The 60,948-nt window shown below is 44.9% G+C and overlaps 1 protein-coding gene, 1 long non-coding RNA gene and 1 pseudogene across 3 annotated transcripts; 2 read left to right on the top strand and 1 right to left on the bottom strand.

The window, feature by feature from the left end:
* The first annotated feature begins 3,684 nt into the window (after nucleotides 1-3,684).
* On the top strand, nucleotides 3,685-10,921 carry LOC117062918 (60S ribosomal protein L23a-like). 2 transcript variants are annotated; one of them, XM_033176779.1, is made up of 2 exons: nucleotides 3,685-3,808; nucleotides 10,407-10,921. In XM_033176779.1, the coding sequence occupies exons 1-2, from the start codon at nucleotides 3,800-3,802 to the stop codon at nucleotides 10,875-10,877; spliced, it is 480 nt and encodes a 159-aa protein (XP_033032670.1). In that variant the 5' UTR covers nucleotides 3,685-3,799; the 3' UTR covers nucleotides 10,878-10,921. The 2 variants fall into 2 exon arrangements, with proteins under 2 accessions (XP_033032670.1, XP_033032671.1); XM_033176780.1 differs by lacking the exon at nucleotides 3,685-3,808 and adding an exon at nucleotides 4,242-4,587.
* A 19,728-nt stretch (nucleotides 10,922-30,649) lies between these two features.
* On the bottom strand, nucleotides 30,650-44,573 carry LOC117063062 (annotated as a pseudogene).
* A 4,832-nt stretch (nucleotides 44,574-49,405) lies between these two features.
* Nucleotides 49,406-56,628, top strand: LOC117099567. The gene is made up of 3 exons (XR_004443888.1): nucleotides 49,406-49,416; nucleotides 52,923-52,927; nucleotides 56,531-56,628. It is a non-coding gene; the product is annotated as an uncharacterized LOC117099567 (long non-coding RNA).
* The last annotated feature ends 4,320 nt before the right edge of the window (nucleotides 56,629-60,948 follow it).

Raw genomic sequence — 60,948 nt, 5'->3', positions numbered from 1 at the left:
GAGATCTAACTGCAAGGCGGCAGCGAGGCTGGGGGAGGGGCACCCACCATTGCTGAGGCTTGAGTAGGTAAAACAAAGCAGCCAGGAAGCTCGAACTGGATGGAGCCCACTTCAGCTCAAGGAGGCCTGCCTGCCTCTGTAGACTCCACCTCTGGGGACAGGGCATAGCCAAACAAAAGGCAGCAGAAACCTCTGCAGATGTAAATGTCCCTGTCTGACGGCTTTGAAGAGAGTAGTGGTTCTTCCAGCACAAAGTTTGAGATCTGAGAATGGACAGACTGCCTCCTCAAGTGGGTCCCTGACTCCTGAGCAGCCTAACCGGGAGACACCCCCCAGTAGGGGGAGACTGACACCTCACATGGTCGGGTACCCCACTGAGATGAAGCTTCCAGAGAAATGATCAGGCAGCAACATTTGCTGTTCAGCCATATTCATTCATCTACAGCCTCTGCTTCTGATACCCAGGCAAACAGGGTCTGGAGTTGACCTCCAGCAAACTCCAACAGACCTGCAGCTGAGGGTCCTGACTGTTAGAAGGAAAAATAACAAACAAAAAGGACATCCACACTAAAACCCTATCTGTATGTCACCATCATCAAAGACCAAAGGTAGATAAAACCACAAAGATGCAGAAAAAACAGAGCAGAAAATTTGAAAATTCTAAAAACCAGAGTGCCTCCTCTCCCCCTCCAAAGGAACGCAGCTCCTTGCCAGCAACAGAACAAAGCTGGGTGGAGAATGACTTTGATGAGTTGAGAGAAGAAGGCTTCAGACGATCAAACTTCTCCAAGCTAAAGGAGGAAGTTCAAACCCATCACAAAGAAGCTAACAGCCTTGAAAAAAGATTAGACAAATGGCTAACTAGAATAACCAGTGTAGAGATGTTCTTAAATGACCTCATAGAGCTAAAAACCATGGCATGAGAACTACGTGACAAATGCACAAGCTTCAGTAACCGATTTGATCAACTAGAAGAAAGCATATCAGCGAATAAAGATCAAATGAATGAAATGAAGTGAGAAGAGAAGTTCAGAGAAAAAAGAGTAAAAAGAAATGAACAAAGCCTCTAAGAAATATGGGACTATGTGAAAAGACCAAATCTACATCTGATTGGTATACCTGAAAGTGACAGGGAGAATGGAACCAAGTTGGAAAACACTCTTCAGGATATCATCCAGGAGAACTTCCCCAACCTAGCAAGGCACAACAACATTCAAATTCAGGAAATACAGAGGACACCACAAAGATACTCCTCAAGAAGAGCAACTCCAAGACACATAATTGTCAGATTCATCAAAGTGGAAATGAAGGAAAAAATGTTAAGGGCAGCCAGAGAAAGGTCGAGTTACCCACCAAGGGAAGCCCATCACACTAACAGCAGATCTCTTGGCAGAAACACTACAAGCCAGAAGAGAGTGGGGGCCAATATTCAACATTCTTAAAGAAAAGAATTTTCAACCCAGAATTTCATATCCAGCTAAACTAAGCATCATAAGTGAAGGAGAAATAAAATCCTTTACAGACAAGCAAATGCTGAGAGATTTTGTCATCACCAGGCCTGCCCTACAAGAGCTCCTGAAGGAAGCACTAAACATGGAAAGGAACAACCAGTACCAGACACTGCAAAAACATGCCAAAATGTAAAGACCATCGATGCTAGGAAGAAACTGCATCAACTAACAAGCAAAATAACCAGCTAACATCACAATGACAGGATCAAATTCAGACATAACAATATCAACCTTAAATGTAAATGGGCTAAATGCTCCAATTAAAAGACATAGACTGGCAAATTGGATAAAGAATCAAGACTCACCAGTGTACTGTATTCAGGAGACCCATCTTACATGCAGAGACACACATAGGCTAAGAATAAAGGGATGGAGGAAGATCTACCAAGCAAAAGGAAAACAAAAAAAGGCAGGGGTTGCAATCCTAGTCTCTGATAAAACAAACTTTAAACCAACAAAGATCAAAAGAGACAAGGCCATTACATAATAGTAAAAGGATCAATTCAACAAGAAGAGCTAACTGGCCGGGCGCGGTGGCTCAAGCCTGTAATCCCAGCACTTTGGGAGGCCGAGACGGGCGGATCACGAGGTCAGGAGATCGAGACCATCCTGGCTAACACGGTGAAACCCCATCTCTACTAAAAAAATCTACAAAAATCTAGCCGTGCGAGGTGGCGGGCGCCTGTAGTCCCAGCTACTCGGGAGGCTGAGGCAGGAGAATGGCGTAAACCCGGGAGGCGGAGCTTGCAGTGAGCTGAGATCCGGCCACTGTACTCCAGCCTGGGTGACAGAGCGAGACTCCGTCTCAAAAAAAAAAAAAAAAAAAAAAAAAAAGAAGAGCTAACTATCCTAAATATATATGCACCCAATACAGGAGCACCCAGATTCATAATTCCTAAACAGTATAATTGTGAATTAGCGATGAACATATTTTTGAAAGTTCTTTAAGAGATTCAAGCAAGCACCCAGGTTTGAGAGCCATTGACACAAGGCAATCCTGTCACTCACAGATGAAGCCGTTAAGACATCCAGATCAGTCGGAGCTGATAGTCACTGCACACTGGCAGATGTGCCATGGGCACTGCTGGTTGTTATGACCACCATCTTTTCTCATTGGTCAATGGCCATCCTGTGTCCATAATGATGGTTAGTGTCCATGATGAAAATTTCAAATACAATTATATTTTGCAGCTAATGAGTAGTAACATTGAATTAGCGCTAAGAATCTTCCTGCCATGAAGTCAGTTGTGTGTTCTGTACATTCCCTGACCCTCACTTTTTGTGTAAAGTTTTGTTTATTACCTGATGAATAGAACAAAACTTGTTTTTGCCCATTAAACAGGTAATTCATGTTTTTGAAAGATAAGCATTATGTTTCCTTTATCACTTCTAATAATTCAACTCTGTAGTCCTGATCAGTGTGGCTTACAAACTGGAAGACAAAGGACATTTTAAAAAACCTAATAGCTAAGTTAGTTTTTGAAGCTATTAATATTGCTAAAAATATTGCTATAGAAAAGAGAAAAAAGCATGCTGAATGGAACTCTGTTCTTAGAGATTTCTCCTGAAAAACTCACATGTTATTTCTTCTCACCTCCATCGGCAAAAAAAAAAAAAAAAGCTATGTGGTCATGCAAAAATTTAAGTAGATGGGTTGGAATAGTCAGAATACATTCATAAAACCTGAACTGAAAATATTTGGAGAACAGCACCAATGACTATCGTGAATGCCAACATGCATCCCTAACAACCCCTAACAATCTCCAAACTTTTTATGTCTTGCAAAGTATTAGAACTTCCTATCTGAGGCCATACCACTCAGAGGGACTGCAAAATACATAATGACATCTCCTTTAGGATGTCCTTAGAGAATTCAAGGAAAAGAAGTTAAATAATTTAAAAAGTGCTTTTGGGCACAGCTATTTAGCAGTAGGGGGTAAGATTAGAGATAGATTGTAAAGATAATAGTAGGGTTAGGGTTAGGATTAGGGTCTGGGTCAGAGTCAGGGTCAGAAGTATGGTTAGAGGTGGGGTCATGGTCAGGGTCAAGGTCAGCGTCAGGGTCAAAGTCAGGGTCAGAATTAGGGACCAGGGTAGGGATCAGGGTTTAGGGTCAGGGTCAAAGTCTAGAGACAGGACTGGGGTTAGGATTAGAATCAGAGCTTTGTTCTCCTCAGGGCCCACCTGAGGAGAGGCCATGGCTTTGGAGCACCTGGTAGTGTGTCCACAGTGAAGACCAGAGTTTTGTTGTCCTCAAGACTGACCTGGGGAGACGTGGCTGTGGCCCAATGAGGAAGGTGAGGCAAAAGCTTCCTGTCTGCCCCCGTGTGCTAAAGAGGGAGCTCTGCCATGGGCTTTACTTCACACATTATGTTCTACAAGTCTTGTTTTACAAAAGGATCCCTTCCTCGAGGCTTTGGTTACTCATCATCATAGCGTGTCATAACATATGGTAAGATTTGGGTTTGCTTCAGCTGGGAGATCTTGGTATAGAGAAAGGAGAAATACTTAGAGCCACCTCAGGACAGTTGGGATGAAAGCTGGGGATGGGCGGAGGCTGGAGGAAACATGTGCACCCCCTGTAAACACTTTTATTCATATTTTCATTACTCATTTTTCTTACAGTGTTAAAGTAGTGAAAATGGTATTGAAAAATTGAAAAGTAGGCATATTAAAACTTGCAACATTATTTAAGTCTAAATATTTGTACCTCATGAAAATTTTTTATTTTGTTGAGAAAGTCTAAGGTTAATTGGCAGCATATTTTAATAGTAGATAGAATAATGTCTGTTTTATAAACATTGACATCCTACATTACATGTGTGAACCCTGAAAATCTGAGACAGGTCTCATATTTTTTAGAAAGTTTATTTTGCCAAGTTTGAGGATGCACCTGTGATGCCTCCGCAGGAGGTCCTGACAACACAGGCCTAAGGTGGTTGGGGGCCCAGCTTGGTTTTACACACTTTAGGGAGACATGAGACATCAATCAATATGTGAAAGATGTACCTTGGTTCAGTCCAGAAAGGTGAGACAACTTGAAGAGAAGGCCAGACAGGGAGCTTCCAGGTCATAGGTAGGTAAGAGACAAATGGTTTCATTCTTTCGAGTTGCCGGTTACCCTCTTCCGATGAGGCACTCAGATACGCATTTCTCTCGGTGAGCAGACGGGTGACTTTGGACAGAATGGGAGGTGGGTTTGCCGTCAGCAGCCCCAGCTTGACTTTCCCTTTAGCTTAGTGATTTTGGGTCCCCAAGGTTGATTTTCCTTTCACAAAGTCTAACATGTTTTCCTATGAGCATTAAGTATTCATTGTGTATTTTATTACACAAGGCACGGATTTTTAAAAACATCAACTTCATGACTAGCTATATAGACATAACTACATAGAGGTTCCACTAAATTTGGAAACATTCCAGAGTTTTGGTTTCTAATACTTCTTTGTGATTCTTTAAAAGGTAAAGTATTTTTTTTCCATAAAACATAGGAACATCTAAAATCACCCGTAGAACGTCCTGCAATTTTTTTTCTCTAGTTTCCCCATTTTCTGCAAAGCCTCATTGAGGAAATTGACTTTGAATATCCTTTTACACTCTTTTGTTTTTAGAAAGTTTTGTGGTAAAACATTGAATCTTCATGGTCACAAGTTCTGTTCACATTCTTTCTTTCTTTGAATATTTTTTCCCAGTGGCCAATATTTGATTCTGTTGTATTATGGCTAAAAGGTAGGCATGGAACAAAATAAAGACAAGAAGTCTTTGGAAGAAGTGATCCAGTCACAATGAATCAATTTGCCATTGGAACATATTTTTACAAAGTCACTCTTTTGAAAATATTTAGTCATGAATTGAAAGAGAGTCTGGTAGGTTATTTTTTTTCCTGGTCTAAGGTGAACAGCATTTTGGAGAATGAACCCAGGATACAACCACAGCACAAGAAAAAAATATGATAAATAAGTTTACACATATGTGTTACCACTGTAACAGAAAACATGTAAAGAACATTTATTTTGATTTATATATCAGTCTGCATTGTTTAATTTTTTTGTGTCATAAATGCTGTTTTTCAAAAAACAGGACTAGTTAACAATGTCAATTACCAGTGATTCATGGTATAAATAATTAGGGAAATGTTTGAAAAATATAACAATGTTTTAAATATAGTTATATTTTATAGCAGCTTTGACTTACACAGAAATTGCAAAAAAGAAAAAATGCAGAGATTTCCCTTGTAGCTTCAACCTACTTTCCTCTCTTATTAACATCTTCTGTCAGTGTGTCTCACATGGCTTATTAATATCTTACATAATGTGTCACAGTTAATGAACAAATACTGATAGACTATTATTAACTAAAATTCATATTTCATTAGGATTCCCTTAGTTCCATCTTACCCTGACCCATCCAGGATCCTGCATGACATGTAATCATCACATAGGCAGCTCCTGGATGTGACAGTGTGTCCGGCTTTCCATCTCATGATGACCTTGACAGTATTGAGGAGGATTGGTCAGGAATTTTGTAGAATGTCCCCCATTGTGATTAAACATGGAATTTTTCTTATAATTAGACTGGGGTTCTGGGTCTGGAAGAAGTAGATCACAGAGGTGAAGTGCTACTCTTGTCACTTCATTTTCTCAAGGTGAACTGTTGCCTTTGATGTTCACTTGGATCGTTTGGCGGAGCTAGTTTGTCAGGTTTCTCCACTGTGACATTATTTTCCTCCTTGCCCATACTGCACGTGTTCTTTTGGAGCAAGTCATTATGCGGAGCCCACACTTACAGAGTGAGGAGCTCCACCTTCTTGATGGCTGGCTGTCTACCTCAATTATTTGGAGTTGTTTTGCAAAGGAGATTTCTATTCAACTCCATTTGCTTATTCACCTATGTATACAAACACAGACACCTAGATAATTACTTAAAGCTTTAGTTACTATTCAGCACTACAGCATTATGTTGCACAATTCATTCCTGTGTTGGTCATGGGTAGCTCTTTTTATTGGCTCCTGTTTTTCTTTTAACAAAAGAATTAATTTTTATTTTTATTACATATTTTAATTTTTTTCGTACATACTTACTTTCTGATACTTCAAGATTATCCTGGTTCATATATTTACTGTCCCAGTTCTAGTACCAGACATTTCTTCAAAGAGCCTGATTCCTTTGAGAATGGTAGGAAAACTTATATCTGACTGCTGAACGAGCACATTGTATCTTGTCCCTCCTTAGCAATGCTAGGAAGTATATGTGTATATCTAACAGACCTATACATACCTAATTATAAAGGTTTCTATATGGAACTGTATGTATCTACATTAAACCAAATGTAAGTTTATGTTGATGTCTCCACCTCTGATGTACTATCACATGAATCATTCTAGCCTTCTCCCTTTGCTAATTTGTAACCTCCCACTTCAACAGTGAGAGACCGGGTTGCTACCATCTGCAACTTATATAAGTTATTGTTTCATTCCAGATACAGATACTGTGGTTTTACAGTTGTTCACAATTACCCCGTTGGAAAGAACTTTATAAAATGGAATCCAGTGGTGAAGTATAGTTCACGTGTCTTCAGTCTACAGATTCTATTCATTTTTGAAGTGACTTAGGTCAACACCATTTTCCCTACACCTTCATTGAGTTTTTTCCTACGTTTGTGTCTTAGTCCGTTTTGTGCTTCTGTAACAGAATACCTGAGGCTGGGTAATTTATAAGTAAAAAAGGTCCATTTGGTTCACAATACTGGTGGCTGGAATGTCTGAGATTGGGCAGTTGCATCTGGTAGAGTCACAGTCTTTTTCACCTCATGGTGGAAAGTGGAAGGGGAGCAGAGGGTGCACCAGAGATCACATAGCAAGAGCGACAGCAGGAGGAAGGCCAAGGAAGCCAGACTCTTTTTAACTACCTACTCCTGCAGGAATTAATCCATTCCTGTGAGAGCAGAACTCACTCACCCCCATGGAGGACATTAACCTATTCATGAGGGTTCCATCCCCATGACCCAACCACCTTCCACTGGGCCCCACCGCCCCACACTGCCACACTGGGGGTCAAATTTCAACACAAGTTTTTTCGGGGACAAACCACATCCAAACCATAGTAATTTGTAGCATAATTTCTTCACATGATGTATTCTGCGTTGGGATACTCCACATCCTGAATAATTTTATTTAATTTGAATAGAGTTTGGCTCTATTACACCCATTTGGCTGTAAAATTCTGCATGTTTTGACAAATGTGTAGTGGCAGGTATCCACTATTAAAGTTTCATATGGAATGCTTCAACCCCCCAACCCATGGAGCCAATGGCTTCCCATCTGTGTAGTCTGCCTTCTGCAGTGTCTCATTAAATGAAGTCACACTGTGTATTCTCCTCAGACTGTCTTCTTCCACTTAGCAATGTGCATACAAGATTCACTCATGTCTTTGTGTGAGTTGATAGCTTGTTCCTTTCTATGGCTAAATAGTATTCCATTGTATGAATATTCCACAATTTGGTTATGCATTTGGGGGAGCAAAACCTTCCTCTTCTAACTTTTTTCCAGGGTTGGAGACCTTCAAATTAACTGACAATAGATACATTAACAGGAGAGACAATATTTGGCTTCTTATTCCGCAAATATCATTGTAGGACAAAATTCATCAGATGACAGGATCCAGTTTACAAACAGGTAAAACTAGCCCAAAGACAAGAAACTAGACTAGAATCTGATAACCCTCAAGGGCTATAGATTTCCTTTTATTTATTTAAATTTTTTATTATACTTTAAGTTCTAGGGTACATGTGCACAACGTGCAGGTTTGTTACGTAGGTATACATGTGCCATGTTGGTTTGTTGCACCCATCTACTTGTCATTTACATTACGTTTAGTTTTCCTCAAAGAAGTTTTTTTTTGAGACAGGGTCTGGTTCTGTCTCCCAGGCTGCAGTGCAAAGGTGCAATCTCAGCTCACTGTAACCTCTGCCTTCTGGGTGCAAGTGATCCTCCCTCCTCAGCCTCCTGATTAGCTAGGACTATAGGCACATGCCATCATGCCCGTCTAATTTTTTTATTTTTAGTAGACACGAGGTTTCACCATGTTGCCCAGGCTGGTCTTGAACTCCTGGCCTCCCAAAGTGCTGGAATTATAGGCATGTGCCATCATGCCCATCCGACTTATAGTTTTCCATTGAAACAAAATTTATCTCTGTAGTAACCATCATTTTTGATCATAGATAATCAGAGTAAGATTATTCTTGTTTCAAAAATAAGTCTAGCTTTGTTAGATTTTGCCTGATCATTTATGTAAGTGCAGCAAGAACAAGAGCTGACCACATAGGTGCTTTCAAGCTTCGTTGCTGCAAGTTTTCATACAGAATCTCAGGTTGGACTTTTAAAGGCCTTATTGAAGCTAAAAGCCAAGCCAAGAACATACTATCAAATTTCAGCTGCAGTCCTTATAGCTTTATGTGAATTCCTCTCTGCTTCAGGCGCTCAAAATAGCCCCAAATTCCTGGGCCTACAAGGAAATGACCTTTCTTACTAATCTGTAAGGTTGTGAACCCCAAAATCCAGGTATCAGACTGGCTTTTCTCAGAGTGCTTTGTAAGCATTGGCTCCATACAAGTCAACCTTAGTTCCTTACAATTGCTTGTCATAACTGGTCTGAGGTACACTTCCTAAATATGATATTTCAGTAAAAGCCTTGATAATATAGCCAAAGTTTCCAATTCTGTCCTGTTACAAGGTGAACAGATACTTACTGGACTTTTGCTAACAACTATATTTTCATAAAAGTAAGAGTATTCAGTAAGAATTTCAAAATTCTAGAGAAATCAGGTGGGGAAAAAAGATAAATCCTCCATTTCTGTTTACAAAAACATAATCTACTAAATTGTTGTGAGTTAGAGATAGCTTAAGAGTTTGCCAGGCACGGTGGCTCAAACCTGTAATCCCAACACTTTGGGAGGCCCAGACGGGTGGATCACGAGGTCAGGAGATCGAGACCATCCTGGCTAACACGGTGAAACCCCGTCTCTACTAAAAAAAAAAATGCAAAAAACTAGCCAGGCAAGGTGGCAGGCGCCTGTAGTCCCAGCTACTCGGGAGGCTGAGGCAGGAGAATGGTGTAAACCCAGGAGGCGGAGCTTGCAGTAAGCTGAGATCCGGCCACTGCACTCCAGCCTGGGCGACAGAGCGCGACTCCGTCTAAAAAAAAAAAAGATTTGGAGGCTGGGCGTGGTGGCTCATTCCTGTAATTCCAGCACTTTGGGAGGCTGAGATGGGCGGATCACGAGGTCAGGAGACCAAGACCACCCTGGCTAACACGGTGAAGCCCCATTTCTACTAAAAAGTACAAGAAATTAGCCGGCGTGGTGGCGGGCACCTGTAGTCCTAGCTACTGGGGAGGCTGAGGCAGGAGAATGGCATCCACCCAGGAGGCAGAGCTTGCAGTGAGCTGAGATTGCACCACTGCACTCCAGCCTGGGTGACAGAGCGAGACTCTGTCTCAAAAAAATACAAAAAAGAACAAAAAAAAAAAACAAAAAAAACAAGAGTTAGCTTAAGAGAAAGAGATTTCTTTTTTTTCTTTCTTTTTTTTTTTTGAGAATGAGTGTCGCTCCGTCTCAGTTTCTCAGTGTGGTAGGCAAAAACATGTTTATTAACAGGCCAAAATATCTAGTTTCTCTGTAAAAATAAGAAGCCAAAAGTATATAAACTTGAATTACTTATGTTCAGTAATTAATGTTTTAGTATTTTATCTTATTGATAAATGATCTAGATATTTAATGGAAATATTTTACTTAGCTTAACTTTAAGGTTAAAAATTACCAAAAGTATTTTGGAAACTACTATTAGGCAGATTTACTGTAAAAAACTTATTAATGAAATAATGTTTTTCGCTTTTCACAAGATGGCACCAAAAGTGAAGAAGGAAGCTCCTGCCCCTCCTAAAGCCGAAGCCAAAGCAAAGGCTTTAAAAGCCAGGAAGGCAGTGTTGAAATGTGTCCACAACCCCCCAGAAAAGAAGATCTGCACCTCCTCCACCTTCCAGCATCCCAAGACACTGCGACTCCGGAGGCAGCCCAGATATCCTGGGAAGAGTGCCCCCCAGAGAAACAAGCTTGACCACCATGCTGTCATCAAGTTTCCACTGACCACTGAGTCAGCCATGAAGAAGATAGAAGACAACAACACGCTTGTGTTCACTGTCAATGTTAAAGCCAAAGAGCACCGGATCAAACAGACTGTGAAGAAGCTCTGGGATGTGGATGTGGCCATGGTCAACATCCTGATTCGGTCTGATGGAGAGAAGAAGGCATATGTTCGACTGGCTCCTGATTACAGTGCTTTGGATGTTGCCAACAAACTTGGGATAATCTAAACTGAGTCCAGCTGACTGATTCTAAATAGATGTATATCTTTTCATCATAAAAAAAGGGAAATAATGTTTTTCATAAGAATGACGACTTAAAATCTTAAAGCTTATAGGTTTGATTCTAATTATCTAGTAAGTATAATATTAGCTTCTTGTAAGCACTCAAGGAGAATAGAAACTTGTTTGTTGGCCGGGCACGGTGGCTCACACCTGTAATCCCAGCACTTTGGGAGGCCGAGGTGGGGGGATCACAAGGTCAGGAGATCAAGACCATCCTGGTGAACACGGTGAAACCCCGTCTCTACTGAAAACACAAAAAATTAGCCAGGCGTGGTGGTGGGCGCCTGTAGTCCCAGCTTCTAGGGAGGCTGAGGCAGCAGAATGACGTTAACCCAGGAGGCGGCAGAGCTTGCAGTGAGAGGAGATTGAACCACTGCACTCCAGCCTGGGCGACAGAGTGAGACTCCGTCTCAAAAAAAAAAAAAACAAAAAAAAAAAAAAAAAAACCTCTTTGTTCTTTATAAATTGCTCAGACTCAGGTACTTCTTCCTAGCAGTACAAAAATGGACTAATACAGGCAGCATCCAATTGCTTGAGAGCCCAGATAGAACAAAAAGGAAGAGGAAAGATGAATTATCTCCTTCTGAAACTGAAGCATCCTTCTCTTGCCTTTGACATCAGAACTTCAGGGTCTCAGGCCTTTGGCCTCAGAATGAGAGTTATACCATTGGCTTAACTGATTCTGAGTCCTTTGGACATGGACTGAGCATTGCTACCAGCTTTCCTGGTTCCCCAACTTGGAGACAGCCTATCGTGGACTTTCTCTGCCTCCATAATTATGTGAACCTTCTACATCTGTCTATCTACATATATCCTACGGATTGTGCCTTTCTGGGGAACACTGACTAATGTGATTACAATAATACAAAATTCACTAGTTTATATGGAAGACTTTGTTTTTGTCTTTACCCCATTTGATGTTTGTATTATAACTGTGTTTCTGGAAAATGGAACAAGTTTTTATCTTCTTCATATGAGGGCTAAAGTTTTTTCTCACCAATATTTTTGGAGATTTTTAAGATTTTCAAGATTTTCTTTTGACATATAATCTTATGAAGCTGAGAATTAAATTTTGTGAGTTTTTTTTTCTATTTTATTTTTCAGCCTCAGGTGTTTGCTTTTGCAGATCCTTGAGCACATTGACAGCCTCCAAGGCATGGAGTGGGGTGCCTAAAGTTTCAGTGATTATAGGGAGTTGAGAGACTCAATTAGGAAAGGAAAGGTCTAAAGGAGGCAATTTGGAAGATCAAAATTTTCTCAAAAGAAACATTAAAGTTCTAAATAATTCTTGGTAAAGTCATGCAAACAGGAAAGGAAGTAGATAGAATTAGTTCATATTGGTAGAACACACAGTCAGCAGAGGTTTGAGAAGGGAGAATTTAGTCAACTGAGAAGTTCCCATGAAAGGAGCAAGAGCAAGATCACAGAGACACCTAAAACAAAAAGCCAGGAATAACTTCCAACCCAACAGGAGAACAGAGAGGCCTCAAAACCAAAGCTAGGATAAGAAACTTCTAGCCCAAGAGTTACCTTTCAGACAAAGAAGCCTGAGATTCCAACCCAGCTTCAGAGAGTACTCACTCAAAATTGTTACTCAAACTGTAGACTTTTTGATGACTTAGCCATGCATGCAAAAGGCATTTCGTAAGGTGGCTCAGAAGATGGAGCCCCCATATCCAAAGATAGCCAAGGAGAAAGACCCCTGTTGCCAGAGCCAGTGGGCAAAGGCAACAGAGAAAGAGACAAGGGTTCTTATGGGATGACACCCTTGCAGATTTAGACTTATGCAAACTCCTGAGAGCTGGCAGGATGACAGCCATAAATGGGGTACCAACATTTCTACTCATTGGATTACAAGTTCTCAGGCATCCAAAATGATTAACAAAATGAAGATTTCTAGGGCTTCTGTGGGAGAGTATGGAAGGTCTTTTTGAACTTTTAAATGCTGTCAAATGAAGAATGATGAGCTTCATAAATTCGGAGAGATTTCATTATATTTTTGTTTTTCTGAGTCAGAGTTTCACTCTTGTTGCCAAGGCTGGAGTACAGTGGAGTGATCTTGGCTCACTGCAGGCTGCACCTCCCAGGTTCAAGCGATTATCCCGCCTCATCCTCCCTAGTAGCAGGGACTGCAGGCATGCGCCACCATACTCAGCTAATTTTTGTATTTTTAGTAGAGACGGGGTTTCACCATGTTGGCCAGGATGGTCTCGATCTCTTGGTCTCACGTGATCCACCCGCCTCGGCTTCCCAAAGTGCTTTGATTATAGGCATGAGCCACTGCACCCAGTGAGAGATTTATCTCCTATAAAGGGTTGCAGCCTGCAGGATAGTTCTGACAGGCTAGGAAGCATAACCTCCAGCCAGAAGTCAGAAACGGACACTTCAAGGGAGAGGTAAAGGAAATAGTAATTTATACTGAGTGGCGTGGCCAAATACACATATTTAATAAGCTCTAGGAGGAGTCATGCATATTTCTGAAAGGAGAAATGCATGCATGCGCAATTGAGTTTCTTGCTCCTTCATGGGTCCAATGTACAAAAAAATAGCAGTGTTAGCATGATCCCAGGGTGGAGTTTTCAGCCCTCTGACATTAAAAGATGAAGCAGAGGATATGAAAATTCACTCTGTGCATCCTGTGTATGCTGTCAGAACCTCTCCGTCATGGGTGGTCTCTTATCAGGCAAGAGAGGAGAGGCAGCTTCAGGCAGTTGGTTGAAATCAGTGGTGGAGTCTTTTGAAAGGCTTGTTTCTGTTAAATCCTTAGGGAAGAAAGCCTCATCATGGTTAGCAAAGGAGGGGGTATAACGAGGTGTATCTGACCCCTGTCATCCCATCCTGCCCAACTTGTAATAGGGGAAGAAAAATAATTTTCTCTCTACCTTTACAGAATTCTAAGATGGGACCCTCTGTAAATATGAGAACTCAGTTTTGAAAGTCACTCTGGGATCCCCTCAGCCAAGAGTGGGTCTGTTCAGTCATTTGGAAGCTTACGATTTCATTTTCATTTATCAGTGCTAATGGGAATGAGTAGGCTGTCTTCCTGGCAGCTGAATTTGAAAGAAACTCCTTGGATGGGGTTAATGGCAGCTGTATTTTCTGGGAGCTCTGCTATAATTAGATAAAGTAAGTTCTGGTAAGATTTCTTTCTTTATCTTCGGTATCTCAAATGTTTTCATTTAAATAATCTTTATAACAACTCTTTTTTTTTTTTTTTTTTTTTTTTTGAGACAGAGTCTTGCTCTGTTGCCCAGGCTGGAGTGCAGTGGCATGATCTTGGCTCACTGCAAGCTCCACCTCCCAGGTTTATGCCATTCTTCTGCCTCAGCCTCCTGAGTAGCTGGGACTACAGGTGCTCGCCACTACACCCGGCTAATTTTTTTTGTATTTTTTTTTTTTTTAGTAGAGACGAGGTTTCATCATGTTAGCCAGTATGGTCTCGATCTCCTGACCTCGTGATCCACCTGCCTCGGCCTCCCAAAGTGCTGGGATTACAGGCTTGAGCCACCGCGCCCGGCCCCTAAGACAACTCTTGATGTCTGAGTGGGTTCCCACACAGTCATCTGTTGTAAGACTTTCTGATTCCTTTTTTTCCTTTGGTCATTATAAATAGGGCTTCTGTACATAATTGCATGGTAACTTTTGTTTGGAAATAATATCAAAGTAGCTATCAAAATACTTATGAATGTGATTTTTGGATTGTAAGGTGAGACTTGTTTAGCTTTGGGAAAAACTACCCAACTTGTAATAGGGGAGGAAAAATAATTTTCTCTCTACTTTTACGGAATTCTTAGATGGGACCCTCTGTAACAAATTATAGATTAAAATGAGAAAAAAGTAGACAAGTTTAAAAACATGTATACCTTATGGATACATGGGAGATACTCAGGGAAAAATGAGTAAATCCCCAGCAGGTGGCTTTCAATTCAAGTGTAAATGCTCTCTTCAACTTAAAGAAGATTTGAGGCTCAGTAGTGGGGAGGTAACAAGCAAAAGCACAGTAGACAAGGGTAAGTTTTCTTACACAGACTTAACTCCATGCGTTCTGCGTTGATAAGACTCTTTAGTAATTTAGTAATCCTTATCTTCTTGGTTGGTGCCGAGAGAGAGAGAGAGAGAGAGAGAGAGAGAGAGAGAGAGAGAGAGAGAGAGAGAGAGAGAGAGAGAGAGAGAGATCTTTTAAATGGGGATTTCTTTTATAGATGTAAATTTTCCTCACACAAGGGTAACTTCTACTCTGTTTTCAGAACTTCCTTTTTTAGCATTTTTTTCAAAGTAATCAGCTCAGAATAATTCTTATGTCAAAGGGACATATTTTGGGGTAGCATATTCTGGTTTCCTACCATCATATTTTGGGGTAGCATATTCTGGTCTTACACACTGTCTTCCACCAGCAATGAAAAGAGCTCTTGTTTTTCCTCCAGCAATTTGTCATTTTTTTAGAGTTTAGCGGTTCTAACAGATATAGACCAGCTGTGCTATCTCATTGTGGTTTTCAATTCTCTAGTACGTTGAGCATCTTTTTGTATGTTTACTTGCCATCCATAGATCGTCTTTGGTGAGGTGTCTGTTCAGATCTGTGTGCATTTTTAACTGAGCTGTTTAACTTACTGTTTAGTTTCAAGAATTTTGTATATATTTTGAATACAGGTTCTTTCTCAGATCTGTATTTTGCAAATGTTTTTTTCAATATATGGCTTGTCTTCTTGTTCCCTTAACAAGGTCTTTTCCAGAGTATAAACTGTAAATATTAAGAAATCCACATTGTCATTTCTTCTGTGTATATCAACCTTGTGTGTCATTTGTTAAAATTCATTACCAAACCCAAAGGCACATAGCTTTTCTTCCATAGTTTCTTCTAGAAATTGTATAGTTGCATTTTTAGTGTAAGGATGATTTTGAGTGATTATTTGTGAAAGTTGTAAAGTTTTCATCTACATGCATATCATTTCCTATGGTTTCCAATAATCGTTCCCTCACTATTTTTGGGAAAGACACAGGGGTAGTGGGCTCTGTTAGAGCAGATAGACGGCTAGACATGAAGAGGAGGGGGAGCTCCTGAAAAAGGGAAAGTCTGGGAAGGCTCACCTGGAGGGAACACGAAAAATTCCCATTTAGTGGCATCTCTAATGCTGGAGTGGATGGGCACTTGTCAATTGTGGGTAGGAGGGAGAAGAGGTACCTATGCAGAAAGAAACACCCTAGAAATCCTGCTAAGATGCCCCAGTCATCATTCACTCTGCAGTAATAATGTCACAATATTGGTAGCTACATGCTGATAAGGAGCATGCTGAGGGAGCGCTGTCCCGGGTGGAGAGGTGTGGAGAGACGCTGTGATACAGAGCGGGTCCTTTTCTTCTGGGCTCCTGGTTTTAAATCTTTTTTTTTCTAATAGCTTGAAAGATTGTTTTTGTGTCTTCATTAAAAGATTAAAGACTATGGGCCAGACCCAAACTAATTCCATTGGCATCAGAGAGAAGGATTCTTTACATATTTATCTATAGGCATAATGATTTTTTTTTTTTTTTTTTTGCTGAACTATCTGGTTAGTCAAATCATACATTAGAAAAGTAATATTAAAAATTAAAAAATAAAAAATGTATCTGTAAACCTATCCCCCTTCCATTCCAGTCTTTGTCTCTGTGTAATTTTAGAACCTTGAGCCATGATGTACATAGAATTTCTATTCTTTTAATATCTTGCTACTTCATTGTTTTAATGTTTAATCTTTGGGTTGATGTATCACAGGTTACTTGACCATTTCTTACAGGGGTTTAGTTTTTTCTTTTCCTTTAACTCTAATGTAAATTTGAGTGTTTGGCTGGTAGTTTTAGCAGGATTTAAGGCAGAGCCTCAGTTAGGGCCATGGATTGATCTATGGTCCCTAGTTTGAGGAGGGAGGTGGCAATCTGCCCTTTCTTCTAAAATGGATATGTTAAATCACAATGGACATTTACTTGATTTTGAGCACTTGGGACTCCCCTGGGGTTCACTGGTATTGCAAGGTCAGGACTGGGGATCTCCTGCTGGAGAGGCCCCCAGCATGCCCAGTGCAGGGTCCTGAGCACGTTGCTGCAGGACTGAAGCCCTGGGCTTTGTCCTCCAGCAGCCGTCGCTCTGGGAAGAACTGGCTGCTCCAGGAATGAGGTCTATGCTCTGAAACCCACAGTCAGCAGATCAGCAAAGGTCAGCACAGACGACCTTATTATATGAATCATTCATTTAACAAGCATTCATGGAATACACACTCCGTGCAGTTGGAACTTACAGTGGAGGGCCATCAGCTCACTGTTGTCTGAGCAGAGCTTGATGTCTGGGTCCCTGTTGAACTTAGAGTGGAAGGCCATCAGCTCAGTGTTGTCTGAGCAGAGCTTAGTCTCTGGCTCCCTGTTGTAGCCTCCGCTCCTAGGAGGTGCACAGTGAGTGTTGGGGAACCCTCAACAGGCACAGTTGCCAAACAAGGACCCCTCCCAAGGGCGTCAGCCCTGGGCGCTGAGCTCTGAAAAGGAGGAAGGCATTCCTAGGGCTGACTTTCTTTCTGGATACTGAGCTCCGCACAGAGAGAAACTCTTCCACGTTCACTGCAGTGAAGTTCATAAAACAAATAACACTTTAGAGACTGGGGCCTGCATTCCCCAGAATTTCCATGGCCAAAGGTGGTGGCTGCACCATGCGACTGGAGTCTGCGTTCCCCAGAATTTCTGTGGCTACAGGTGGTGTCTGCATCACGCAACTGGTGTCTATGTTCCCTGGAATTTCCGTGGCCATAGGTGGTGGCTGTACCATGTGAATGAGGGTCTGTGTTCTCTGGAATTTCCATGGCCATAGGTGGTGGCTGTACCATGCGACTGGGGTCTGCGTTCCCCAGAATTTCTGTGGCTGCAGGCTGTGGCTGCACCATGTGACTGGGGTCTGCATTCCTTGGAATTTCAATGGCCATATATGGTGGCTGTACCATGTGACTGAGGGTCTACATTCCCTGGAATTTCCGTGGCCATAGATGGTGGCTGTACCATGTGTCTGAGGGTCTGCGTTCCCTGGAATTTCTGTAGTTGCAGATGGTGGCTGTACCATACAACTGGGGCCTGCATTCCCTGGAATTTCCATGGCCACAGGCGGTGGCTGCACCATGCTCAGGTCCTGTCTCAGGAGTTGGTGCCATTCTCTCTGTTACTCCCTCACCTGACACAGAGCGGCAGTTCCTGGCCTTATCACTCCCAGGAAACACACAGGCATCTGTTTTGGATCCTTGTTTTATTTCCCCATCATCTTTGTCATCAAAGGGAAATTCACATCCCTATGAAGCTGGAAATGGTGTGGGGCCCCCTGGTGGTCTTTCCAAGGCATTATCAGCAGGTAAACTAGATCTTATGGGCCAGTGTACCTGAAATGAAAACAGAAAGGTAAGTCGTGTCACTAAGCTTTGCTGTGAGATTCAGGGTCTTTGTCAGTGACAGAATCATCCAAAGTAAGTTGTTTGTTCACTGCAGATCGACACGGTTAGCTGTGTCGGGATTAAACTTACCCAGTGTCGACAGAGTGTAGCTTAATCCTCACGGAAGGGTGTCAAGTACATTGAAGAATAGCTGCCGAGCCTGCTATTGTCGGGAGAGGGGCAGGTGTGGCTCTCGCTTAGCCCAGTGCTGAAGGAGGCCGGGCTCATGTCAGGCCAGGTGAGCGGGTTGGATTTTTAGCACGCTGGGACGATAAAGCACAAACATCTATTTTTAACTTGTGGGTGACTGCTTCTTCTGTACTGCTTGAGTCTCTGTGGACCTTTCTCTGTTTCCTTCCTGAGGAGTCTGTGCCAGGGTCCCAAGCGTTCTCTGGGATGCACCTCCGCGCCTGCCCACTCAGAAGCCTCCTCCTGGTGGCTGTGGGACTGGGCTGGGCCCACACTGTCAGCATCGTCCGGGTAAGCAAGCCCGTCCCTCTGCACCTCAGTGTTCCCAGCTTCTGAACAGGGCTAATCAACTGACCGTCAGGATTAATGGGGATCAGATGCGCTCATCTCATAGCCCTGCTTGGTAAACAGCCACTTCCACTCTGTCCTCCAAAGTGCTACTCTAGACTTTTTCTTTACCTCCATTTAGCCAGGTGATTCGAGGTGACAGTGACTATCAAAAGGGACGTACAGAGGAAATCAGTGGAAGAGAGCTCGAGGAGCAGACATGGGCGCAGGGAACACAGTGCGGGGAGCACGGGTGCAGGGAGCATAGGCATGGGGAGCACAGATAGGTGTGGGGAGCATGGGTGTGGGGAGGACGGGTGCAGGGAGCACGGGTGCCCGGAGCACAGGGGTGGGGAGCACGGGTGCGGGGAGCATGGGTGCGGGGACCACGGGGCCCGGGAGCACAGGGTATGGAGAGCATGTGTGTGCTTGCTCTGCTCTGACAGATGCTGCCAAGCACGTACTCTGTGCTCAGATGGGTCAGAGCCTCAGTGCCTCTTTTTTAAAAAAATTCTTTCTTTTTTTAAAGATAGGACTTCCTTCTTCCTGGTGGCCCCTTGTAGTCGATACTCTTTTAAGCCTGCTTTTCCAGAGGAAAGCTAGGAAGGATGGCCTCTATAGGTTCCAGTCTGGGCATATCTGGAAGAATGGCCTGTTTTAGGGTTGAGTCTGGCGTATCTGGGGACATCTTTGAACCTCTGCTCAGAGTCCCAGAGCCACCTGTAGAGGCTCCCCAAATGTCTGCTGGGACTTTCCCCTCTGCTCGGGGATGATGAAGAGCCGAACCTCACCCTGCTGCGACCTCTGGGGTCCTCCTTCCTGGAGGGCAGTGCCTTGGTGGCCAGTGTGTGTAGGAGGCTGGGCTGGCACCGTCAGGCTATGCTCTGCAGCGGGGGTTCGTGACACAGCGCATTCTGGTGCTCTGCATCGGGACTGGTGACGTGGGGCATCGTCGTGCACTGTGGACCACATGGGGTGCACAAGAGCCAGACAACTCCTGGAATTCGGAGCCTGGCTCTGCATCAGGCCACCCACATGTCTGTGGCACTTCTGGGGGATTGTGGGGACCGTACGAGTCTGTGTCCCCACCCTCACTGGCTGGACACCTGTGCCAGGCTGGAGCTTTATGTGTCACCATCCCCTGTTTCGAGTTGTGTGAATATTTATTTTCATTACCTATTCTCATAAGCTTTCCTTTTTTAAAAAAAATTCAGAGACAGACTTTGAAGTCCCCTGGCCCCCCCTCTGTGGACCTAATGGTATTGCAGAAATTATGGCTTCAATTATGTGTAATAACTGGGGTTACTTTAAAAGTCATGTAAAGGAACAAGGGGGAGTGGCCATTTCAAGCGGTACATCGTGCTGGATTCTTAAGTGAACATTATCAGGCTTTCAACACTTTTTCTCTTTTTATTGACTTTGGAGAATATAATGGATGCTCAGAAGCTGTTGGAGTTTAGTAACAGGAAGTCATCCTTAAGGAACCATTTAAGCTATTTAAGCAAGGGGACAGTTGGAGTAAATGTAAGTTATGAACACACACTTATTCCAAACCAGAGAAATAAAAGCATCCACTGTGCTGGGGTTGAAACTTGGTTGCTAGTGTGTCTTTCCTGCCCACAGTGACTGTGGCAGTGCTGTGGGCAGGAAATTCTGGAAAGAAGACTTGGTGCCAGTGGTAGTTTTTGTGACGATTCATTTCCTTTCAGCTCAAGTGACTATAGTCTTACTTGCAAATGGCTAGGTCTCCACCAATGGACCACGACATTGACATAGGACAAATGAGAAATGGCCCTTGGGTTTTTAACAAGTATTATTTTTAATGGACACGTTATGGTACTTATCCATGGGATACAGTGTGATATTTCAATACATGTTTATCATGTGTAATTAGCAAATGAGGGTAATTAGCGTGTCCATCTTCTCAGACATTTGTGATTTCTGAATGCTGGGAATATTTAAAATCCTCTCTTCGAGCTGCTTGACAATATACAATAAATTATAAACTATAGTCACCCTACAAGGCTATAGCACACTAAACCTCATTTTTACTATCTAGATGTAGTTTTGGATCCATTAGCCAACCTCTCCCTTTCTGCCCTCCCGCCGCCCTTTCCTGTCTCTAGATTCCACTGTTCTACCTTCAGAGGGTAGAATATCATTTTCCTCATAGAGATCTTCAACCCTCTTGGTTAGACTTCTTCTGAGGTATTTTTAGTTTTATTTGATATTTTTGTAGCTAAATTGGATTGCTTTCTTGATTTCTTTTTCCACTGGCTCATTGTTAGTCTGTAGAAATGTTACTGAGTTTTATATGTTTATTTTGTATTCTGTAACTTTACTGAATTTGTTTATCCGTTCAAAGGGATTTTTGCTGGAGTCTTTTTTTTTTTTTTAATATATAAGAGCATATTGTCTGAAAACAGACAATTAGAGTTCCTCCTTTCCACTTTGGGTGCCCTTGATTTCTTTCTCTTGCCTAACTGCTCTTGACTAGGACGTTCAGTGCTGTGTTGGATAGGAGTGGCACAAGTGGGCGTCCTTGTCTTGTTACAGATGTCAGAGAAAAAGCTCTTAGTGTTTCCCCATTCACCATTATGTTAGCTGTGGGTTTGTCACATATGGCCTTTATTGTGTTGAGGTATGTTTCCTTCAGTGCCTAGTTTGTTGAGAGTTTTTATCATGAAGCAGCATTGAATTTTATCAAATGCTTTTTCTGTGTCTATCGAAATGATATGGTTTTTGTCCTTAATTCTGTTGATGTGATGTAGTGTGTCTATTGATTTGTGTTTATTGAGCAATCCTTGCATCCTGGGGTAAATCCCACTTGATCATGGTGTATAATCTTTTTGACTTCCTGTTGGATTCAGTTTGTTAGTATTTTGTGGAGGATTTTTGCATCTGTGTTCATCAGGGGTAGTGCCGTATAGTTTTCTCTTTTTATTGTGTCCTTGTCTTATTTTGGTATCAGGGTACTGCTGGCCTTGAAGAATCAACTTGGCAGAATTCCCTCCCCTTCAATATTTTTGGAATAGTTTGAGAAGAATTGAAATAAAAATGTGTAGAATTCAGCTATGAAGCCACCTGGTTCTGGGATTTTCTTTGTTGGGAGACTTTTTATTATTACATAGTCATACATGTTACTCGTTATTGGTCTGTTTAGGATTTCCGTTTCTTCTTGGTTCCATCTTGATAAGTTGTACATGTCCAGGAATTGATCCATTTCCTCTAGGTTTTCCAATCTGTTGACATGCAGTTGTTAAAAATAGTCTCTAATGATCCCTTGTATTTCTGTGGTATCAAATGTAATTCTCCTTTTCTGTTTCTAATTTTATTTATTTGGGATTTCTGTTTTTTCTTAGTGTAGCTAATGGTTTGACTATTTTATTTATCTTTTCAAAAAACCAACATTTTTTTCTTCATCTTTCATATTTGTTAGTTTCAATATGATTTACTTCCTCTTTGATCTTTGTTATTTCTTTTCTTCTACCACTTTTGGATTTGATTTGTTCTTGCTCTTCTAGCTCATTGCAGTTCATTGTTAGGTTGTTTATTTTAAATCTGTTTTTTAAAGGTAGGAGTTTATTGTTATAAACTTTCCTCTTAATACTCCTTTTGCTGTATACCATAGGCTTTGATATGTTGTGTTTCCGTTTTCAATTATTTCAAGAAATTTTTAAATTTCCTTCTTAATTTCTTCATTGACCCATTGGCTATTCAAGGGCATATTGTTTAATTTCTATGTATTTATACAGTTTTGAAAGTTCTCCTTGTTGTTGATTTGTTTTCTGTTTGTTTGTTTGTTTATTAAACTTTATGTTCTAGGGTACATGTGCACAATGTGCAGGTTTGTTACATATGTATACATGTTCCAAGTTGGCGTGCTGCACCCATTAACTCGTCATTTACATTAGGTATATCTTGTAATGCTATCCTTTCCCCCTCCCCTCACCCCACAACAGGCCCCGGTGTGTGATGTTCTCCTTCCTGTGTCCAAGTGATCTCACTATTCATTTCCCACGTATGAATGAGAACATGTGGTGTTTGATTTTCTGTCCTTGTGATAGTATGCTGAGAATGATGGTTTCCAGCTGCATCCATATCCCTACAAAGGACATTAACTAATCTTTTTTATGGCTGTATAGTATGCCATGGTGTATATGTGCCACATTTTCTTAATCCAGTCTGTCATTGATGGACATTTGGGTTGGTTCCAAGTCTTTGCTATTGTGAATAGTGCCGCAATAAACATACGTGTGCATGTGTCTTTATAGCAGCATGATTTATAAACCTTTGGGTACATACCCAGTAATGGGATGGCTGGGTCAAATGGTATTTCTAGTTCTAGATCCTTGAGGAATAGCCACACTGTCTTCCACAATGGTTGAACTAGTTGACAGTCCCACTAACAGTGTAAAAGTTTTCCTATTTCTCCACATCCTCTCCAGTACCTGTTGTTTCCTGACTTTTTAATGATCGCCATTCTAACTGGTGTGAGATGGTATCTCATTGTGGTTTTGATTTGCATTTCTCTGATGGCGAGTGATTATGAGCATTTTTTCATGTGTCTACTGGCTGCATAAATGTCTTCTTTTGAGAAGTACTGTTCCTTGTTGTTGATATATAGCTTTATTCTGTTACAGTCTGAGAATATCCTAGATGTTATTTCAATTTTAAAAAATGTATTGAGACTTTTTTTGTAGCCTAGCATGTGGTTGATTCTAGAGAATGTTCCATGTGCTGGGGAGAAGAATGTGCATTTTGTATCTGTTGGATGAAATGTTCTGTAAATGTCTGTTAGGTCCATTTGGTCTACACTGTACTTTCAACTTGATATTTTGTTGTTATTTTCTGTCTAGATGATCTCCAGTGCTGACAGTGGGGTTTTAAAGTCCCTACTATTGTTGTGTTAGTCTCTCTCTCTCTCTCTCTCTCTCTCTCTCTCTCTATATATATATATATATATATATGTGTGTGTGTGTGTGTATGTGTGTGTGTGTGTGTATATTTGAGAAGGAGTTTTGCTCTTGTTGCCTAGGCTGAAGTGCAGAGGTGCAATCTCAACTCATTGCAACCTCCACCTCCTGAGTTCAAGTGATTTTCCTGCCTCAGCCTCCCAAGTAGCTGGGATTACAGGCATGTGCCACCATGCTGGGCTCATTTTTTGTATTAGTAGAGACAGGGTTTCACCATGTTGGCCAGGCTGGTCTTGAACTGCTGACCTCAGGTGATCCACCTGCCTCCACCCCCCAAAGTGCTGGGATTACAGGTGTGAGGCACCACGCCAGACCTCTCTCTCTGTTTAGATCTACTAATATTTGCTTTATATATCTGGGTGCTTTGTTGTTGGGTGCACATATACTCGTAATTGTTATATCCTCTTGCTATGTTGATCTCTTTATTACATAATTACCTTTTTGTCTCCTTTTTACAGTTTTTGACTTAAATTGTGATTGGTCTGAAATAAATATAGCTACTCTTGCTCACTTTTGAGTTTCATTAATGTGGAACCTGTTTTTCCATCCCTTCACATTTAGTCTATGTGTGTCTTTACGGCTGAAGTGAGTTTTTTGTAGGCAGCATATAGTTGGTTTTTCTTGTTTTAAATCCACTCAGCCCATCTATATCTTTTAATTGGAAAGCTTGGGGTTATTTTGCTATTTATATCACAGTCCAGACATTAAGATTTTCTCACTTAAGTTATTTGTACACAAATTAAGAGGAAGTAGAGTTTTTCTTTCATCCTTTTGAAGATAGTGATGGATTATTATTTTGATTTCATGCAAGCGGACTCACCATGCCTGTTGGAATTTTAGAATTTCTTTCCTGTTATTAGGAACAGCAATGATCTGTAATGGGTTCCTGGAATCATCCAGTGATGGTCTGAATATCTTAAAAGTTTCCTTTCATGTCTCATTTTCTCTTTCTTCCCTAGTAACCATGCACCCGGGCAGGAGATGGCCTTACATTTCCTTGGTTTCTTGATGATTTCTTAGGTTTAGTGTTTGACACAGTTGGATTCTGGATAAAATCAGCCCTTCTGGGAAGTGTGTAAGTCAAACAAGGACTTTCTGGTGGCGTTATACAGGTTTCCCATGCCCCATGAGTACAGGAATAGCTCCCTGGGGAAGGAGTATGGGCACATGATGGCAGGGAGCCATTCTTGGATGGTCCCATCGTTCTGCAGGAATTCTCATGCAGGGAGAAGAAGCACGCGGTGACTGAGCTGGTAGGGATTCTGCTGATAGTTTTGATCGTTATGATTTGCTCCTGAAAGGTGATGTGGAATGAAGTGCAATATTTAGAATGCTGACATTCCTTGAAACAAAGATATAGAAAAAATCTTATAATTGCAGGTCCCTTGTAGTTTTCAGCTGCTCTCATGTGGATCCTTTTTCGTCCTTCTGAAATGCTTTCTCAGGAGAGAGCATTGTTCTCTCTATATAGATGAGGAGCCTGGGTTTCAAATGGTTCAGAATTCATCACAGGCATTGGAATCTTTGCTTTCCTGGAACATTTTCTATTCAAGAATAGACCACATGGCCTCTAAAGGCTGGCTCACTCTTTTTTTTGTTTTGTTTTGTTTTTTGAGACGGAATCTCGCTGTGTTGCTCAGGCTGGAGTGCGGTGGCCAGATCTCAGCTCACTGTAAGCTCCGCCTTCTGGGTTTATGCCATTCTCCTGCCTTAGCCTCCCAAGTAGCTGGGACTACAGGCGCCTGCCACCTCGCCCCACTAGTTTTTTGTATTTTTTTAGTCGAGGTGGAGTTTCACCATGTTAGCCAGGATGATCTCGATCTCTTGACCTCGTGATCCGCCCATCTCGGCCTCCCAAAGTGCTGGGGTTCCAGGCTTGAGCCACTGCGCCCGGCTGGCTCACTCTTAACACCACGATTGGGGATCCAGCCTCACCTCTGGAGTGGGTGGCAGGAACTCCACAGCCATCCTGGGTGCTCTAGGGTGGGGTGGCTGAGCTGTGGCAGCCCCTCCCAGCTGAGCAGCAAGGCCCGGGAAAGCTTATTCCATTCCCCTTGGTTCTAACCAGGTAGAGGCTTACGCTGCACATTTCCTTAGCTGGGAAGCTTTAGAACTTTACATTTAACGTCTAATCTGTGATCCAGGGGGTAGATACATGGGTACTCACTGTACAATTCCTACATTTTTTGTATATTAAAAATTTTTTTTATGTGTCATGGATGACAAAAGAAATGCAACCCCTTTGAGTTAGTTTTCTGTATAGCATCTAGAACCAGGAAGCTGGCCAGGGTTTAGTTTCGTTAGAAATCTTAATCTTTCTGGTCAAGAGATGGCATTATTAAACTCTTGGTTGTGTGGTTTCCGGGAAAGAAATATTCGAAATGAGTTCCAGGAATCACCTCTGTGGCGTTTCTACAGGAAAAGTGACCACTCTTGAAGCTTCACTGTCACTAACAAGAATGATTGTGATGGTTTCTAAGCAGTCTCCGGCCAATCTTGAGTTCTTTTATGCAGAGTACTTTTATTCCAAGTGAGGTGCCCTTCTGTTTAATGGTGACCTCCAGTTACTACAGGGATTGCAGCTGCATTTGATGGACGTGAACCTGCTCATCTCTGGCTCCCCAGCTTCACCTCTGGGGTGGATGGAAGGAGCTCCACAGCCATCCTGAGTGTTCTGGGGTGGGAAGTCCCTAGTGGGAGTGGACGGCGCATGGCCGGGACGTTCCTGTCCCATGTTCCACACTGGTGTGTGCTCGTCTCTGCCTTGTTTCCTCCGTTCGTGCGTCTGTGGCGTTTCCTCCCTTCGTGCGTCTGTGGCCTGTTTTCTCCGTGCGTGCCTCAGTGGCGCGTTTCCTCCATTCGTGGGTCTCTGGCCTGTTTTCTCCAAGCGTGCCTCTGTCGCGTTTCCTCCATCCAGGCGTCTGTGGCATTTCTTCCGTCCGTGCGTCAGTGCTGTTTCTGTCGTTCGTGCATTTGTGGCGTTTTCTCCATGTGTTCGTCTGTGGCGCTTTTCCTCCCTCCGTGCGTCTGTGGCGCTTTTCTTCCCTCCGTGCGTCTGTGGTCTGTTTCCTTCGTCCATGCGTCTGTGGTGTTTTCTCCGTCTGTGGATCTGTGACGTTTCCTCTGTGAGTCTGTGACCTGTTTTCTCCGTCCACGCTGAAGGCCGTCGCTTCTCTCTAGTCACCACTTACTGATCGCTCCCTGTGTGCTGAGCCTGTGTCAGGCGTGTGGCGTGTGTCATCTGTGTGGCAGGGGTTTGCGTGACACACAGGGACACACGCTTGGGGAGCCGTAGTGATGGGATCATAGCCACGCAGCTCAGCCCTTGGTCTGAGGGGCTTGGTGCCCATCCAGCTCTTCCCGAAGCAGCCTCGGGGCAGATCCCAGCTCTGCTTTCTCTCCTCGAGGCACCTCATGAAGTAAATTAAGCAAATCGAAAGTAGGAAACAGTTGTGAAATGAGACCTGGTTTCAGGTGTGTGTGGTCATTTCTCTTTACATGTTTACTTCATGTACCCCAAATGATATACTTTTCCACCTGGTACAACAATGAATTACCAGCCATTACTGGTACAAAATTCCTTAAAGGATATTTGAGGAGGGCATAGTCTCAAAAACATGCTTTATTTTCACAGCTGTGATTTGCATGATAAACCAGTCAGGACTGCGACTTTCTTTTGTTATCTTATTTTTATTTTTAGACCCTTGAGAGAAAGTTATTTAGGGATTACTTATAATGTGAAAATAATCTAATGATTAGAGAATCTCATTAGAACAAGTATTATATTTTCTGTTCCTATGTCAATGAAATCATCTTAATCCAGGCCGATGTTGGCAGGAATGGTCACGTTTAAAACGGTAAGATGTTTATGTGCTGTGTGGACCTTCCCCATATCATCTCTGGAACATTCCAGAACTTCCATCTCAATTCTCACTTGTTGACACCCTACCTTGTTTTGTGATTATTCTTGTTTGCATCAGAATTTTGAATCCACATACCTGAGATGATACCTACGTATGCATGTACACATGCATGTGTGTGCATGTGTGTATGTGTGTGTACGCGTGTCCATGTGCAGGTGTATATGCATGTATGTGTGCATGCGTACGTGTGTATATGTGTTTGTGTATGTGCGTATATGCGTGTGTATGCATGTATGTGCATATGTGTGTATGTATATGTATGTATGCACACATGTGTACATGTGCATGCACGTGTGCACGTGCATACACGTGTATGTGTGTGTGCACATATGCACACGCATGTGTGCATGTTTAGGTATGTGTATGCATGTGTATGCATGTGTGTGCACACAGATATACCTTTTCCTTTCATAGAGGCTGTTTTGAGTATTGCTGTTAGGCAGTGACAACTTTCCGTTTCCTCAGTCAGAAAATGGGTAGCTCATTATTAATAAAGATGAGCATTCAATATCAGGAATCCCTAAAGACAATTGAAATTGTCATATTAAATCAAATTCCAAAACAAAGATAGTGTTCTGTACTCTGTGTTCACATTGAACTTTCTGATAAAAATTGGTGTGAATGTTTCCCACTTATTGGAAATCACATGACTAGTTTAAGCAAAAACGTGGAATATTAATTCTGTCTTCAGATGACTTTTGCATATTTATGATTGATCTGTTCTGCTCTGGAAGCTCTGAAAGCCACTCTGTCTTACCCTAGCTGGTGCCACGGTTGTGAGAATTCAGGGAAACAAGGTGTCTGCCAGTTTAAGTATTTTAGATCTCAAGCTGCCTCTTTTCTGCACCATAAACCAACCTTAAAGAAAGACACAGAGTGACTTGCAGTGGATTCTATCAGTTTTATTTTCTGTGGCTGAATCGTCACTCTCCATTGTGAATTCATGTTATTTCTCAGATCGTTTTCATAACACAGGGAGGTTCTCCAGTGTTGAGTGCAGGTTCAGTGAAAGCACTCACACTGTTACTACGGACTTAAACAGACTTGTTTTCTGAGGTGACAACCCTGGAGTTAGGCATTCAGTGTCCGCCCATCACTTCACTTGGTTCCGAGTTCTCGGTCCCCTCCCGCTCTCCTCCCCCTGCACTGTTATTTCTGTCTTATCTTCTTTTTGACGCATAGGCCCTCAGCAGATGGTGTGTTGGGGGCAGGTGTCTGCTGTGAATCTTCGATAACCTTGGGAGAGAACTTTTTCTTTGGAGCAAGACCCCTCTCAATAAACTTTCAGTAGCCCGAGTATCATATGTTGTGTGAACTACTTGTGGAAAATGTTCAGCATTTGTCCTTGGATTTTGGCCGATCTTTCTCCACCTGCCAGTTTCGTCTCGGTTTGGCATGTCTGTACCTCACCAACCCCGTTCCAGCCCCGGTTCCATGTGAAGTAATTGAAGCAGAGCTCTGCAGATGAGAGAGTGTGTGTCGCCCCCCCGAGTTCCCTTCCTGGCCTCTGAGTGTGGGTTGTGTTTTGTTCCGAGGGACGACTCTGAGGCTCCTGGCCCCTGTTTTGGAGCACCCCACACCAAAGTGGGTGCAAAATGAAAAATGGGTGTATGCTGTATTATTATAATTCATAGAGCGGATGATAAAAATGCTTGAATCTGAACAGCAGCTGAAAATAAGGACATGGTACCAGTTTGGATATTGGACGACCTTTTTGAAAAAAGCTTTCATCACACTTTAGAAACCGTGCGTGTACTGTTTTGTATTTCATACTTAGAATCTGTACAGTGTGTGTTGTATGAATGTGTTGTATGAGTGTGTTGTGTTGTATGTGAGTTGCATGGGTTGTAGTGTGTTGTATGTGTATATTGTGTTGAGTTGCATGATTGTATGTTTGAGTGTTGTGTGTTGTATGAGTGTGTCGTACGTGTGTTTGTGAGTTGCATGTGTTGTGTGTTGTATGAGTGTTGTGTGTTGTGAGTGCATTCACATGTATTTGTGTTGAGTTGCATGTGTTGTGTGTATGTTGTATGTGTTATAGTTGCATGAGTGTTGTACGTGCATGTTGTGTTGTGCGTGAGTTGCATGTTTGTATGAGTGTGTTTAGGTGTATGTATTTGTGTTGTGAGTTGCATGTATTGTGTGTATGTTATGAGTGTTGTGTTATGAGTGTGTTGTATGTGAATGTTGCATTGAGTTGCGTGTGTTGTGTGTGTTGTACGTGCATGTTGTGTTGAACGTGAGTTGCATGTGTTGTACGTGAGCTGTATGAGTGTGTTGTTTATGTCGTGAGTTGTATGTATGGTGTGTATGTTGTGTGAGTGTTGTGTGCCTGTTATGTTGTGAGTTGCGTGTGTTGTGTGTTGTATGAGTGTTGTGTGTTGTATGAGTGTGTTGCATGTGCATGTTGTATATGAGTTGTGTGTTGTGTATGTATGAGCGCTGTACGAGTGCATTGTAGGTGCGTGTTGTATTGTAGGTGAGTTACGTGCGCTGTATGTGTGTATGAGTGTGTTGTACGTACATGTGTTGTGAGTTGCATGTATTGGTGATGTGTTGCGTGAGTGTGTTATAAATGCATATTGTGTTGTGAGTTGCATGTGTTGGGTATGTGTTGTATAGGTAGTGTGTGTTTGTGTGCATTGTGTGTTATGAGTGTTGTATAAGCGCATTGTACATGCGTGTTGTGTTGTTTGTGAGTTGCATGTTGTCAGTGTGTGCCGTGTGAGAGGCGGGGCATCCACATGACTGCTCCTCAGCGAGTCCTGCCTTGCAGCCCCTTCCGAGCTTGTATCCTCCTGAGCAGCCTAGAAGCACCAGCACGTTTGCCTCTGCCCCTCCCCAGGAGGCCTCAGCCAGATCCTGCGCTCAGCCCGCTGCTGGGTGGCCTCTCTTGTCTCTCTGGTCTCTCTCGTCATCCTCCTGCGCCTCCTCCTTCTCGGGACCTGCATCCTTCTTCTGTGCTCCCTGGCAAACCACACCTGGGATGTGGGAGTTCAGGCTCTCCCCGAAGCCGTTTGTTCCTCTCTGAAGAGCGCCCCCCTTGACTGGCCGTGAGCAGCTGGAGTGGATTGCAGGGAAGGGAGGTGGGTGTTCCTGTAGAGACGCCGGGGTCTTACCTGGGGAGAACGGAGCCTGCGCTGGGCAGGCCGCCCTCCTGAGGAAGGGGATGGGGCGGGAGGAGCCTCTCGTGGACAAGGGGCCCACCTCCTGCCGTCCTTCCCTCTATCCCAGTCTGTTGTGAGGGAGGGCGGGGCCCAAGGTGATTTCTATGCAGATCTTCAATTATCCAGGCTGTGAAACAAATACTTCTGTTTTTAAGATCAGAGGAAATCTCCTTTTGTTTGTCTGCCTTTTATTTTATTTTATTTTATTTTACTTTTTTTGAGAAGGTGTTGCCCAGGCTGGAGTGCAGTGGCATGATCTCGGCTCACTGCAACCTCCCCATCCCGGGTTCAAACAATTCTCCTGCCTCAGCCTCCTAAGTAGCTGGGATGACAGGTGCCCGCCAACACATCCGGGTAATTTTTGCATTTTTAGTAGAGATGGGGTTTCACCATGTTGGCCAGGTTGGTCTCGAACTCCTGACCTCAAATGGCCCACCCACCTCGGCCTTACAAGGGATTGGGATTACAGGCATGAGCCACCGTGCCCTGTCCATCTGCCTCTTAGTTAGAACCTGTATATTTAATGTTTTAAATTTCACTTTTCCAGGTCAGAACAGTGGCATTTCTTTTTCCTAGTGTTGCTATGAATGTCCTTTATGATTAGGAGACTGGGCTGGCTGCCCACTGGAGAGTGGTATCACTGGGTCATGGTCACCATCTGCCCCAGCAGGGTCCAGAGTGTTTAGAGTCTTTCCTGGGTGTGGATACCCTTTTGTCTGACGTTCAGATAAAACCAATCACCATATTTAGTGAATGAAAGAGATCAGAGCTGGGAACGCTTAGTGCACATCCACCTCTCCCGAGAGTGTTCACGCCTCTTCCACGCGGGGCTAGGCTGCTGCTGAGCGTGGTTCTACTGGCTGTGGGTGTGGCCTCTTTCCTCAACCACAGCCATCGCAGGCCTGCCACAGTTTTGATTCTTCTAGAAGAGAATGGGCAGGCAACACAAGAGAAACAAGATATGTTAGATCTGAAACCTTTAAAAATTATTTCTGCAAACATTGTGTTTATTTTTTGCCCATACCTAATTTGATAGCAATTTAGAAAAGATTAAAATGAAAAAAAATTTCCCCTCTATTAAGTCTTTGAAAGGCATCCAACTTAGTTTTCATACAATGATTGTCTCTTTGGAGTCATACTTTATTGGTTTCAGTAATGTGTAACAAGTACACCGGCATAAACAGATTTAGGAGCAAACAGCTGCTTCATGATTATAGTTCAGCTCGCGGGGCCCAGCTGTGGGGGTGCAGCCTGCGCCTGTCTGTGCGCCAATGGGGCTGGTCACCTTGAGCATCTGGGAGTGTCTGGGTAAGTGAGGTCTAGGCAAGGCAGTATCCACACATCTGTGTAGTTCTCACTTTGTCCACGTTATCCAGCAATGCCACGAATTCTCAAGTAAGTGTTCTCCAAGTGCATATTCAGTTAGTGTTTGGAAAGTGCATAGGTACCTCATACAGCGCTTTCAGGAAGAGCTAGGAGCCCAGGAATGAGAGCAGGTGTGAGGCCTGTACTCTCTTTGCATAGATAAAATATACATGTGCATATCTGAGGCCAGAAAGTTAGATTGGGGCCAGAATGTGGAAGTCCTTACCTGTCGGATACTAGGGAGCCACTGAGGGTTTTGGAGAGAATCGCGCCTCTGATGTGCGGCATGCCGTGGAGCGGGGGGTGGGGTGGGGGGTGGGGGTGGGGGTGGGGGGTGTGGCAGGGACAGAGCAGTCTCATACAGGGCACTCGCCCTGGCGAGAGGAGGAGAGAAGGCAGCCAGTGAGCTGAGGGATTCGGTGCCTGGGTCAGGAGGAGAAGAGGGAGTGCAGGAAGGCGGATGAAGCTGCGAGTCTGCACCCCGTGGTCGGCGTTGCGCTTTGCCGGAAATCAGGAGGAGAAACAAGTGTGGATCTGACTCGGAGATACGTAGAGACACCACTGCAAGCTGCGAGTTTGGAAATACAGGAGGAGGCTTGGGGAAAATCTGGAGCAGGGTGCATTTGGGAGCCTCTTAGGTAGAAGTGCAGGTCAAGTAGCCAGAGTGTGAGGCGGACATGTCTGGAGGGAGGAGGCCAAAGGAAAGCCCACATTTGGAAATGGAGGAAGGGTTGGAAGACCCAGAAAAGGTCCTGCTTAGAGCCCAGAGAAGAGCTGGATGGCGCAGTTCACTAAAGCCCAGAGCCCAGAGTTTCCAGGAGAAAGTCCCAAGTGTTGCTGAAAACCAGCGGGCAGGACTCCAGTTGGAGCCTGCGAGGGGAGCCTGGGTGCCCTGATCCCTGAGAGCAGCCAGAGCTTGGGGGTCTCCGCGGAAGTGGGTGGGAAGTGCAGGGAGCAGGTGGAGATGGTCCTTCAAGGCCTGGTGCTTCACAGGGGCAGCCAGCCGTGGACCGACACAGCTGGAGAGGGGCCTGAACCCAGAGCGTCTCCAGGAGGAGGACGGAGCCAGGAAGGGCAAAGGTATCCGGAAGAAAGGGGGCAGGCATGGAGCCAGGTCCCCAGGGAGGCTGCAGTCTTCTTTCTCTGTTCATGGACTGGTTGTTGGTTATTTTGAGTTCTCAAAGTCATCCACTCGATGTGGTCCAGAGAAAGTTGTCAGGGGTCTCAAGCCCGGAGCAGGCCTTGTGCTTTTCCCAACACTGCGTGTTGCCTCAGGGTTACCGTCAATGGCTAGTTCTAGCGTGTCTTTTGTTGAAGTCTGCAGAAGAGCCTCAACCAGCACCAGCTTTTGAAGAACTTATAAAACTTGTGTTCTTCTGATTCTGAGATTTTTGCCTGAAATGCCTCGTACATTTTTAACTAGGTGTTGTTAGCACTTGTGTTACGGCATTTGGAGCTCTGTATTTTTGTGATGTGCTAGCTCTGAGGATGTTTAAGATTAGATTCCTAGAAATCAGATTATAGGAGCTCTCGGCCACGCTTCATGAGTTCTGTTTTGACCCCTCATAGTGGATCTCGTTGCGGTGGCTATTCTTAGTATTTGTGGAACACTTGACTCGTGATGCTAAGAGAATGTGATTTGTTTTCTTTGTAAGCCTAAAGTCTAATGACCTTGTAGAGTCTTTATACCCGTCTCTTATAAATCAGCTTTAATATACTTGAAAGTGTCCTCATTGTGCCCTTGAAAAGCAGGTGCACATTTTAAAAGTCATCCTTTGAAAACCCTTGTCTTCAGCCTGTGCCCTTTGTCTGTTTTGTTTCCTTCACTGCAACATCATGAAACAGGGACAAGGGCTAGAGTCTGTTTCATACAGAGAACTTGAAACAAGGACAAGGACTAGAATGTGTTTCATACACAGAGCTGAACTGTGCGGAGCGACCTGCTTTGCCGACGTCTGTTTCTGTCTTGAGAGGGAACCCAGGCCTCTTGACTTTTCCTTTTGTACATTTTCCAAAAGAATATTTTTTCCTCTCTCGGGTCCATTCCACTGTGGGATTCTCTCCTAAGGCTGTTTCTTTGCCTTCCATTTTGACAACTATGATGTAGTTTCCGAGATGATAGAAGGGTAGTGCAAAGGCCTGGGAAAGAGAAAGCAGGAAGGGAAGAAATCATCTCATGATTTGAGTCAGAAGGAAATCACTCAGACAGGAACGCTATTACAAGCGAGTCAGATCCCAGGAAGTGGGATTGAATAAGTGGCATCGTATCACACACCTCTGTTTTACATTGTTGCTGTTGCCAGGGGTAACGAAAAGAACGAGTATATTCATTCCGAGGTCAAACATATATCTTTGCTGACTCTGACTAGAATTAGCAGAATTCGTTCAGTTCAAGTTTGAGAATACCTTTACAGAAGAGGGTCTTCGTGCACGTGTGCCTATTTCTATTTATATGTTCACACGTATTGGAGTATAAATGTGTGTGTGCTGTGTGTGAGACCTCAGTATTTGAAAGAAGAAATGTGCAGCAGACCTTATTAATTATGAGAAGGTACATTTGGGGGATAAATCACTTTGTTTAGAATTGAATAATGGGGTCTTTGAGGGGTGTATATATGTATGTGTGTTTGCATTTCTGTGTATGAAATGTATATTTCTGTGTATGAAATGTATATGTGTATGAAATGTATATGTGTATGAAATTTCTGTGTATTGCATGTATATGGGTTGTGCATGTATATGTGACTTTGTGTGTAATGTACATGTGCATGCATGTGTATATGTATATATATGTGTGCATATGTATTTGTGTTGCATGTATGTGTGTGCATGTGTTACATGTTTAGGCACGACTGCACATATGTGCAAGTAGGCATGCATGGATGCTCGTGTGCGTATAGTTATACATGTATATTTGTGCATGTTATGTCTACGCATTTACATATGTATGTGTGTCAGAATGTGTATGTATAGGCATGTGTGTTTGAGTGTTGTGCCTATGCTTGTGCGTGTGTGTTTGAGTGTTGTGCATATGCTTGTGCGTTTGTGAGTGTTGTGTGTATGTTTGTGCGTGTGTGTTTGAGTGTTGTATGTGTCTGCATGTGTTATGTGATTATGTGAATGTGTGTGCATGTGTGAATGTATGTATTGCATGTAGGTGTGCGTGTCCATGTGTATGTGTGTGTGTGATATGTGTCTGTGCATGCATGCATGTGCACATTGGATTTGTGAATCCTCTCTGGGAGGGGCATGTTCCTGGAGACAGTGCATGGGATCCTCCGTTGTCCTCTCAGGGAGAGAGACACTGTGAAAGTTCGAGCCATTAGGTAAACATGCCTGATGTTCTATAAAATATATATTTAAATATACCACTGGGGTTAAATATATGTTAAATGGGTGCAAAGTTGTTATATTGCATTAAAAGTCATGTTAGTACTTCCTGGTTAAAGGCTTTGTGAATGATTTCCTGTACATGGGACATAACACACCACACAGAATTACAGCGGGTCAATGGTATTTGTCAGGAAGTCTGGCTTACGATTGGTATTTCTAGTTGCAGACATGCAGGTTGAGCTTTGCTGGACTTAGAGGAGGGTCATTGACTCTGCCCACTGAATGATACCAGCGTCTCTGCTGCTTCCTTTTCCTGCCGGCTTCATCCAGAGCTGGGACAGCTGCTCTGAGACGCATTGTACTTTTCTCTCCGTAAAGATCTGCAGCATTTGTTAGCAGTCCAGTAGCAGACCGAGTGGCAGGTCCAGGGGCAGGTCCAGGGACAGGTCCAGCGGCAGGTCCAGGGGCAGGTCCAGCCGCAGGTCCAGCCAACTTTCCACATGGCCCATGTGAAAATGTACGCTCTCCCTTCCATTTTTCATTTATTTATTTTATTTATTTATTTATTTAATTTTATTATTATTATTATTTTTGACACGGAGTCTCGCTCTGTCACCCAGGCTGGAGTGCAGTGGCCGGATCTCAGCTCACTGCAAGCTCCGCCTCCTGGGTTTACGCCATTCTCCTGCCTCAGCCTCCCGAGTAGCTGGGACTACAGGCGCCCGCCACCTCGCCCGGCTAGTTTTTTGTGTTTTTTTAGTAGAGACGGGGTTTCACCGTGTTAGCCAGGATGGTCTCGATCTCCTGACCTCGTGATCCCCCCGTCTCGGCCTCCCAAAGTGCTGGGATTACAGGCTTGAGCCCCCGCGCCCGGCTGTTTTATTTATTTATTTATTTTATTTTGAGCAACGTGGCTGTTTATTTCACCTGGGTGCAGGCGGGCTGAGTCCGAAAAGAGTCAGCGAAGGGAGACAAGGGTGGGGCCGTTTTATAGGATTTGGGTAGGTAAAGGAAAATTACAGTCGAAGGGGAGTTGTTCTCTGGCGGGCATGAGTGGGGGTCACAAGATGCTCTGTGGGGGAGCTTTTTGAGCCAGGATGAGCCAGGAAAAGGAATTTCACCAGATAATGTCATCGCTTAAGGCAAGGACCGGTCATTTACACTTCTTTTGTGGTGGAATGTCATCAGTTAAGGCGGGGCAGGGCATTTGCACTTCTTGTGATTCTTCAGTTACTTCAGGCCATCTGGGCGTATACCCTCCACTTTAAGAGTTATCCAAAGCGTCTGTGATGGTCCAGGAAGCTTCCAAGGCGATGGGACAGCGTCAATCTTCAGCCGCTAAGCCGAGAATGTGTGGGAAGGAGTCAGTCAGAGAGCCTTGGGCCAGAGCTGCAGGGGCTCTGGGAGTGGCTGCTGGGCGAGTTGGACAGTCCGACTTCCAGTGGGGTCCCACACAGATGGGACACGGCTTAGGAAGAATCCCGGGCTGCGGGCATTCCTTGGCCCAGTGGCCAGATTTCCGGCACTTGTAGCAAGCTCCTGGGTGAGGAGGTTCTGGAGGAACCCCTGGCAGCTGTGGTTCAGGCATTTGGAAGTTCTTGTGTGCTGGAGATGTGGCTGGGGTTTGTCTCACAGTGGGGACAAGGAATTGCAACTTAGAAATAAGTTGGTGCTTGGCTGCCTCTACTCTATTATTGTACACCTTGAAGGCGAGGTTCGTTAAGTCCTGTTGTGGGGTTTGAGGGCCGGAATTTAATTTTTGGAGCTTTATTGAATGTCGGGAGCAGATTGTGTAATAAAATAAAATATATATTAAGAATAAGACAGCCTTCTGACCTTTCAGGGTCTAGGGCTGAAAAGTGTCTCAGGGTGGCTGCTAAACAGGCCATGAACTGGGCTAAGTTTTTATATTTGATTAAAAAGAGCCTAAACACTAACTGATTTGGGAGAGGTCGGATAAAGAAAAAGGAGCATTAACCTTGACCACGCCTTCAGCCCTAGCCACTTTTTTAAGAGGAAATTGCTGGGTAGGTGGGGGAGGGTTAGTCGAGGAATGAAACTGTAAGCCAGACTGGGTGTGAGGAAGGCAGGTGATAAAAGGATTATAGTGGAGGCTGAGGAAAAATTGAGACCTAACTTGGCCTGGCAAGGAAGACAGAGGTCAGATGGGTCTATAGAAAAGGAATACTGGAAAGACTCAGCGAAGCTTGGGGTTGGGACTGAGGGGACAGGCAGGAGGGAAAGAAGGAAGATTTGGGAGGAGTTGCATTGGGAACAGAGACTAGGGAGGGACCGATGTGTAAAAGAATGCCTGGACGTCAGGCACCTCAGACCAGTTGCCCATTTTAGGACAAGAATTATTTAGATCTTGTAGGATGGAAAACTCAAAAGTGCCATTTTCTGGCTCTTTGGAACTACTGTTGAATTTGTATTGGGGTTAAGCGTCATCTTAGAAGAAAATAAGGCATTTAGGTTTTAGGTCAGGTGTGAGTTGAAGAGGTTTTAAGTTCTTGAGAACACAGGCTAAGGGAGAAGAAGGAGGAACGGAGGGTGGAAGGTTGCCCATAGTGAAGGAGGCAAGCCCAGAGAAAAGAGAGAGTAGAGACACAGAAGGAGTTCGGGGGTTCTTGCCCTCCAGAAAAGCAGGAAAGAGGTCGGGGAGTGGAAGTAATGGACTGGGGCGCAAAATTAAGAGGTCGGGGTCCTTGCCCCTCCCCCAGAAAAGCAGAGAAGGGGTAGAAACAGGGAGAGAAGGGTTTGGGGTGCTTGTCCCTCCCCCAGAAAAGCAGAGAAGGGGTAGAGACAGGGAGAGAAAGGGGTCGAGGTGCTTGCCCCTCTCCCAGAAAAGCGGGGCTTGCCACTAAGGGTGAAGGACCAAGGGAGGCGTCCCTGCAGCGTGGTCAGACACCTCTGAAACGTGGGTGAGAAATCAGAGAGGCGTCCCTGCAATGATTAAACACCAAGGGAAGGCTGCCTTCCCCAGTCTATGCCTTCCCCGGCGCCGGCGTTTTGGGTTCGTGGATAAAACGTGTCTCCTTTGTCTCTACCAGAAAATGAAAGGAATTGAAATTAAGAGAAGGGAGAGATTGAAGGGTGGTGCAAAGATTGAAAGGAGAAAGAGGTCGAGCGATAGTGAGAGAGGTTGGAGAAGATGGTAAAAAGAGGCTGCTTACCCAATTTAAAATTGGTGAGATGTTCCTTGGGCTGGTTGGTCTGAGGACCAGAGGTCGTGAGTAGATCTTTCTCACAGAGCAAAGAACAGGAGGACAGGTGATTGATCTGCCAAGGGAGGTCCCCTGATCCGAGTCACGGCACCAAAATGACATGCGCATCTGTGTGAAGAGACCACCAAACCGGCTTTGTGTGAGCCACATGGCTGTTTACTTCACCTGGGTGCAGGCGGGCTGAGTCCGAAAAGAGAGTCAGCCCCCTTCCATTTTTTAAAGCAGTAGTTATTAGTAGAGCCTACTGCCGTTTCTCCTTGAGCTCCTCACAGTGGATCGTAAGCATTTGCTTTATGAAAGCAAAGTTCCATGCTCTTTGTGCTAAGTCTCCTCTGCCTTTCTGTGAGAGGCTAGAATTGGGATCGACCCTCAGCTGTGCCAGAGCCTTGGTACATGTCTCAGTTCTGGAATCTACTCTGTGCTTGTTGCCTTCCATCCACCGACAGCCGTCTGTCTTCCTGTCACTCCTTCAACACGGAGTCCAGAAGTGTGCACACAGGTGAGCCTGTGTGAATGCTGGTTTTGTAGGATCTTATCGGGACCTTAGTCATCTTTTCACTAGGAAATCAGACACTGCAGAGGACTTACAGAAAAGCCCAAAGAAGCCGTATCAATAGAATCATAGAGACAGAATTCTATAACCATAGGAAATGGCATTGATTATCATGAAATGTGCATTTATGTGAGGCATAGTAAAGCATCACATTTCTTACTGGGTAAGAGCTTGGAAAAGAGATTATGAAAGTATAACTGACTCTACTCTTGTATCGTGGAACATGGTAAAATGATGCAAGGTATTGTATAGAATGGAACACACAGAATAGAATTCTATAGCGTAGCGCAGAATAGAACAAATAGTATAATGTCATATAGGGTAGCATAGAATAGAAGAAACAGTGTAACATTATGTAGTATAGTATACAATAGGGCAAATAGTATTACATGGTCTAGAATAGAACAAGTGGGATAGTATTGTAGAGTATACAGTTGAACTAATGACGTAGTATTGCATAGCATAATACAGTCTAGATTAGAACACACAGCATAGTATTAATATTACGTAGTGTGGTGTGGAATAGTAGGGTCGCATGGCACAGAACACAGAGGATAGTGTTCTGTAGCACTGATGCAGGAGTTTTGCTCTTTAGCTTAGCTGGGTCCAGGTTCTTGTCTCCTGACCAGGAAGAAACAGGCAGGGGGACATCGAAGAGTGAGTGCAGTGGAACTTATTAAGCTAAAAGTTAAGCTCTCAGCGAAAAGAGGGGCCCTGAGAGCAGGTTGCTTGTCGCCCCCTTCCCAGTTGACTACAAGGGCTTTTATATAGAAGCTGATGGGGCTGGGCTCCCTGTCTAAGGAGCACATTTCTGGTGGTTCCACCCCATTCCCCCGTGTGCATGGGGACCCTGAGTCTGCTATGAGCATGTTTAGGCGAGCCCCCCGTGCAAGTCCCCCTATCTGCACAAAACATGGGCTGGAGGCTCTCTGGGACCCTTCCTTTACTGTCTGCCTAAAGCAAGCTGGCTAACTCCTTTCCGTATAGAAGAAAATAGAATAGAATAGAACAGATAGTACAGTATTTTATAGTATAGAATGAAGCTGTCGTATTCTATCGTAGAGAATGGAATAGTATAGAATAGAACACACAGATCGTACTAGTGTAGTATAGAATAGTAGCCTCACGCAGCACGGAGCAGTGTTGTGCTACCTATGTACAGAGTGGAACCAGCAGGAGAGCGTTCTTCAGTAGGGCGTCACTGCCCCTTCATATTTCTTTGGTTCTGCAGAAATGAGGAGAGGGAGTTAAGAGAGGGGGAGGAGGTTGGCTTTCTTACTTTTAAGGCGCTCATTACTTCTTGGGGATCATTTGATGGTCCCCTTTGGTAGTATTCTGTGAAGCAGCCTCTGTACTCTGTGTAGGGTGAAATGTGGGACAGTCTGTGGACTCTGTGTAGGGTGAAATGTGGGGCAGTCTGTGGACACTGTAGGGTGAAATGTGAAGCAGTCTGTGGACTCTGTAGGGTGAAATGTGGGGCAGTCTGTGGACTCTGTAGGGTGAAATGTGGAGCAGTCGGTGGACTCTGTAGGGTGAAATGTGGAGCAGTCGGTGGACTCTGTAGGGTGAAATGTGGAGCAGTCTGTGGTCTCTGTGTAGGGTGAAACATGAAGCAGTGGAGAAAGGATGAAGTCAGAAGTAGCTCAGCAGAGATGCACCAACTCTTACCTGGGAGACTGTGGAGCAGTCTGTGGACTCTGTAGGGTGAAATGTGGAGCAGTCTGTGGACTCTGTAGGGTGAAATGTGGAGCAGTCTGTGGACTCTGTAGGGTGAATGTGGGGCAGTCTGTGGACTCTGTAGGGTGAATGTGGCAGTCTGGGACTCTGTAGGGTGAAATGTGGAGCAGTCTGTGGACTCTGTAGGGTGAAATGTGGAGCAGTCTGTGGACTCTGTAGGGTGATATGTGGGGCAGTCTGTGGACTCTGTAGGGTGAAATGTGGGGCAGTCTGTGGACTCTGTAGGGTGAAATGTGGAGCAGTCTGTGGACTCCGTGTAGGGTGAAATGAGGTGTTTTATGGAAATAGTTGTCTCCTGCCTGGCACATGGCAGATCCTCCATGGATCTTGCCGTCAGGACCCCTCTGATAACTTCTCTACAGTGCCCTCCACACTATAAATACCACACATTGTGGGAAGTCCGGGCCTTTTCAAAGGCTGGGTTTCATTTTAACAAAATTGGAATGCCCTGCATATTTGGAATGGCCAGATCATCCTGCACTTTTGACTTCACCTGTCCAGCTGGGTACACCTCCCTGCGTGCTGCCAAGGTTTACGGTGGAATTCCCTGACGCCACTGCCCTCACTGCCTGCACCTGAATCTGCTGTGGGGTCATTTCCTTATTGGACTTGCCTGGGGACCTCCTGAGGGGTGGATGGGTCAGGACTGGGTTATCTGGGGAAGGTGTTCACGGCATTCCTGTTTGCAGTCTGTGTCCCTGTTGGAAGAGATGCTTTTAGCACATCCGTCAATCCAGACGTGATTAGCAAGGGGTGTCTCTCCCAGGTAAGAGTTGGTGCATCTCTGCTGAGCTTCTTTTGACTTTATCCCTTTTCAAGTCTGTTACCAAGAGAACTTTGGTTTCTCAAGGTTTAAGAATTAATGTCAAAGAGCAATTTAGTGTTCTTTTTGAGTCACCAGCCTTGCTGTGGATGATTCATGAGTCCTTGGTGGTTAGGGCCACAGCACAATCGGTGGGCCATCTGTTCCCCACCCTGGTGGATACTTTCCCACCCAAAGAAATGTATTCTGTTAACATGTCTCAATTAGAATATTTTAGTAGGAGACAGAGTTATGGCTCTTGTTTTAATTTGTAATAGATGATTACTGTAGCAGGGTCAAGGTTGAGACTTGTAGTGTAGCTCATGGAAAACATTGATTAGAAACACCCAAAATATATCACCAGCTTTGTTGCTGCAGCTCCAAGGGACTAGGAATGCATATCTATTTTTTTCTTTTGTTATTATTTATTTTTATTTTTGAGACAGAGTCTTGCTCTGTCACCCAGGCTGGATTGCAGTGGCATAATCTCAGCTCACTGTAACCTCTGCTTCCAGGGTTCAAGAGAATCTTGTGTCTTAGCCTCCTGAGTAGCTGAGATTACAGGTGCCTGCCACCATGCCCAGCTAATTTTTGTATTTTTAGTAGAGACAGGGGTCTCACCGTGTTGCCAGGCTGGTCTTGAACTCCTGACCTCAAGTGATCTGCCAATCTTGGCCTCCCAAAGTGCTGGCATTACACACATGAGCCACTGTGCCTGGCCACCATGACCATTTTAAATGGGCACTGAATATCTGCCTTTTTTTTTTTTTTTTAAAGAAGTGCAGATGTTACCTCTCACACCTCTATTCTGTTGCTGGCCTGGGCTGGCCAGCAGGGTTCCCAGGCTCGAGGCCATGTCTGAAGTGTTGTTGGACAATGTGGATCTGTGACCCCTTGGTCTTTGGGGACATGGGGCACCCCGGGACACCCACAGTCTTGCGAGGGTTTTCAGCTCTGTGTGTGGCTGCTGTGAGGCAGCTTTGGGCGGGGAGGAAGGAGAGCAGAGCCCATCTGTCCTGGTGCGGAAAATGCCCAAGAAAGTAAAGAAATGGTACAAAAAAATCATCATCTGCCCTGGTGCCATTTCTGTTAAAAAAATAAATAAAAATTCACTCTGAATGTGGTTGTGTGCTTGAGGAGGATAGAAAATACCTGGAAAGACGCACAAAGTGTTCTTATGGGGTCAGCGCTGGGAAGTGGGATGGGAGGCTTGGGAGTGTGTGGAAAGGAGGACGTGGCGTATTTCATTCTAATTTATTTGGTAGAGCAAGTGATGAAAATGAAGCTTGAGTGATCAGAGCAGCTCGGCCTGGCCATGGGTAGATCCCAGGGTGTCCCGCCTCCCGCCTCCAGCTGCAGCTCTGTTTCTCAGTCACAGATGAGACAGGTGGCCTGAGGCTGTGGGCCGAGGAGGGGCACCTCGGTGTCCCCAGCACCTGACTGTCCAGGCTGCTCTTGGGCCAGCCTGAGGGAAGGGGCGGAGGAGAGCTGGGAGGGTGCACAGTGCGTCCCCTTCCCCCGCCCTGGGACTGAGGTGAGCCCAGGCTGCTGTCAGAATGGAGGAAGATGCCCTCAGGACGGAGGAAGAGGCCGGTGGAGTCTGGTCAGCAGCCAGTGTGGTCTTTCCCACAGGGGATACGCAGTGCGCCAACTAGCAGGAAAAAACTCTGCTTTAGTTTTTACATTTTGCTCATTCTGTTTATCGTGCTGGTCATGGTAAGATTTGGATATTGTTGGTAGGAATCAGTGTCAATTGCATACAGTTGACTCGTGTCCAACACAAGCTTGAGCTTTGCGGGTCAACTTATAGGTGGATTTTTTCAGTCAAACTCAGGGAGAAAATACAGTGTTCTGCCACGTGAAACGCATGTCGGAGGGCTGATTCTTTGCACACGCAGAAAATACAGTGTTCCTGCCATGTGAAAGGCGTGTCGGAGGGCCGACTCTTTGTACACGCAGGTTCGGCAGGTCCACCTGTGGGGCTTGAATGTGCCTGGATTTGGTGTCCATGGGGTCCTGGAACCGATTCCCTGAGTCCAGCGAGGCTGGCCCCGGGATCGACTCCTTGAGGACAGCGAGGCTGGCCCCGGGACCGGCTTCCTGAGGACAGCGAGGCTGTTTCTAGGAGCAGGTGGTTTATTTTGTGTTTTCCCCCTGGCTCCACACCCCGTTCTTAGAGACACGGCTGTCGCAGGGTGACCAGCTGGGGAGGGGAAGAGTGGAGGGCACCTGGTAGAAGTGGCTGTGGACTCTCTTAGGAACCATAGCCGTGGCACCTACCGTAGACGAAGATGTTGTTGGTCTGCACTCTTCTCGTGTTGGTCTGGGGCATGCAGTGGTCATGGGCTGGTGTGGTCCACAGCCCCGGTCTGGGGCATGCAGTGTCTTTGGGTTGGTGTGGTCCACAGCCCCTTGCTCCGTGGTCCCTGAGCCTGAAATCCCATCCGGTGCTGTGTCACCTTGGGCCAGCTGTCTCCTGAGGGGAAGGGAACAGGGAAGAGCCCTCCCCGCATGGCCTCCCCAGCACCACCCACCCCCAGGACCTCCAGTGTGGACCCTACTGGGGGCTCCTCTCTCCTGGGGGGACCTTGTCCCAACAAGAGGACTCCATGGGCTGCAGGAGGTGTCGAGCTATTTTCTCTCCTGGAACTGGGTTGCTGGCAGCTCCCAGACGCAGGACGAAAGGCTCAGACGTGCCTTCATAATAAGGACTTGTCGACGTGAACTTTGGACAGCAAACACTGCTTACATTTCCTTTTCCGTTTTGATGCGTTAATGGTGTGCAGCAACACCGTGACACACGGGGATGCAGGTGATGGCTGACCCCCCCCGCAAGGGGGCCATACACCTGTTTGATAATAAGAAGGCATGCTTCTCTTACTGCAAATAAAAACTTTTAATGGTTTTCTGCCAGAAAGACCCTGTCCTTTATGTAGGATACATAGAGGATCATTTGGCAAGGGATTGGGGATTTGGGGTTAAACTAAAAACAAATTAATTTCATTTTCTAGCACTCTGAACCCATTTGAGTTAATTATTCATTGAGAATTTGAATAGCACCCACTGTTCTGACTTCCCCAATTTCCCCCTAATGAACGGCATTTGCTGTAACATGACAAAGCCCTGAGTCTTAGAATTACTGGGTAATGTGGAAAAAGTTAAAGTTGGTTCTCTGTTGTTTTGCTTTAAGGAAATTATATTATTTTGCAGCCACTTAGTTTTCTCCTTTCCAATCAGAAAAATTGCTTTCTTACTACCTGAAAATTCGTGAAGGTCAAGGGGACACAGGCTGCAGTGCATTAAAAGCCACCATCAAATGTGGACGTGGACCGAGTTTTCCCCTGTTCTCTCCCACCATCAAATGTGGACGTGGACTCAGTTTCCCCCTGGTCTCGCCCATCATCAAATGTGGACGTGGACCCAGTTTCCCCCGTTCTCTCCCACCATCAAATGTGGATGTGGACCCAGCTTCCCCCTGTTCTTGCTAACCATCAAATGTGGACTTGGACACACTTTCCCTCTGTTCTTGCCCACCATCAAATGTGGACACGGATTCAGTTTCCCTCTGTTCTTGCCCACCATCAAATATAGAGGTGGACCTAGTTACCTTCTGTTCTCACCCACCATCAAATGTGGATGTGGACCCAATTTCCTTCTGTTCTTGCCCACCATCAAATGTGGACATGGACTCAGTTTCCCTCTGTTCGTGCCTACCTTGCCACCATGGCTCATTTGACAATCACTCAGGAAAGGAAGAAACATTATTTTTCATAGGCATGAAGGCAGTTGTTTTGAACCTAAGGAACAGGACATAATTCCAGCAATGGAAATGACCAGCTGAGTGGGTCTGTGTGAGGTTTGGAAGAAAAAAAGGATTTTAACTTCCCTCTCTGTGTGTGCCCACCTCCCCCAGTTGAGAGTCACAGATTTAATTACTTTAATTTTGAGCTTAAAATAATTTGACAGCCTAACAAAAACTACTACAGTCCTATAAAATTCTGCTGTGTGTTTGGTTTTTCAGTTGCTTTTCTGAATATGGTAAATGAATGCATTATGAGTTGTTATTTTAGTAGTTGCTGTAAAAATTAATGTAGGTTATAACCAAGTGTTATAAAGTTAATTTAGCACCAAAGTAAAGCTAAAGCTGCATTGATTTCCCACTGTACTTGTGCATAACAACGGCTCCATGAGACAGGCACTGTGACCCTGCAGTCTGGTGGGAGCAGGTGCCACCTGGCTGGTGCGTTCACTGCCTGTCCCCTCTTGCTGCCAGGCAGCTTTGCAGTTTCCAGGTTATGCGGGAGTTGAGGCCGGTGGTCAGTAAGAGACGGTGGGGAGTTGGATGGTGCAGGTTGGCGTGGGGTGGAAGGAGACGTGGAGAGCCTGGGGAAGGCTGGACAGCAGCTCCGGTACCTGCACAGGGGGGCAGGGTGCGGCGGCACGGGACAGGGAGTAGCTCCTGGAAACAGCCCTTGGGGTTTTTATAGACGAGTCTGTCTTCAGCTCTGCACCCCTTTCCTGCTGAGTCCGGGTGGAGGGTGGAGGCGTCGAGCGCTTGTTTCTCCAGGTGAGGGCACATCGGACACAGCCAGTGTTTCCTGGAGTCCCCTCACCTGGGAACGTGCCCCTGCTCTTTTCAGAACAAAACAAATCTTAGCTAAACTTTACACATCACCTTTCCAGAAGGTGTTTAAGTCTGTATGCCTGTTAAGTCACCTAACTAAAGAGTAATGATACAATATGCTTCTTTTTAGGGGAGAAAACCTAGCTGATTTAAAAGATAAAATCAGAGGTTGGGTTCGCAGCATTTTGGAGGAGACTTGGTTTATGTCCTAGTGGGCAGCAGTGTTTCCTCAACTATTGTGTTTGCGCTATTATTACATTACAGAGGTGACACTTCAAACATAGGGAAATGGAAGGCAAAACAGCCCCCCCATTCAGCGATAAACGTTATCAACATATTCATGCACTTCCTTCTGCTGTTTTTGCTCTTCACTTTTTATTTTAAGACCACGTTCGTAGGATGGATATATAATTGTTTATGGTGACTTTAAAAGCACCTTTCTTGCTAAAAAGAGTATTTATTCAGTCTGGAAAATTTAGACAACATGTTTTGTTTAAAAATTAATTATAATACCACCGTGAAGTCATCAATGTTTTTATACATTTTCTTGGTCTCTTTATGGACTTAATATATACAATTTAACAAATGGGAAATAACGTAATTTTATTCATAAAATGTTTCTTGGCATTACAGATGGAGCAGAGAGGAGGCACAGGGCTTCCCGCTGACTGAGGTCCTCCCAGGGTGTGACCAGCAGCCTCCCAAGTTTAGGGTCTGCAAGGAGTAAGATTTCTAAATCATCTTACACGACAACCCCTGCAGCCATGCGCCCCTTTGATAAGGGGGTGTACTCTGATAGATTTTTCAAGACAAGAGTTTGCTGGATCTGAGGCTATTTCAGCTGCTTCTGGAGATGGCAGCTCTGGGACGTTTGTGCCAGCTCTCCCTCAAGACCCCACGGATGCCACATCCTCATCTTTTGGAATCCAGTGTTGTAGAGGAGAAGTCTGAAGCCAGTTTGATTTTTGCTTCATGGTAGGAAACTGATGTTTTCAGGCTTTTCCCCTTTATTTCCATAATGAAGATGATGTCCCACCTCATCCACAGGTGTTTTTGTTACCTTGTCGGGAATGTCCAGCCCTTATGTGCCACTTCAGGTCCTCAGTCCCTTTCTCAACTTCCTCACAATCCTCCCCATCTCATCCATCTTCACTGTACTTCTGTTATTTTTTTCATTTTTGTGATCACTTTCCTATGCAACTTTTGTTCTTATTTCACAGATGCCCGTGCCAAACTTGGTGTCTGAGGCTCGGCGGCCGTGTTTTATTCTGTCTGCCTCTGCATGTACTTTGGAGAAGTGGGGTTGGAGGTTGCCCCCCAGGTGCTGTTTCAGCTGGACCTGCCCCGACTCTGTGAGTTGGGGGCGTCGGGCAGAGCCCATGTGGCTCTATGGTGGGCCGTGTTGCTGAACTGTATGTCTGAGGTTTGGGGACCCTGTTTCATTCTGTCTGCCTCTGCATGTACTTTTGAGAAGTGGGGGTGGGGGTTGCCCCCTGGGTGTTTCAGCTGCACCTGCCTAGACTCCCTGAAGTGGGAATGCTGGGCAGAACCCGTGTGGCTCTACGGTGGGCTCTGGTGCTGACAGAGCAAGAAGCCGCACTCCCAGGACATGCTTGCAGCTCTGGGCAGGTCTGGGATCGTGACAGGATCATTTCCTTCTCTAAAATACATCTCAACTGTTATCCAGAGGGTTGACTGTAGGCTGTCAACAGCTTCACTCTTCTTAGTGACCAGGAGACAATTCACTAAACAGAGTTGCTGTCAGGGTTTAATTAGGAATTTCTGTGAAAGGCTGGCGGTACAGCTCCTTCTGCAAGCCTCCTGCAGCCTCCCGGTCCCCACTCTTGGGCCCAGCCAGCTCCGTTGGTCTGTGGAGGCTGCACATTCTCTGTTCTCCTAAGGGGCTCCTGGACTTCGGGACAGCCTTGGTAAGTTGATGTGTAACTCCCAGTCTCTTCTCTCTGTAAGTAAGTACGTTCATGGAATCCTGATCTTCTAAATTGTTTCATCTTTGTAAAACAGCCACAGTTTCCTAAGCCACCTTGTGTCTGAATGTGAATCACTTGTTATTTTTCACTGCAGAAGGAACAGAACTGGAATCATAAGATTTAGAGGGTGATGAAAAGACAGAGGTTAGCATATTCCATTTTCTCACCTTTTCCTTACACCTTTTCCTTAAATGCACCCCTCGTATGTCTGTGAAGTTCTTCCCAATTCTGTAACATCACTCCATCCTCAAGTGGAACATTTGTGAACAGTCACAAGTATTGATGTGTACACCTCTGCAACCCAGCTGGAATGAATGCTTTTTATTTATGAATGGATGGTCATCGGATGGCCAGACGGATTCCCTGTGAATTGCGGGGGTCCTCATAGGTGGATGACTCTTTGAGCTTGCCATGCTTCTGGGTGGCACAGCACAGCTGACATGGAGTGGGGCAAGGGCTTGTTCCACGAGTTTCTGTGTGTTTGTTGTTGTTGTTGTTATTTTTTTTGAGATGGAGTCTCTCTCTGTCACCCAGGCTGGAGTGCAGTGGTGCGATCCAGGCTCACTGAAAGCTCCGCCTCCCGGGTTCACGCCATTCTCCTGCCTCAGCCTCCCGAGTAGCTGGGACTACAGGTGCCTGCACCATGCCCTGCTAAATTTTTTTGTATTTTTAGTAGAGACGGGGTTTCACAGTGTTAACCAGGATGGTCTCGATCTCCTGACATTGTGATCCACCCGCCTTGGCCTCCTGAAGTGCTGGGATTGCAGGCGTGAGCCACCGTACCTGGCCTGTTTTTGTTTTTTTGAGACGGAGTCTTGCTCTGTCATCCAGATTGAAGTGCAGTGTCATGATCTTGACTCACTGCAACCTCCACTCACTGCAACCTCTGCCTTTCAGTTTGAGCAATTCTCTTGCCTCAATCCCCCAGTAGCTGGGATTACAGGCATGTGCCACCATGCCTGGCTATTTTTGTATTTTTAGTAGAGACAGGATTTTGCCATGTTGGTCGGCTGGTCTTAAACTGTTGGCCCCATGTGATCTGCCCGCCTTGGCCTCCCAAAGTGCTGAGATTACAGGCATGGGCCACTGCACCCGGCCCTGTGTTTGACTCTTAAATCTTCTTTTTCTTTTTACTATTTCTCTTTCTGGACGGCCACTCAGTGGATATGGAGGAAGAGTTCACAGATGTCCGTATTACATTTCTTTCTTAAATTAGCCTCCCTTGAACACTGCTATAGGGTACAGATGCATGAAGGGCTGAAAGGGTGGTTGCGTCCCAGTAAGTGTGAGCGTGGAGCTGGTCTGTGAGACCCCGGTGCCTGTGAAGGCACCCGTGTGAGATGGCCCGGGATGGGGGTCTGCAGAGCCCTGACCGTGGCACACACCCTTCAGCTTTGATGTTTCAGGCCATTGCTCTGGTCATCAGTGAGCAGAAGGTCTAACAGCAGTGATATTTATCACTAGCTGTGTTGGCCAATGTGTTAGGAGGGTGAACGTGTTTGACTTAAGCTGTTTGATGGGTTTGCATTTAAATAGACAACTGGTGACCTGGTGCCTGGACGCTTGCTCTGTGACCTGCCCCACGTGGCTTCTCCCTCTGGTATGCATTAGATGAGATGGGCATGTTTAGGGTGGTGTGGCCCTAGACTGGAATGCATTAGAAGTGCAAACCCTGCCTCACCCCAGATCTGCCCCACCCCAGTGTGACTTTTGGAGGTGGAGGCCCAGCATCCTTCACCTGTCCTCCAGGTGGGCCTGAGGATGCTGAGGTTTCAGAGCGCTGCTTTGCTGGCACTCCAGCAAGTCCTGCTTAAAGAGGCCAGGATCTGAAATGGCAGGTTACCAAACTGTATAGCAGAAAAATAGAAACGTTTCCTTAGAATAGGTGTAGGAAGAAAAATGATTTCCTTCACCATATCTGGAAAAGATTTCAAAGGAGCAGGCACTATTTGGAATTATTAGTGGTCTCCTGTATTTCTTATCTTTTTTTTTTTTTTTGATACCAGGTCTCACCCTGATGCCCAGGCTGGAGTGCAGTGGTGCAATCTTGGCTCCCTGCAACCTCCGCCTCCTGGACTCAGGTGATCCTCTCACCTCAGCCCCCTGAGTATCTGGGACTACAGGTACGATACCATACCTGGCTAATTTTTGTATTTTTTTTTTTTTTGATACCAGGTCTCACCCTGATGCCCAGGCTGGAGTGCAGTGGTGCAATCTTGGCTCCCTGCAACCTCCGCCTCCTGGACTCAGGTGATCCTCTCACCTCAGCCCCCTGAGTATCTGGGACTACAGGTACGATACCATACCTGGCTAATTTTTGTTTTTTTTTTTTTTTTGTAGAGACGGGGTCTTGCTCTGTTGCCCAGGCTGGTCTCAAATTCAAGCATTTCTCCTGCCTGTCTCCCAAAATGCTTCTGTATCCCTGACCCAACAAGGAAGGACAAGAGGTGTGAGCCACACTCCTGGCCTCCTGTCTTTCCTTGTTGGAGCAGGGATGTAGAAGCACTTGACGCAGCTGACTTGAGCATATCTCGTTTTGCTTTGTTTTCCTCACGGGTAACCTGGCAGTGCTGTGCACCAGTGCTGCTGGTCAGCTGTTTTTTCGATGGACTGGCAGGAAATCAAACTGACACCCGGGTTCCTTTCTCCCTGGGTACTGACCAGGTGGGAGAGGAAGGACGTTATCTGAGTATCATGTTCATGAGGGCTGGTCGGGAAACGTCAACTTTAAGGTGCCTGGGATCTAAGGCATGGAACCCAGAGTGCAGCAGAACGTAGTGGATGTAGCCTTGGGAGCAGAGACGTGCGGGCCGGTGCCCTCGTTCCTGGCAGGTTCTGAGTGCAAGAAAAGGTTAGTGAACCAGCCGAGGTCACGAAGCAACCTGCCAAGACCTGCCTGGATGTATGGCTGGCGTCCGTGCTGGCCCCAAAACTGCCCATTTGGGGATTCCTTGCAGTTTCCGACCCACCTAGGGGTCCGGAGAGCGTCCAAACCATGACCTCAAAGAACGAGGTGTTGCCTTGAAATCCTCCAAGGTGAGGGTAGGAATTTTTTTTTTTTTTGCAATTAGCAACAATTTGTTGTGAATGATCTTGGACCTATTTTCCACTTCTTCGTATAGGAAGAGAGACAGAATAAAAAGTCTCAATGTGCCAGATGCCATGTAATAAAGTCGTGGGGTTAACATTGTTGATTATTATGTAACATCACGTTAATTGGAACATATTCACACGTGTCCACAGTGTGTGTGTGTGCCCAGTCCGATGAGCACGTTGGGTTGGGGTCGCTGCTGGTTCATGCAGCCCCTCTGGGTGGTGCTTTCTCTGTGACTTGCCGATTATTATGGGTACTAGTCAGTTTCCGAAGCCTCCGATTATGATGGGCATGACTATAAAGAAAATTAGAACAAATGCGTGGGCTGTAACGATAACGTTGTAAATATGGTCGTTGCCTAATTGGTTGCCGGGCTGACCTAGTTCGGCTCGAATAAGAAGACTTAGGGCTATGCCTATGATTCCAGCCCATGCGCCGAAGAGTAAGTACAAGGTTCCAATATCCTTGTGATTTGCTGAGAAAAACCAACGGTTGGCGAGCATAGGTAGAAGGAGGTAAAATAGCTGAGTAGGCATTAGGCTGTAAACCTAAGGACAGAGGTAAAGCCCTCTTTTTACCAGCCCCGAGGTGATTTTCATGTTGAATTGCACATTCAAAGGAGCAGCTTTGATTTCTGCCGGGGCTTCTCCCGCCTTTTTTTCCCTGCGGCGGGAGAAGTAGATTAAAGTCAGTTGATTAGGGTATTTAGCTGTTAACTAAATTTTTATGAGTTTGAGTCCCATTGATCTAGCAAGGGCTTAGCTTAATTAAAGTGATTGATTTGCGTTCAGTTGATGCAGAGTAGAGTTTTGCAGTCCTTATACATTTAACTTACTAAGAGCTTTGAAGGCTCTTGGTCTTATTTAACCTAAATTTCTAGGGAATAGTTAGGGCTAGTGGAGAGATTGGTAGGAGGAAGGTGGTGAGAATAATGAGAGGGGGATTAGGAGTGTGGATTTTGTGTTTTCGAATTGTCATTTTATTTTTACATTGTTAGATGTTTGCAGCAGTGTTATGGAGGTGGTATAGATTAGGCTTATATAGAAGTATAAGTTAAACAGGTTTATAATAATTATGATGATGGGGATGATGAAGTTGTTGTTTTTTATAAGTTCTTGAATGGTAATTCATTTTGGTAGGAAGCCAGTTAATGGGCGTAAGCCTCCTATGGATAGAAGAGTGGATGCTATTAATGGTATTAATCAGGTTAACTTGTTTCTGGTGCGGGATAGTATGAGGGTTGTGGTGTTTGAGTTTAGGTTTAAGGTTAGGAATGCAGTGGTTGTTAAAATAATGTATACGTTTAGGTAAAGGATTGTGATATTCGGGTTGTATATTAGTGTTATCATTATTCAGCCTATGTGTGTAATTGAGGAGTATGCTAGGATTTTACTTAGCTGTGTTTGGTTGAGGCCTCCTCAGCTACCTGCTATGATAGATAGGATTGATAGGGTTTGGAGAATATTGATATTAGTTGAAGGGTGAATTTGATATATAATTGAGATCGGGGCTAGTGTTTGTCATGTGAGAAGAAGTAGGCCAGGGATCAAGGGTGTTCCTTGGGTGACTTCTGGGACTCAAAAGTGAAACGGGGCTATTCCTAGTTTTATAGCAAGGGCTATTACTATGGCTACAGATGAGAATTGATTGATGTCATTTATTATGGTTCAATGTCTGGAGAATAGGTTGTTGGAAATAATTGCTATCATGAGGATTATAGATGCGGTAGATTGTATGAGGAAATATTTGGTGGCAGCTTCTGTGGAGCGGGGGTTTGTTTTTTTAATTAGAATTGGAGCAAAGGCCAGTATATTTATTTCTAGGCCTGCTCAGGCAAGGAATCAGTGCGAGCTTAGTGATGTAATGAGAGTGCCTGTGATCATGGTGAGGTAAATAATAAGTTGGGCTAATGGATTAATTAGTATGGGAAGGGTGTAACCAACATTTTTGGGGTATGGACCCGATAGCTTATTTAGCTGACCTTACTTTAGGATAGAGTGTGACAGGTAGCACGGAGAAATTTGGGTTCTCAGGAGTGGGTTCGATGCCTATGATTCTAGAAATAAGAGGGCTAAGAGCTCTATTGTTTATTCTATCAAAGTAACTCTTTTGTCAGACATATTTCTAGGCTTGAGGGGGAATTCTGGAGATTGTAATGGGTGTTGAGGTGTATCATATGTGGAATGCTAGTGTAAGTGGGAGGAAATTCTTTCATAGTAAATGTATGAGTTGATCATAACGGAATCGGGGGTATGTTGCTCGAATTCATAGGAATAAAGAGGTCAAGAGTAGTGTTTTGATAGTAAAGCACGTTGTGAATAGTTCTGGGTGGTGAATGGGGTAAAATGTTCCTAGGAAAATTGTAGTTGTTAGGGCATTTATCATGATAATGTTTATGTATTCAGCTATGAAGAAGAGGGCGAATGGATCCGCGGCATATTCAATGTTAAAGCCTGAGACTAGTTCTGATTCACCTTCTGTGAGGTCAAAGGGAGCTCGGTTGGTTTCTGCTAGTGTGGAAATAAATCATATTATGGCTAAGGGTCATGATGGTAGGAGGAGTCAGAGGTGTTCTTGTGTTGTGATGAGTGCATGAAGGTTGAATGAACCGCTTATTAGTAACACTGATAATAGGATAACAGCAAGGGTAACTTCGTATGAAATTGTCTGGGAGACGGCTCGTAGTGCTCCGATTAGTGCATAGTTAGAATTTGATGCTCATCCTGATCATAAAATGGAGTAGACAGCTAGGCTAGATGTGGCTAGGATAAATAAAAGTCCTAGGTTAAAATTGATTAGGGGATTGGGCATGGGGGGGGCGTCCATAGTAGGAGGGCAGTGGAAAAGGCTAGGGCCGGTGCAATGGTGTAGAGAGTAGTAGTGGAGGTTGAAGGTTTTAAGGGCTCTTTGGTGAAGAGTTTGACTGCATCGGCAAAGGGTTGTAACAGTTCGTAGGGGCCTACAATATTACGTCCTTTACGTAGCTGCATGTAGCCTAGCAATTTTCGTTCAGTAAGTGTGAGAAATGCTATGGCGGCTAGTACAGGTATGATGGTGAGTAGCAGATTTGTTGTGAACATAATGTTAAGAAGAGGAGTTGAACCTCTGATTGTAAAGTTTTAAGTTTTATGCAATTGCCGGGCTCTGCCATCTTAACAAACCCTGTTCTTGGGCCGTGTGTGTGATCTTTTGTTAAATTAAGACTAGGTCATTTGTGGAATGAGGGCACTTTATGAAATGGGCCCCATTTCTCTTGTCCTTTCATACAGGGAGGAATATATAATAGATAGAAACCGACCTGGATTGCTCCGGTCTGAACTCAGATCACGTAGGACTTGAATCGTTGAACAAACGAACCCTTGATAGCTGCTGCACCATTAGGATGTCCTGATCCAACATCGAGGTCGTAAACCCTACTGTCGATATGAACTCTAGAATAGGATTGCGCTGTTATCCCTAGGGTAACTTGTTCCGTTGGTCAAGTTATTGGATCAATTGTGGGCATTGCGCTTTGACTTGTTTAGTCTTGGCATAGGTCATTCGGAGGTTTAGTTATGCTCGGAGATCACCCCAACCAAAATTTTTAATGCGGGCGTAGTAGTTTGAGTCCGTGGATTTATGTGGGTTTTTGGCTGCATTAGTAAATTAAAGCTCCATAGGTACTTCTCGTCTTATTGTTTTATGCCCGCCTCTTCACGGGCAGGTCAATTTCACTGGTTGAAAGTAAGAGACAGTTGAACCCTCGTGTTGCCATTCATGCAAGTCCCTATTTAAAGAACAAGTGATTATGCTACCTTTGCACGGTCAGGGTACCGCGGCCGTTAAACATGTGTCACTGGGCAGGGAGTGCCTCTAATACTGGTAATGCTAAAGGTGATGTTTTTGGTAAACAGGCAGGGCTAGGCTTGCTGAGTTCCTTTTACTTTTTTAAATCTTTCCTTAAGTGCATGCCTGTGTTGGATTAACAGTACAGATAATACTGGCTTGTTTATATTTATTAATATTGGGCTGTTAAGCATCGGTGAAGTATTTCGGTCTGATTTAGGCTTATGCGGTGGAGAAGATGTTCATGTTACTCATACTAACATGATTGCTTCTATGGTGTAATAGATTAATCCAATGTGATGTGAGGAGTTCTATGAGATCTTTGGGATTTTTAAAGTAGTTGATGTTGAGCTTGAACGCTTTCTTAATTGATGGCTGCTTTTGGGCCAACTATGGAAGTTAAATTTTTTACTCTCTATGCAAGGTTTTTCCTGGTGTCTAAAGAGCTGTCCCTCTTTAGACTAGCAGTTAAGTTTACAGTGGGATTATGTAGTTCTGTGGGTAAACTTAAGGTTGAACTAAGATTCTATCTTGGATAATCAGCTATCACCAGGCTCGGTAGGCTTGTCACCTCTACCCAAAAATCTTCCCACTCTTTTGCCACATAGACGGGTGTGCTCTTTTAGCTGTTTTTGGGTAGCTCGTCTGGTTTCGGGGAATTTGGCTTTCGTTGTCTTTGCGAAATGGTCTCTAGTTAATTCATTATGCAAAAGGTATAGGAGTGAGTCCTTGCTATTTTGTGCTTGGTTAATTTTTTTTTCATCTTTCCCTTGCGGTACTATGTCTATAGCGCCTAGGTAAAATTTCTATCGCCTATACTTTTGTATATGTAAATGGTTTGGTATATGCTAATTTAGTAATAGTATTAATTGGATTTTTGGGCTAGTGTTGACTCAGGGCAATCAAGTAATATTGACATCTTCTGGGTGTAAGCTGGATGCTTTATATTGAGCTATGCCTTATTTTATCCAAGTGCATCTTCCAGTACACTTACCATGTTACGACATCTCCTCTGTATAAATGTCAGGGGTGTTGAGTTAAGTTAGTCCTTAAATATATTTGAGGAGAGCGACGGGCGGTGTGTGCGTGCTTCATGGCCTAATTCAATGAAGCACTCTATTCTTAATTTACTACTAAATCCTCCTAGGACTTTTAGATTTCATAAAAGTTATTGTAAGATTTTCTGGGGTAGAAAATGTAGCCCATTTTTCCCATCTCATAAGCTACACCTTGAGCTAACGTTTTTCCGTGGGCATTTGTGCTTACTTTGTAGCCTTTGTTAGGGTTTGCTGAAGATGGCGATATACAGGCTGAGCGAGGGATGGTGCGGTGGATCGGGGTTTATCGGTTATAGAACAGGCTCCTCTAGGGGGATGTGAAGCACCGCCAAGTCCTTTGAGTTTTAAGCTGTTGCTTGTAGTGTTCTGGCGAGTAGTTTTGTTGTTTTAACTATTGAAGTTTAAGGCTAAGCATAGTGGGGTATCTAATCCCAGTTTGAGTCTTAACTATTGTGTGTTCAGAAGCTTTAAAGCCACTTTCGTAGTTTATTTTACATCAGCTAAGGTTTTACAATTTAGATGGAGTTTAGCTTTATTGTGTTAGATCTAAAACACTCTTTACGCTGGTGTCTGTTAGCTCGGGTTAATCGTATGGCTGCGGTGGCTGGCACGAAATTAACCAACCCTAGATATAGCATAGCTTAGTTAAACTTTTGTTTCTTTCTAAAGATTTGTCACTGCTGTCTCCCGTTGGGGTGTGGCTGAGCAAAGTGTTTTGAGCTGCCTTGCACGTACTTGATACTTACTCCTCTTAGTCACTGTGACTTATAGGGTGTCTTCACCGGAGTGGGGATGCTTGCATGTGTAATCTTGCCAAGAGCTAATAGAAAGGCCAGGACCAAACCTATTTGTTCATGGGGTGTGTAGACCCGTCTAGGCATTTTCAGTGTCTTGCTTTGGATATATTAAGCTACATAAACGGGAAAGCATGTAGTTGTGGAGTACTGTCTTTGGGGTTGTGGTGGTAAGAGCGTGGGTTTGGTGTTGTGTAAGTATTTGGGAAAAGAGGGGGAGAATGGGCTCAAGAGTGGTTAGGTGAAGTAAATTTTTATTAGTTGAGGGAATGGCAGTTGGAGTTGTGCATAGCTAAAAGATGACAATGCAAGCTCTGGCCGGGTGAATGTTAAGCCTTTTGTTTTTGGGGTTTGGCAAAAGTGAATTTGTAGGGGAAGGCCGGAGATGATGGGGGAGGGGGGTTTGTTGTAAGTTTGTTATGATGATTGTGATATTGGCGGGGCGTGCTGAGCGGTTAACTATTGATATGTCTTACAAGCATGGATTAAATAACAGGAGCGCTGCTGTGCTTCACTTTGGGGACACGTTTAAGTACAAAAGTAATTTTAAAATTTCAGCATTATTTCAAGACAACTGAGAGCCTATTAGCACAGAATCCCTGGTCTGAATGAAATCAAACAGTTCTTATTAATTATTCATGATGCCATGAATATGTAGCCTTATTTTTTTATAATTGCCAGTCTGTATAACTAACCTTTCATTTGGTTAAAGTACTTAACAGTAAGTAGAGCTGTAATTTCTACTGTTTATAAAGCATATGGAAGAATGTTTAAATGTTCGATTAGAACCACTTTTTTTAGTTTCGTAGAGAATTTTTTTTCTTGTCAACGAGGATCTTTAATTATTTAAACCAAAAGAGAAAAACAGACCAGAAAAGAAAAACAACTAGTAAAGCTCGGAACTGCGAAGGTGGCATCATTCCGTTAGTCTCGGGTTTTGCTTCCTGGGTTTGTGACGTGGTCAGAGTCCTTGTCTTTGCTTTCCTAACGCAAGTTGTTCAAGTTGGAAGTGAGTGTGAAATTGAGTTAGTCTAGCTTTATTCTTTCACGGATGAGAAGTGAATTATCTTCAGCAAGGTGGGTGCAGGCGTGGTCCCCGGGGGTCACTGTGGTGAACAGGCGGCCCTGTGGGAAGCCAAGTTCGTCATCACTGGGACAGAGCCCAGGACACTTCCCCGGCTGGCCAGCCTCTTCCTAGAACCCCAAACATTGCAAAGGGTGGAGTCCAGATCTATACCATAAAGAAACGAGGGTGGTTACAGAAAGCACCCTGATCTCAGCTGAGTGGCTCTGAGCACCCCAACGTTGGGGCACCTCAGCATCCTGTGTGGCTCAGGCTGTGCCCAGCAGGGAGGCCGGCCCGATGGAGCTGCGGTCTCCACCCTGAGAGTGAGGGCTCCTTCCCCCAGCGCGGGTTAAAGCACCGTGTGTCCACCTGTGCAGTGGCTGGTCCCAGTGGCCCTGGAGGGCTGAAACCCTGGGTCCTGCCACTGGTCCCGGGCATCCGTTTCCCCTTCCTGCAGTTCCTGTGTCTGTGTACAGGGGGCTCCGGTCCCGGTCTCAGGACCATGGGTGAGGGGTCAAGTTCACCCGCTTTGGAGCTGGCCCGGATCGTGGTTCTGTGGATCCTCGCTGTGTGGCTCTGGAGCAGTTCTGTCCTCAGGAGAAGGATCCTCACAGCCGCCTCTTGGGGCCATGAGGAGAATTAATAGGATGACCCCCGGGTAGCTGCTCAAAGCCCTGTGCGGGGCCAGCCATGTGTCTCCACCAGTTCCTTCACTCTGTCCTCTCCCCGCCCCCCCACTGTCACATCGCCAGCCTTTATTTCCTTTTCCTTGGACCCAGGCAGCGAACGCTCCGCTGGTCTTGGCAGCCCCTTCTCTAGTCTGACCTCAAATGACTTCCTGATGGACAGCTGTGACTAGCCATCGGCCTGACCAAAACCCCAGAAAATAGAACCCAACTTTCCTATTAAGCTGTACAGAGCTGTCCCAGCCCCACTTCCCACAGGCTGGCCTCATTCGCCATGGGATCTGTGGTTTTCACCTGGGGCTGGGGGTGCCCCTGGCATCTGGTAGAGAGTGTCAGGGATGTCCCTCCAGGCTCAGTATAGTCCCCCAGCCAGTGGCCGGCAGACAGCAGCACCCAACCTGATGTCCCTGTGGCTTCTGGTTCCCTGAGGCTGGCTGTGCTTTGCTGCCTCTTCATGCTCTCAGACGGGTGCCCTCTCTCCACCTTCACTGGTTAGCAGTGTTCCATCCATTAGAGCTCAAAGCACTGCCTCCCGGCAATGCAGCCCCTTCTCCTAGCCTGCTGTCTGCCTGTGCCCCGCGGTCTGTACCGTGTCCTCACGGACCCATCAGAGCGAGGCTCCCAGGGGTGGAGAGGTTTCTGCTTGCGTCTCTGTCCCACCTTCTCTGGACCTGGCACCGTGCCCTTTGCCGACAGAGATCTTGGGTTGATTGTCAGCGAAGCAGACAATCTATATGGCTCTAAATGGCTGTGAACATGCTTGATTGGGTTATTTTAAAAATAATTGTATATGAAAACATTTGAGTGTGACCCAGGTGGATTTTTGGGCTAATGGTCTTGTTCTTCAGGGAGTAACCACAGGCCCATCCACAAGGACCATTTCCAGCTGATCTATGGAACGCTGTTCTACCTGGTTAATTTTGAACGTTATCTCAGCCTGAGAGGTAGGTCAGCGTGTGACGAAGATCACTGGTTTGAATCCTAATCTGCTCCTTAGGAGCTGCACCTTCCATGCCTTCGTTTCTTCCTTGGTTAGGTAGGGAAGGTATGAGCTACCTCAGAGTTGTGAGTGAGGCCTGCATCGAGTGACCGCTTAAAGTGACAAGGACTGCACCTGGAGTGTTGATATTTAAAGACCTTTAAACATCGCAGTGCTGCATTTTGGTACCCAGGTAAAACAGCAAAGTTATTTCAGGTGCAGACACAGATGCTCGGTGAGGTGGGGGACTGAGGGCAGGAGGTGGACCACCGACCCTGTAACGAGGACGTGGTCTGTTCGCGGCTGAACGAAGTGCACATCATTGCATGTACCATGGAGGTCCCTCTCGTGAAGTCCTGGAAGGGTCCATGTGCTGAGCCATGTGGTCTGTCCATGACGTCCGGCAGGAGCTGAGCTTTCGGGTGCAGCCTTGCTCTTGCGTGCACAGCCCTCAATGGTCTCAAAAGTCTGAGGCTTACAGCAGGCTTGGGGTTTCCTTACACCTCCTGGACGTCTAATTTACCTGGCAAACATGTTTTTCTTGGGTGTAAAGGTGAAGGAGTGGGTTACTCTGGTGAAAGTGTACTAATTACTGCACTTCTGGGTCAGTGGCGCTTGGTTGAAGACACTATCTGCCCTGGATGGACATCTCTGTGGTGGTGAGAACTGGTGGCTGGATGTTGCGGGGTTGCCAAGAAGATGCCAATTTTTTCCTTTTTCCTCAGTAACAACACCCTACTTTGTTTAGGGAAGCAGCACACCCAGCTGAAAATCCAATTCTCTTGTTCGGTGGAGCGGCTGGTGACACAGGTCCAGATGCTGGGATGCTGATGGGGGCTCCTGGAGTGGGAGGTGTCAGGAGGCTTTCCCAA

Source organism: Trachypithecus francoisi, unplaced genomic scaffold (genome assembly GCF_009764315.1).
Source record: "Trachypithecus francoisi isolate TF-2019V2 unplaced genomic scaffold, Tfra_2.0 Lachesis_group17, whole genome shotgun sequence".
In the NCBI taxonomy this organism is placed as follows: Eukaryota; Metazoa; Chordata; class Mammalia; order Primates; family Cercopithecidae; genus Trachypithecus; species Trachypithecus francoisi.
The sequence above is the reverse complement of the archived record's forward strand: the minus strand, read 5'-3'. Positions and strand labels throughout refer to the sequence as shown.